This window comes from Larimichthys crocea, chromosome XIII (genome assembly GCF_000972845.2).
Source record: "Larimichthys crocea isolate SSNF chromosome XIII, L_crocea_2.0, whole genome shotgun sequence".
In the NCBI taxonomy this organism is placed as follows: domain Eukaryota; kingdom Metazoa; phylum Chordata; class Actinopteri; family Sciaenidae; genus Larimichthys; species Larimichthys crocea.
In genome coordinates this window covers 1,890,479-1,955,010 of record NC_040023.1, presented here as the reverse complement: position 1 = coordinate 1,955,010, position 64,532 = coordinate 1,890,479, and the positions used below count along the sequence as shown (strand labels likewise).

At 40.3% G+C, this 64,532-nt stretch overlaps 4 protein-coding genes across 9 annotated transcripts; 1 reads left to right on the top strand and 3 right to left on the bottom strand.

The window, feature by feature from the left end:
• Positions 1 to 9,115: 9,115 nt before the first annotated feature.
• On the bottom strand, positions 9,116 to 12,921 carry LOC104929295 (probable 2-ketogluconate reductase). Its single transcript, XM_019254790.2, has 6 exons — positions 12,779 to 12,921; positions 12,155 to 12,530; positions 10,531 to 10,702; positions 10,251 to 10,429; positions 10,055 to 10,151; positions 9,116 to 9,569 (listed from the first exon to the last, which is right to left on the bottom strand). The coding sequence occupies exons 1-6, from the start codon at positions 12,779 to 12,781 to the stop codon at positions 9,413 to 9,415; spliced, it is 984 nt and encodes a 327-aa protein (XP_019110335.2). The 5' UTR covers positions 12,782 to 12,921; the 3' UTR covers positions 9,116 to 9,412.
• A 480-nt stretch (positions 12,922 to 13,401) lies between these two features.
• Positions 13,402 to 20,208, bottom strand: LOC104929296 (probable 2-ketogluconate reductase). Of its 3 annotated transcripts, XM_019254789.2 has the most exons (7): positions 20,036 to 20,208; positions 19,659 to 19,780; positions 15,395 to 15,773; positions 14,917 to 15,088; positions 14,538 to 14,716; positions 14,342 to 14,438; positions 13,402 to 13,855 (listed from the first exon to the last, which is right to left on the bottom strand). In XM_019254789.2, the coding sequence occupies exons 2-7, from the start codon at positions 19,773 to 19,775 to the stop codon at positions 13,699 to 13,701; spliced, it is 1,101 nt and encodes a 366-aa protein (XP_019110334.2). In that variant the 5' UTR covers positions 19,776 to 19,780; positions 20,036 to 20,208; the 3' UTR covers positions 13,402 to 13,698. The 3 variants fall into 3 exon arrangements, with proteins under 3 accessions (XP_019110334.2, XP_019110333.2, XP_019110332.2); XM_019254788.2 differs by lacking the exons at positions 19,659 to 19,780; positions 20,036 to 20,208 and adding an exon at positions 16,395 to 16,844 and having other exon boundaries at positions 13,699 to 13,855; XM_019254787.2 differs by lacking the exons at positions 19,659 to 19,780; positions 20,036 to 20,208 and adding an exon at positions 16,220 to 16,386 and having other exon boundaries at positions 13,699 to 13,855.
• Positions 20,209 to 27,680: 7,472 nt separating this feature from the next.
• Positions 27,681 to 43,152, top strand: LOC104929291 (neurocalcin-delta B). Of its 4 annotated transcripts, none has more exons than XM_010743773.3 (4): positions 27,681 to 27,951; positions 39,037 to 39,467; positions 41,675 to 41,780; positions 42,400 to 43,152. In XM_010743773.3, the coding sequence occupies exons 2-4, from the start codon at positions 39,090 to 39,092 to the stop codon at positions 42,492 to 42,494; spliced, it is 579 nt and encodes a 192-aa protein (XP_010742075.1). In that variant the 5' UTR covers positions 27,681 to 27,951; positions 39,037 to 39,089; the 3' UTR covers positions 42,495 to 43,152. The 4 variants fall into 4 exon arrangements, with proteins under 4 accessions (XP_010742075.1, XP_010742074.1, XP_010742077.1 ...); XM_010743772.3 differs by having other exon boundaries at positions 27,683 to 27,951; positions 39,034 to 39,467; XM_010743775.3 differs by lacking the exon at positions 27,681 to 27,951 and adding an exon at positions 28,286 to 28,505.
• Positions 43,153 to 45,463: 2,311 nt separating this feature from the next.
• LOC104929288 (grainyhead-like protein 2 homolog) lies at positions 45,464 to 63,680 on the bottom strand. The gene is made up of 16 exons (XM_010743770.3): positions 63,367 to 63,680; positions 61,277 to 61,466; positions 59,945 to 60,012; positions 58,206 to 58,593; positions 57,273 to 57,331; positions 56,918 to 57,074; positions 55,772 to 55,883; positions 52,754 to 52,848; positions 50,682 to 50,840; positions 49,510 to 49,567; positions 49,271 to 49,410; positions 48,332 to 48,369; positions 48,104 to 48,195; positions 46,700 to 46,785; positions 46,526 to 46,590; positions 45,464 to 46,435 (listed from the first exon to the last, which is right to left on the bottom strand). The coding sequence occupies exons 1-16, from the start codon at positions 63,384 to 63,386 to the stop codon at positions 46,321 to 46,323; spliced, it is 1,842 nt and encodes a 613-aa protein (XP_010742072.2). The 5' UTR covers positions 63,387 to 63,680; the 3' UTR covers positions 45,464 to 46,320.
• Between the last annotated feature and the right edge of the window lie 852 nt (positions 63,681 to 64,532).

Genomic DNA, 64,532 nt, shown 5'->3' with positions numbered 1-64,532 from the left:
GGGGGGGGTTGGAGTCCCTCCCACAACGAAAGCTTATTGGTGTATTTTGCTGACCAAACCAATCGGCGCGCTCTCTCTCGCAACCAGTCGCCCGCACTCGCATCTCTCTCGCGTAATCCAAAATCCGGGATGTTTTACCTAGCTCGCGGGCATCAGGGAGCCACTGTCAATATCAGGGAGACTCCCGGAACTTCCGGGAGACTTGGGATGTCTGATGTCCTATTAATGTCTAAAAGAGGTCCAATAATGATGTCTAAATCTTGGACCTATTTTGCATGTTCTGATGATGTCTAGATGTGGTCCTTAACAGACGTCCAGATGAGGTTCAAATGTCGACGTCATATTAACGTCTAAAAGAGGTCCAATAATGACATCTAAATCTTGGATCTGTTTTGCATGTTCTGATGACGTCTAGATGTGGTCCTTAACAGACGTCCAGATGAGGTTCAAATGTGAACGTCCTATTAACGTCTAAAACAGGTCCAATAATGACGTCTAAATCTTGGATCTATTTTGTACGTCAAATTAACGTCTAGATGTGGTCCTTAACAGACGTCCAGATGAGGTACAAATGTGGATGTCATATTAACATCTAAAAGTGATCAAATAATGACGTCTAAATCTTGGATCTATTTTGTACGTCAAATTAACGTCTAGATGCGGTCTTCAGATGACGTCCAAATTCGTAACGTCGCTACATCAAATATCTGACCTATTTTGCACGTCGCACCGATGTTTAGGTGTGGTCTTCAACGGACCGACCCAATACTGACATGATCTGCACGTCTCTCCGACGTCCGATGTTTGGTGGGAAAAATCATGTTGACACATCATATCAAGTCAAAGGTTTTCAGAGGGGATTTTGTATATCTCCTTTTATCTCTGAATAAACCAGTAAATACAGACAAAGAAAAATTTAGGAATTAAATATGAACAAACCCCTCGTGTATTGTAAAATTACATATATTTAACAAGACTGCAGGTGAAGAGGGTCAAAAATATTAACAAATCCATATCACCGTCAAACTTCCCCACTTGATTAGATACATTAAGATAATTATTTTTGGTATTCTTCCTGACATTTTATATTAAAATATGTAAATGAGCTTTTGGTGAATTCAGAAATCTACAGACACAAATAAACAAAATATTTACATACATTTATTTTCTAAAAACAAATTAGTGTGTTTTTAGCATCGTCTTTAGTCTTGTCTGAAAAAAGACATTTTATGGAGGCAAAATAGTCCAAAATCATAAAATTGACCAGTTTTAGGATGCAGTCTCAGCCGAAACTATACTATCTAATAAATAATTTATGTCACACATTTAAATAAACAAACGTTGATCGTTGTCTGAGAGGAGGCCCAAATCTCTGACTTTGAAAGCCTGCACTAGAGGTTAGATGGGCACAGCCTGTCACTTGTTCCCTGGTAGATAAATGTGTCTGTGTTAACGAGGAAAGAACAGAACTCTATGGTTTGAAAGGGCTCAGACATTTATGTTGCTCAAATGTAATTATCTAAGAGAAGTTCATTTTTTGCAGGTTAGAAATCTGGGTTTTATTTTTAATATATTTATTTTTCAAAGGTTTATGTCAAGGTTTATGTCAAAATGTCATTCTCCAGAACGAGAGAATTAGACTGCTTGACAAAATGTAGAAATCATGACAGAATATATTTTCAACACTGAGTGTTTTGAGACATCGTACAGGCAGATTGCACTGTATGTAGCAGTCATTTACATTTACATGAGTGTAACAAGCAGGGCATTTCCATCTAATCTCTGACAAATTTAAAACTTTGCTCTGTGAAATCTTGACATCCTCTTTCTTAATTCTCCAAAGCACCAGCACTCTGCTACACCTACTAGCCTGCCCTAGAAGAGGAAGCGGACCTCTGTAGCCCGTCCTTCCCAGCCTTCTCCTGGTCAAGTTTCCACTGCTTCTACCAGCTCGTTAGTCTTGGTCCCAAGTTGCCAACATGATTTGTTGATTTAGGCAAAATCTCTTTTTAACGCAACAGGTGACATTTTCCATGAAATAGATCATAATTGTTTCATTTCTGTTTCTCTGCTCCTCACAGGTACAAGAATGGACACCCGCGTCCATACACTTTAGAGCTGGGACGTCGGATCAAAACCGAGCTGTGGGAGCGACTGGGTCGTCCTAGCTTCACAGAATCAGTCAGTGAAGATGGACTGGTGACTATCGACCAGCGTTTTGGGGTCGGAGTCCATCCTCCTCATTATGATGTGGACATTTCTGGTGAACCAAAGCCTGGCAAGCCAAAACAGAAGAGAGCCAGGAAGTAGGAATTGAATGCTCCATTCCATCCTCCACCTACAACCTCCTACCTCATCAACCAGCAAACCTATCATCCACCTTAAGACGCAAAATGACAAAAGACAACCAAAAGACAAACAGCATCCACCTAAAGCCTCCTTCACCTGCAGACTCTGACCACCACCTGTAACACAAGCCTCTAACAATCAACCTCAGCCAACAGGCTATAGAGCTTCTCCACCTGCAGACTCTGGAAAACAGCTGACTCCTGGCCCTCCACCAACCAGCTTCAACCTACAACCTGTAAGCCTCCTCCAGCTTCAAATTCTGAACACCACCCACTTTCTGTCTCTGCCAACGACTTGCAGTCCACCTCCACTTCCACATTCTGGCAACAAGCTGTAGCCTGACCCTCCATCTAATGTACCAGCGTCTGCCAACAGCATGCTGCCTGCCTCCACCTGCAGACTGTGGAAAGCAGCTTTAGACTGACCATCAACCTACCTGCCTCTGCCAACAGTCTGCAGCCCACCTCCACCTGTGGACTGTGGCAGGCAGCTTTGTGACCCTCCACCAGCCAGCTTCTACCACCAGCCTGCAGACGCCCGTCTCCACCTGCAGACTGTGGCAAGGAGCTTTGACTGACCGTCCATCTACCAGCCTCTACATCCAGCCTTCTGTTCACATCCACCTGCATACTGTGGATAGCAGCTTTACCCTGACCCTCCACCTGCCAACCTCTTCCACCAGCCTACAGTCCACCTCCACCTACAGACTGTGGCAAGCAGCTCAAGATTGATCCTCCACCTACCTGCCTCTTGCACCAGCCTGAAGCATGCCTCCACCTACCTGCCTCTGCCACCAGCCTGCAGGCCGCCACCAACTGCTGACTGTGGCAAGCAGCTGTATCCTGACCCTCAACCTGCCTTCCTCTGTCTCCATCCTTCAGGACGCCTCCACTTGGAGACTCTGACAAGCAGCTCGAGCCTGACCCTCCAGCTGCCAGCCTGCAGGCTGCCTCCACCTGCAGACTGTAGCAAAACGATTTGACTGGCATTCCATCTTCTCTGTCTCCAGCCTTCAGGGTGCTTCCACCTGTAGACCTGTACCTTGACCCTCCACCTGCCTTCCTCTGTCACCATCCTTCAGGCCACCTCCACCTGCAGACTCTGGCAAGCAGCTTGAGCTTGACCCTCCACCTCCCAGCCTGCAGGCTCCCTCCACCTGCAGACTGTTGCAAGAAGCTTTGACTGGCACTCCATCTACCACTCGCTGTCTCCAGCCTTCAGGGTGCCTCCACCTGTAGATTATGACAAGCAGCTGGAGCCTGATCGTCCACCTACCTGCCACCAAGCGGCCTGCAGGCTGGTGATAAGTCCTGTTCAGCCCTCAAGTTGTGGATTGCACACCAGCCGTCTGACACTGAGTCTGCATCTTGTTACAGACCGATGTTTCATACTGCAGGGTGTCCATGTTTTATACTGTCTATCTGCTTCAGAGCACGATGCTGGTCAGGACCATGGTGCAAGTATGTAAAAAAAGTACTGAAAGTAAAAGTACAAGTAAAAGTAAAAGTAGAAGTACTGTTGTTTATATAATTTAAAATATTTATTAAGGCACAACTTCTAATGTTACAGTGTTACAATGTTCATGATAGAGTTCTATGATTTCCCATGGTCTGTGAATGCGTCTGAATGAATGCAAGAGCGAGGGGGCGGGGGAGCAGGTGAGAGAGCGCGCGCCTGGGTAAGTCAGGTGTATGAAGTACGGCGCACGAGCGAAGTTGATGTGTGAGACCGGGACTGTTGTGTTGGTTTTTTGGCGTGGTTACGGCCGACAGTCACCGAGTCCTGTCACCAAACCGTTAAATGAAAATAACTGTAATAATAAAAATTAAATCAAATCAAATCAAATCAATTTTATTTGTATAGCCCAAAGTCACAAAGTACATTTGCCTCAGAGGGCTTTACAATCTGTACAGGAAGTGACACCCTCTGTCCTTAGACCCTCGGTTCGAGTGAGGAAAAACTTGCCCACAAAAACCCTTTTAACAGGGAAGAAAATGTGGAAGAAACCTCAGGAAGAGCCACAGAGGAGGGATCCCTCTCCCAGGACGGACAGACGTGCAATGGATGTCACGTGTACAGGACAAATCAACACAAACATATTGTACAATGACTGATAAAATGACAATGAATTATAATGAATGATAAAAATGATTACAGTAATAGATATGGTAGTAATAATGACAGTAATAATATATGTAGTGGGCGTCATGCAGGATCACAGCAGCAGCCACGATCCACGAGAACCTGCTGGACGACAGAGCACAGAAACTCCGGGGAAGTTTGGTTAGTAACATGCATTAATGAGACATGTCCACAGATGGAGAGATATGGAGAGATATGGAGAGATATAGAGATATAGATATATATATATATAGAGAGAGTGAGATATAGAGAAATATAGAGAGATATATATAGAGAGAGATGGATATATATATAAATAGAGAGAGAGAGATAGATATAGAGATAGAGAGAGAGAGAGAGAGAGAGTTTAAATGCAGGTTTGTTGAATAACGTCTCGTCATTCATCACGCGTCTTGCTGGACGCTACAATAGTAACGAGTAACGATTCAGCACATGAAAAATGTATCGGAGTAAAAGTATTAAATTCATCAAAAATATGTAGTGCAGTAAAAGTGGAAGTTGGGGAAAAAAATAATACTCCAAAAAAGTACAGATACTGCATTTTAGTACTTAAGTACAGTACTTAAGTAGTTCCACTTCGTTACTATACATCTCTGCAGATGAGGTACCATCAGTGACATCAATTTGGTTTGACTTCATTGGGAACAGGTTGGCCTTTCACTGCAGCCACAGCATTTTCTACCATCTTCTGAACCATCTTTCTTGTTGTAGTGTAAGTGTTGGTGCCAACGTGGGGGGTGATCAGCACATTAGGGAGGCTAAGAAGAGGATGATCCCTGCACAAGAAAGAAGAGAGAGTCAGCAGTTTGTTGAGTGGTTATTGTTATTTAATCAATATTCCTTAAGCATTTCTTCTTTGCATGCTTTGCCTGTATGTGCAGATTGATTAACAGACACATTTCACCTTTTCAGGTTGTTTTCAGGTTCATAACTATGACCGACACCTTTTACTGTACACATTTATCCACTGTGAATAAGAAATACAGGCATACTGCAAATTTAAAGAAAAATAGACAAGATAATAACTTATATGTGAATTAGAAATGCATAAAACAGAGTCTCATGACTCCACAAGAAAAACAATTGTATGTCATTTGAGTTGCATGAGCAGCTTTGATCCATTACATAACTTTCACACTGAATGTAAAGAGCTCTGATCCCTTCTTGTCTTGTGTGTCAGTACATATAATGTTGATCTGTAATCTATTAATGTGAGAAGGTTAACATGTCCAGTTAAAACAAGACTATGTAACTTTAGCTGGGCAGTGGCCAGCACTGAAAAATAGTGTAGAAGTAGCACAGAAAGGGTTATAGTGTCAGTGAACTGGCTCAATAATTTCAAGTACAGAGTGACAGTACCCTCTGTTCACGTCAAAGAGGAACAATGTGGTTGTTCTTCAATGAATGAACTTTAATAATAAATGATTGTGAGTCCGGTTGTAGAGTGTGGTGAGACCTTGGTAAAGGTTCAGGGTGAGTTACGTCTAACGCTGCCGCATGAATCGTTCCAGACTGCAAAGCTTTGACTAAAGCATCCTGGTCCACAACCAGACCTGAGACATGAACACAGATTAGATTAAAAATCATTGATGCAGAACAATTAAACAGTAACTTTTGCAGTTCTTTAACCAAGATTAACACAGTATCCTCACCTCTGCTGACGTTGACCAATGTTGCAGTGCGTTTCATGAGGGACAGCTCTCTGTGGCTGATCAGGTCTGTGGTTTCAGGGGTAAGGTTGACCGCCAGCACGACAAAGTCCGACTCTTTCAGCAGGTCATCCATATTCTCACAGTAACTCGCCCCCAATGCCTGCTCATCTTCAACACTCCTGAACAGCATGGAGAAAAGATTAAGCTGACTATTAGCAGTGTCTCATTGATGCATTATTTTAAAATGTTCTATTACAATACAATTTGTTAATTGTTAAAAATTTTAGAATTTATCTATTTTTTCATCAAACTTTCACCTCCTGTTCCTGTTGTGATACAGGATCTTCATGTCAAACCCTTTGCCTCTTTGAGCGATTTTGCAGCCAATGCGTCCCATTCCAATAATCCCCATAGTGGACCCTGCAACTTCAACTCCCATAAGGCTTTGTGGTATATAGGTGGTCTTGGGGTTCACAGCTATATGGTGACCTACAGAGAAACAGGACCAAAATCTTTCAACCAACACATTATGAGAGTATTCTCAGGTGTGTATTAGATATGAGGATAATCGCAAGCACCTCTAAGTGTCAGTTGTTCATTGTTCAGCAAGTGAAAGACGACATTGGGGAATGATACATAGGACAAAGTTGAGTCCTTACAGGGAGAGAAGTTACCATTTGGTGCAGCATGGGACAAAGAGGAAATTTGATTAGTTTGACAAGGATGGAGCCTCAAGAGACTGCTGTTAGTTGGTGCTGGTATTCTGGTGCTAGGAGCCCTAGTTAGAGTAAGCTACTGTCTGAGCTGTGAGTAGGCAGCAGTGGTGCCAGCATCCCATTTTCAAAGATTCCAGGTGACATGAGCTGCTGGGAGTCATGCAGCTGGGAGACATATGATTCTGACATCCTAAAGCTGGCTATTCTTCCCATAGTGCATCCTGGTGCAAGGTGTGTTCTGTGTGTAAATTAAAACATTGTGACACACAAAATGTATGATCACATTTTTGTTTCAAGTTTCATATTTCAGAGGTATATTTGGTTTGACATCAGCATAACACCTTCCATAATTAGGTGCAGTATGGCGTTGGATGCCAGTAGAGGGCAGTGTGAGACCCCACCTGCTGCGTAGACTGTGTTTGGCCCAGTTCTGAGGCTCACAGTACCCGTTGTTGGTGCGTTCAACAGTTTACAGGAGTCAGCACGGGCATCCTGACTGGTCTGGACTGGATCTATTTGAACTATAGTAGCTTTTCTGTTGGATCAGACCACACAAGCCAGCCTACAGTCCCCATGTGTGTCGAGGAGTCTTGGCTATCCTTGACCCAGTTGCTGGTTCACTGCTATCCATTCCTTAGAGCACTTTTAATAGGTACTGACTACTGCAGACTGGGAACACCCCAAAGACTTGCAGTCATCACAATATGACCCTTGTCTAAGTTGCTCATATCTTTAAACTTGTCAATTTTTCTGCTTCTAAAATCAACTTCGAGGACAAAATGTTCTATTTCTGCCTAATATATCCCACGCACTGACAGGTGCCATGGTAACAAGATAATCAGTGGTCATAATGGTATGACTGACCTATGTATACAAAACTGACTTGATTCACTGACTCACCTTCAACTATCTTCCTTGCTGATGCCAGAAGCAGACCCAGTGCCATATCTGCAGTAGCATCGGTCACCACATCGGGCGTGTTGGTCACCTTTACTCCGAGGCTGTTGATGTACGGCACATCCAGGTGGTCGATGCCCACTCCTCCATTGGCGACCACCTTCAGGGAGGGAAGTAAACTGAGCAGCCAAGGCTCAGGTTTAGGATAGTACCACACAAACATGGCCTGGATTTTAGGGCCGTGCAGCTGGGGGTTTTGAATGAAGTCTTTGTAACAGATGATTTGAAAGTGTTGTTTCGTTATGTGAGTGACTTCTTTAAAGTAATCTTGTTCGCCCACCTCTGAGATCAGAGACCATGGCTTGTTGTCCTCCATTGCCTGGAGGGATGAGACACAGTAGGACACACACTCAAGTTAATACTGAGTAATATGATATGTTTTCTGGCAGAGAGTTAGATAAAAAAATGTCTATATCACTCTAATGTCTGTATAGTAAATATGAAAAAAGATATAGCTCATAGCAAGTTGAAAATGACTTTTTCCACCACATCTACTACATCATATGATTGTAAGCCCATTAGAGCACTTTAAGAGAAAAAAAAATAGGCAGCAGATGAAATGTGCTACTTCAAAGACCAGATGAGAGACAGCATGAGACATCCGAGGTCACACAAAACCATCAATGTCAGCACAGTTTCCAAATCAAACCGATTACTAAAAAATATTCAAACTCACCATCTGACGTTTTGAAAGCAGTAAATCTGTCAGTTGTTGAAGAAAATTTGTTATCCAACAGGAAGCAACTCTTCTGCCTGAAGATGTTTAAACAAATTCACTCATAATATAATTTCCCAAATTATGAACTCATGAGTGACAGAGTAAAGCTTCCACGCTGATCTCTGGACGGTGACAGCTGAATTACTGAGGATAGTTAATGTCAGATCTGCTACTGAACTGTGTGACACTAACAACACTACATAAAAGGACCCTCCTGTGGGTCAGGAGAGTTAACAACACCATCCTGTTTAATGTCTAACCTGACTTTGACAATTATTGTCAAACTAAACACAGCCCTATTTTAATCTAAACCTCTTTTTCCATCTTATTATAAACAATATTTGGAAAATATCACTGTTGTATTCAATTTGAACAGAAAAACAGTGTCAGTGTTCTTGTCCCTCCACTAGTTTGGCGTTTGCTTCAAGACAAGGTTTCTGGCGCTCAAGGAGTTGATATTTATACAGTTGACATATGTAAAATATCAATGCACTATATTATGATGTATGAGCAGAGGAAATTTGACACAGAAATAATAAAAGGTCATAAAGGTCATGTGTGCAATGAACAAGATTGGGGGCAACTTTATCATCTTTTTTTATTTAGATTGTGCAGCATGTTCAGAAACATTCAACTGTTCAAAACAGTTGTAAAAAAAAAGTTGTAATCATCATGTAATTTCATACAAACATAGTGCTAATTGTTACACTAGTTCTCTTAATGTAACATACATTATCATTATAGCAGTAGTGGTAGTAATGGCAGGTAATTGTACAGAACACTGTACAACCAAAAACAATTTCTGAAAGATAAAAGTACTTCATCTTGCAGTAGGAAAACACTTCTTACTACTGACAGATGAGGTACCATCAGTGACATCAATTTGGTTTGACTTCATTGGGAACAGGTTGGCCTTTCACTGCAGCCACAGCATTTTCTACCATCTTCTGAACCATCTTTCTTGTTGTAGTGTAAGTGTTGGTGCCAACGTGGGGGGTAATCAGCACATTAGGGAGGCTAAGAAGAGGATGATCCCTGCACAAGAAAGAAAAGAGGTTGTTAGAAGACAGTGAGTAGTTTGTTGAGTGGTTACACTTACTTAATCGATATGCTTCAAACTTTTCTTCTTTGCATCCTTTCCCTGTATGTGCAGATTGATTAACAGACACATTTTTCCTTTCAGGTTGTGTTTAACTGAATATCAAAGCTGCGTCTTAACAAGAAAAGCCTTAAAGTTCCATTCAGTCCTAAGGGGAAATATCTGTTTCTTTAACTGCTATATGCTTCACTATGTTCAGCAACTTGTTGCTCACTGTGTCTGTCAATAGTTTGGTGCTGGAGTGGTAGTGGTACAGTGGGTTTTTCCTGCTACAGCACAGTTGTAGTCGCTGGCCAAAACACCAAAACATGAGTTAAAAGACACTAAAAGCCTTTGTAAAGCTGCACACTGATAATTCTCTATGTCCATAACATTGTTTGATAAAAACTGATTGTGAGTCTGGTTGTAGAGTGTGTGAGACCTTGGTAAAGGTTCAGGGTGAGTTACGTCTAACGCTGCCGCATGAATCGTTCCAGAGTGCAAAGCTTTGACTAAAACATCCTGGTCCACAACCAGACCTGAGACATGAATACAGATTAGATTAAAGATCAGTGATGCAGAACAATTAAACAGTAACTTTTGCAGTTCTTTAACCAAGATTAACACAATATCCTCACCTCTGCTGACGTTGACCAATGTTGCTGTGCGTTTCATGAGGGACAGCTCTCTGTGGCTGATCAGGCCTGTGGTTTCAGGGGTAAGGTTGACCGCCAGCATGACAAAGTCTGACTCTTTCAGCAGGTCATCCATATTCTCACAGTAACTCGCCCCCAATGCCTGCTCATCTTCAACACTCCTGAACAGTATGGAGAAAAAATGTTTTGGTTTTGAGATTGTGAGTATTACAGAAGTACTATTAGTTTAAAGTAACAACACATATGTATTCTAAACTTTCACCTCCTGTTCCGGTTGTGATACAGGATCTTCATGTCAAACCCTTTGCCTCTTTGAGCGATTTTGCAGCCAATGCGTCCCATTCCAATAATCCCCATAGTGGACCCTGCAACTTCAACTCCCATAAGGCTTTGTGGTATATAGGTGGTCTTGGGGTTCACAGCTATTTGGTGACCTACAGAGGAACAGGACCAAAAGTTTATCAACCAACACATTATACAGTGTTCTCAGGTGTGTACTGGATATGAAGGGTGTTTTCAGCATTCAACAATGAATTCACTAGCAAAGGTGACACCATCAACAAGATATGTTTAAATATTTTTTTTTAACAAAATCAACAAAGTTTAAATCATTACTACCCTGCATTGTTGGGAAGCTTTGGAGGGGAATCCACTGTGGCAGACACCAAACACCTTCAGTTCTTTGAGACAAGATAGAGCGGATCTGAGATCTTCACTACAACAGGCAGACTGGAGGAGCCGGGGATCGAACAACCAATCATCTGATTAGTCGATGACCTGCTCTAACCCCTAAGCAACAGCTGCCCCACAGAGTCAGATGATGAAGGGTTTGAAAGGATTCAGTAGTGATTAGCCTTTGAAGTAAAGCTGGGTTTAAGTTCGAGAACGTATTCAAGCAAATTGGGGGTGCTGTATTCAGAGCCATGGACTGTCTTGGAGAGGCATAGACTCCACTAGACCTCTGAAGGTGTACTGTGGTCTCTGGCACACTTAGCAGCAGATCCTTTAAGTCCTATAAGTAGCAAGGTGGGGCCTCCATAGATTGGGCTTCTTTGTCCAGCACATCCCATAGATGCTTAATTGGAATAAGATCCAAGGAATTGGAGGCCAAGTCAACGCCTTGTACTGTTGTGTTCCTCAAAACATTTGTGAACCATTTTTGCTTTGTGGCAGGGCGCTTTATCCAACAATGCTAGGACGTAGGTAGGTGATACATGTCAAAGTAACATCCACAGATTGCCAAAGCACAGGTAATATTCTGCTGCCAAAGCACAGGGAAGCCTGTGGGCACAGTATCACGATGCCTTCTTCCTACAGTGAATCCTGGTGTGAGGTGTGTTCCTCAGGTAAATGACACACAAGCACCCAGCTATCCATGACCACATCCCATCAGACTAAGCCACCTTTGTCCATCTCTCCATGGTCCAGTTCTGATGCTCACAATGTCCATTATTAGCGCTTTCAGCAGTGGACATGAGTATCCTGACTTTTTTGCGGCCACACAGACCTATACTCAACAAAGTATGAAACAATATATTCAAACACCTTTCTATCAGAACTAGTATGAATTATTTCAGCTGTACTACACCTTTCTATCAGAACTAGCATGAACTATTTCAGCTGTACTACACGTTCAACTATTTGAGCTACAATAGTTTGTCTGTTGGATTGGACCACCTTGTCTAAGACTCTAAATTCTTTAAACTTTCTCTAAAATTCTTCCTGCTTCAACACATCAACTTTGAGGACAAAATGTTCTCTCGCTGCCTAATATATCCCACTGACAGGTGCCATGATAATGACATAATCAGTGTTGTTCACTTAACCTATGTCTTATCATAATAATGGTATGGCTGATATGTGTACATAACATTGACTTGTCTCACCTTCAACTATCTTCCTTGCTGATGCCAGAAGCAGACCCAGTGCCATATCCGCAGTAGCATCGGTCACCACATCGGGCGTGTTGGTCACCTTCACTCCGAGGCTGTTGATGTACGGCACATCCAGGTGGTCGATGCCCACTCCTCCGCTGGCAACCACCTTCAGTGAGGGAAGTAAACTGAGCAACCAAGGCTCAGGTTTAGGATAGTACCACACAAATAGGACCTGGATTTTAGGGCCGTGCAGCTGGGGGTTTTGAATGAAGTCTTTGTAACAGATGATTTGGAAGCATTCTGTTATTATGCCAATTATTTCTTCAAGGTAACCTTGTTCGCCCACCTCTGAGATCAGAGCCCATGGCTTGTCGTCCTCCATTGCCTGGAGGGATGAAACATAATAGCACAAACACACAAGTTATCCATCCAACCATCCATTTTCTTTTGTTTAGCTGGGGTCGGGTTGCAGTGGCAGCAGAATTTAAGAGTCCAAATACATAGGCAGCAGATGAAATGTGCTACTTCAAAGACCAGATGAAAGGGAGCATGAAACGTCCAAGGTCACACAAAACCATCAATGTCAGCACAGTTTCCAAATCAAACCGATTACTAAAAAATATTCAAACTCACCATCTGACGTTTTGAAAGCAGTAAATCTGTCAGTTGTTGAAGAAAATTTGTTATCCAACAGGAAGCAACTCTTCTGCCTGAAGATGTTTAAACAAATTCACTCATAATATAATTTCCCAAATTATGAGCTCATGAGTGACAGAGTAAAGCTTCCACGCTGATCTCTGGACGGTGACAGCTGAATTACTGAGGATAGTTAATGTCAGATCTGCTACTAAACTGTGTGACACTAACAACACTACATAAAAGGACCCTCCTGTGGGTCAGGAGAGTTAACAACACCATCCTGTTTAATGTCTAACCTGACTTTGACAATTATTGTCAAACTAAACACAGCCCTATTTTAATCTAAACCTCTTTTTCCATCTTATTATAAACAATATTTGGAAAATATCACTGTTGTATTCAATTTGAACAGAAAAACAGTGTCAGTGTTCTTGTCCCTCCACTAGTTTGGCGTTTGCTTCAAGACAAGGTTTCTGGCGCTCAAGGAGTTGATATTTATACAGTTGACATATGTAAAATATCAATGCACTATATTATGATGTATGAGCAGAGAAAATTTGACACAGAAATGATAAAAGGTCATAAAGGTCATGTGTGCAATGAACAAGATTGGGGGCAACTTTATCATCTTTTTTTATTTAGATTGTGCAGCATGTTCAGAAACATTCAACTGTTCAAAACAGTTGTAAAAAAAAAGTTGTAATCATCATGTAATTTCATACAAACATAGTGCTAATTGTTACACTAGTTCTCTTAATGTAACATACATTATCATTATAGCAGTAGTGGTAGTAATGGCAGGTAATTGTACAGAACACTGTACAACCAAAAACAATTTCTGAAAGATAAAAGTACTTCATCTTGCAGTAGGAAAACACTTCTTACTACTGACAGATGAGGTACCATCAGTGACATCAATTTGGTTTGACTTCATTGGGAACAGGTTGGCCTTTCACTGCAGCCACAGCATTTTCTACCATCTTCTGAACCATCTTTCTTGTTGTAGTGTAAGTGTTGGTGCCAACGTGGGGGGTAATCAGCACATTAGGGAGGCTAAGAAGAGGATGATCCCTGCACAAGAAAGAAGAGAGGTTGTTAGAAGACAGTGAGTAGTTTGTTGAGTGGTTACACTTACTTAATCGATATGCTTCAAACTTTTCTTCTTTGCATCCTTTCCCTGTATGTGCAGATTGATTAACAGACACATTTTTCCTTTCAGGTTGTGTTTAACTGAATATCAAAGCTGCGTCTTAACAAGAAAAGCCTTAAAGTTCCATTCAGTCCTAAGGGGAAATATCTGTTTCTTTAACTGCTATATGCTCCACTATGTTCAGCAACTTGTTGCTCACTGTGTCTGTCAATAGTTTGGTGCTGGAGTGGTAGTGGTACAGTGGGTTTTTCCTGCTACAGCACAGTTGTAGTCGCTGGCCAAAACACCAAAACATGAGTTAAAAGACACTAAAAACCTTTGTAAAGCTGCACATTGATAATTCTCTATGTCCATAACATTGTTTGATAAAAACTGATTGTGAGTCTGGTTGTAGAGTGTGGTGAGACCTTGGTAAAGGTTCAGGGTGAGTTACGTCTAACGCTGCCGCATGAATCGTTCCAGAGTGCAAAGCTTTGACTAAAGCATCCTGGTCCACAACCAGACCTGAGACATGAACACAGATTAGATTAAAGATCAGTGATGCAGAACAGTTAAACAGTAATTTTTGCAGTTCTTTAACCAAGATTAACACAATATCCTCACCTCTGCTGACGTTGACCAATGTTGCTGTGCGTTTCATGAGGGACAGCTCTCTGTGGCTGATCAGGCCTGTGGTTTCAGGGGTAAGGTTGACCGCCAGCACGACAAAGTCCGACTCTTTCAGCAGGTCATCCATATTCTCACAGTAACTCGCCCCCAATGCCTGCTCATCTTCAACACTCCTGAACAGCATGGAGAAAAAATGTTTTGGTTTTAAGATTGCAAGTATTACAGAAGTACTATTAGTTTAAGCTAAGGCAACAACACAGACATACTGTAGGTAACTGGACATTCAGCAATCTGTTTTTGTGTCCAAAACAGAGCACTGACATTTTTATATACTTTTTTAACTAAATAATTTCTACATTTTCTGAACTTTCACCTCCTGTTCCTGTTGTGATACAGGATCTTCATGTCAAACCCTTTGCCTCTTTGAGCGATTTTGCAGCCAATGCGTCCCATTCCAATAATCCCCATAGTGGACCCTGCAACTTCAACTCCCATGAGGCTTTGAGGTATATGGGTGGTCTTGGGGTTCACAGCTATTTGGTGACCTACAGAACCAACACATTATGCAGTATTCTCAGGTGTACTGGATAGGAAGGATGTTTTGGCATGAGATTGTAATAAACACATGTGACCACTGATACTGATTAAGGTTCCATTCAGCTCAAACAGAGTCAGGGTGCTGCTATGGTGCTCACTGGAAAGTCTCTGCTGCGTTAAATGGAACTGAACCTTAATTAGTGTCATTGGTAAGACCTGTGTTGACCCTACAATTGAAAAACAAATGGCTGTGAAAAAGGTCTGTTGGTGATTTTGGGCAATATATATAAAACTGACTTGATTCACTGACTCACCTTCAACTATCTTCCTTGCAGATGCCAGAAGCAGACCCAGTGCCATATCCGCAGTTGCATCGGTCACCACATCGGGCGTGTTGGTCACCTTCACTTCGAGGCTGTTGATGTACGGCACATCCAGGTGGTCGATGCCCACTCCTCCATTGGCGACCACCTTCAGGGAGGGAAGTGATCCAAGCAGAGCAGGCTCAGCTTCAGGAAATGCATTCCACACAAACATGGCCTGGATTTTAGGGCCGTGCAGCTGGGGGTTTTGAAGGAAGTCTTTGTGGCAGATGATTTGAAAGTGTTTTTTCATTATGTCAGTGACTTCTTCAATGTAACCTTGTTCGCCCACCTCTGAGATCAGAGCCCATGGCTTGTTGTCCTCCATTGCCTTGAGGGATGAAACACAGTAGGACACACACTCATGTTAATACTGAGTAATATGATTATTTGTGTGTTAAACAGTTAGCTCAAAATATCTGTAGCACTCTTATGCCTGTATAATAAATATGAAAGGTGCATAATGCATAGAAAACAATCATAATATGATCACAGATAATGTGAATGTAGGCTCATCTAACATTAGATCGAGTAGGAGAGAGCACTGTAAACCAGGGTGGGTAAAGGCAACCTTGAAACACAGTATGCCCCAGAAGACACTGCACATGTTACTGAAGTGTCCTACAGCGAGTCTGCAGACAACAACAGCTTCAAGAGCATGTTCTGCTTCAGCCAATGCTTCAGCATGAAACAGCCAAGGACGCAGCAAACACTGCAGACACTGTCAGCACGGTCTCCAAATTAAAACAGATTATTAGATCCGGTTATTAAACTCACAGTGTGACGCTTTCAGAGCAGCACAATCCGCCGGTTGGTGATGTTGAAAAGTTGCTATCTAAACACGTTTAAAAAAAAAAAATCACCTATAATAAAATAAATTAAAAGAAAAACCGGAACAGTTAGCTGCTTGTGTTTTCAATCTGTAGCTCGTGTGAGTGACGCAGTGACTGACCTCTGAACAGTGACAGCCGGACAGGCTCCGTTGATGGCGATGCCTGCTGCTGACTTCAGGTCAGTTTGTGATGCTAGCGGCGCTGCTAGCTGCGTGAGTTAGCCGAGGGTCAACCTCCGTGTCTGACAAATGAAGCCGATACTTCTCTAGCCCGTGGAGTGAGTGACGGTGGTCCTCCTGTGGCTAAGCAATGCTATCCTGTTTAATGTCTAAACCTCATTACAGCCTCCTGGCGTTAAGTACAAGCAGGGTCACCCAATAACCTAGCACCTCTATACTGCTACACTGCGAAGTGTGCTAAAATCACTGACATGTTTGCCACAGCAGGGCTCCATCAGCTCCCGGCGCTGATGACAGTGGTGCCGGTGGCAGTGGCACTGAACAGGAGCATGTTGTTGAACCTGCAGTAAGCTGGACCACTGTCAGAACATGTATGAAATGCAACGATAGGATAAAGCCACCCAACCCCTTAATAAATATGATAAAATGTCAATCAAATAATTCTGTCTATTGTCCTTTGGCCAAGTTGGTTAGTTTAATGCAGGTGAAATGAGCTAAAAACGTTTTTACTGTAAGACATTGTAGGCTACACTGGCTGGATGAGAAAATAAGCCTAGCTTAGTAGCCTACTTTTATGTCTTTCATTCTAAACGAAATAGTCTTTAATGTGAGAAAACTTGTTCACCATTCACCAACAATAACAATAGGTCAGTGGGCAGCATTCTAATTTCTTATTAGACTATTATTGTTTGTGGGGTGAGTACTAGGCTGGCCTATTGGCTAAGTTGCTTTTTTGTCCTGCAAATATAGCAGCTCTTTATGTAGCCTGGATGTAGGGACAATGTAGGCTACAAAACTGATAGAAAATCTCACTTTTAAAAATTATATAATTTTGTCTATGTTATGTGAATGCAGCTGCAGGTATCTGTACATTCCAGTAATTCTAGCCTAGGCATATTTAAAGCCACCACCACTCACCAAAAATGTGAGTGAAAAGTGAAGAGTTACTCTCGATTTCTTTGTTCAACTAGTAGTCCTCGGGTAAGCTCCTATATAGGCCTGGAAAAAAGTGGGCTGTTTTATGTAGCTAGGTGGCTAAAGACAATGTAAGTTAGCCTACAATGAAAGAAAATAACACTTTTTAAAATGACATAATTTTGTTCATTGCTAGTGTTATACAGAGTTGACCAGTTCAGAGTTCATTCAGGTGTTCAGCTTTATTCATCCTTTCTGACTGGGTAAGTTCACAATTTATTCAGTATCACTCTTGATCTGATTCATTTCTCATCACTATTCTTTCTCTTTCTCTTTTCTTCCTCCCTGAAACACATAGGCACACCCAATAGAATGAATGCTGCCTTCAGATTCATTACTGTGATTGAGTGGTGCAGTGTATTTTTATAGTGTTAATAAATGACAAGTTTGGAAGTATTTAATGTGTCCACTCTCACTGATTCCTGTTAAGTCATCGCATGGCTCAAGGTATGTTGTTTTAAAGACTTGCACAGTTGCACTGAAAAGACTGAAAAGGTGTGTTATCAAATGTTGTGGGCTAGTCTGGTCCAAAATGCCAGGGCCAATTTTTTTGTCTCAGTCCGCCCCTGCTGTCCTGTGTAAAACCAGCCATGTTGCATCGGCACATAGGCAAACAGGTAAGTCCAAATGTCCATATGCATTAGTTTAGGGTCATACACTAACCTGTGTTCTGTCTGTCTCTCTGCTCTCTGTGTCCTCTCTGCAGCGCCGTGATGTGACATCATACTTATCAAGTGGATTTTGACTGTCTCACAGACCTGTGTTGTCATTTTGACACTCGGTTTGTGAAGTTTTTGACACAGAGAATTTTCGTTGTGTGTTACATGTGTGGAAAAATGGCACAGGACACGAGATGTCCTCATGACATTGATGATGCTTCATTTCTGCTGACATCATTACACAAATAAAAAAAAAAAAAGAAATACTTTTTAACATTTTAGTAAAATACATAATGGGTGTGCATCAAGGATCAGTGTTAGGCCCCGTACTATGTAATCTATATGTTAATGAGCCTCTATTAACCTAAAGGGGAAGGAGGGGGAGTCCCTCGGCAGTCTAGTTCTATGGCAGCATAACTAAGGGATGACCTGAGCCAGCCCTAACTATAAGCTTTATCAAAAAGTAAAGTCTTAATTCTACTCTTAAAAGTGTTGACTGTGTCTACCTCCCGAACCCAGAATGGTAGTTTTGTTCCACAGAAGAGGGCAGAGAGTGCAGTGTTCTAGAGGGGTAGTAAGGTACTATGAGCTCTTTTAGATATGATGGTGCCTGACCATGAAGAGCTTTGTATGTAAGGAGAAGAATTTTAAATTCTATTCTATTCTGTGACAATGCATAGTGCATAAGCATAAAGCAACTCATGAGTAATTAGATCCTAATACCACACTGAAAATATTCTACTGCAAGTAACAGGCCTGCATTCAAAACCGTAATAAAGTAAAAGTATATACGTATGATCATTATGTTTCAAAAGTAAAAGTTCAAAGTTCTCATTCTGTAAGATATTGGTGTATGTTGAATGAATGCCTACTGCTGTAAATGTTGGTTGATTAACTACTATTGTTGCACTGTAACATCTTCATGTGTTTGTCCTGTGAGAACATTATACCCTAGGTTAAAGGGTAAAAAAAAAAACGGTCCTGTTTTCAGCTTGGGGTTAGGTGGTTAGTTTATTTAACTTAAGAAGTAAGTACTGTTCTACTGATCTCAGCTCATAAAGGAACACAGTCCTTTAGTTTATCAGAAAAAAATCTAATTCAAATTTAAAGAGACATTTTCACTGGAGAGGAAGAGTATGAAAAATTATCTGAAACGTAACTACACTGTCAATCAAATGTAGCAAAGGTAAAATGAAATATAATATGAAAATATAAAGTTGCATAAAATGGAAATACTTTCCTGCACTTAGGTACAGTACTTAATGTACTTAGTTACATTCCATCACTACTTATACCTTACATCTCTTGTTCATAATTCAGCCCTTAAGTGCGACCTGCACCTGCACCTCCTCCTCCATCTCCTCCCATAACTCTGTAACATCATACTCTTAATTCCTCTGCACCACAATACAGTTACGATCAACTCACTTCTGTAAAATCTTTTTTTTTTTTTAATTGTCCTCAGCCTCCTACCTTACACCTGTACCAACTGTGTCTTCTCACCCCACATCCAAACCTGTATCCATCATTTCCCTAAAAATACTCTCATTATAAACCCACTGCACAGTACCTTTTTGTGTTGCATTTGACAGCCAGATCTGTGCATGCCTGTCACTTTAAGAAGCCGGTGTGCTTGTGCTGGACCCCACAGTCTCCTCATAAACTTGACATAGTGGAGACTTTGCATTATGGCTGGAAAATTTATGATATGGTCAATATAGGCTTTTATAATATAACACTATACACAATATAAGGCCAGTAGTATTGATTTTGCAGTAAAGGACTAGAGGTCAAATTGCTATGAATAAATGATTAACATGAAACTTGTGTCAACTAAACAAACTTATGGACACTAAAAGAGAAAATTATGCAAAAACATTTGATGCACTATGGTAAAATATTCTAAATGTCATCATTTAATGTCACCTAATGTTAATTAGTTCTCACCTTCAGCTGGAACCTGAGGAGTTTTTCTCAACCCTGCTGTTTCCTGACTTTTGAGGAGCAGAAACTGAGGGTTAAGAGGACACAGGAAGGTATTTAGCAGGTCTTTGATAACATCTGCGGTTGCGTTAGAGAAAGATTCAGCTGATTAAACGTGAGACACTGCAGCAGCAACAGTGGTTAGTATGCAGGCAGTGGAATGGAGAGTGGAGGAATTCATTAAACACAGTGACGGAGAAGCTTCAGCGTGGTGATTGCACAAGACTGAGCACAGCGACCAATGGTCACAAACCTCCTCACCACTCCTAAAGGGACAGTGTACCCTGTTTTGGGTTCATAGAAGCATGTTAATACATTTTGGCTTACCTTCTTTTTCCTATTATATCTGCTTATTGGTGTCATCAATTTGATGGCAGATTTTTATCTGATCTGAGAAAACTAATTATCCTCAAAGGGGAAGTTAAGCTATTGTAGCAGCAAATAATAATTGGAATTGGAGAAGCATGTAATTGGAAGTGCATGCAAACTGGCAGTTAACCAACAAAATACATGAATAAACAGTATGAATTATGTCAACTAAATTTGGAAATGATAATATAAGATTTGTACATTATGAAAGGACAATAATCCACATAATCCAGTATTCACATGATATATGCAACTTTTAAAAGTAAGGAAAATGATAACATAAAGAAGGGCAAAATATAAGGTATTCTAGGGTTTCCAAAACTTTGATATGTCATGCACCCCCGACAATAGGTGAAGAAGATTTACTTTATTGATCCCACAATGGGGAAATTATCTTTTCATTCATTTTTATTTTTAACACGGCCCAAAATGTGGGGAGATTGGCATGTAATGCCCTAGGTTTGGTCCCTTGCTCAAGGGCCCAGCAGTGCCCAGGAGGTAAAACTGGCACCTGTCCTACCAGTCCATACTACATACCACAGTATGTGGTATGTGGGATGTTGGTCTCTATAGGCTGAGTGTAGCGGCAATCTGTTATCGGTACAATAATCCTCTTTACCGCTACTATTAAGCAAACTTTCAGCAAAAGGCTTGACTGGTAATGAATCTTCCGACAAAGTAACTCTTTTCAAAAAACTTTACTTGAAAAGTAAAAAACAAAGTTACAAGATTCAATCTTGACTGAACCATCAAAAAACTGTGTTGTTCCTTAGGCTGCTTAATTATATCTGACGTTTAAGTGGCTGTGACATCGCCAACAATCAACTTAAAGGAGCATTTCAACATTTTGCAGCTAAACTGTTAAACACTCTTAAGACTGTCATTATGGCTCTTACATTGAGCTTCTGCCAGTTGCAAATTTGATCACAGACCATTACACAAAATTTACTTTTTTCTCTTGCAAGTCAGTTTTTTCATTTAATAATGAATATAATTGAACAATTTTGTTTTAAGAACTTTACTTCCGATCACTGAATCACTTTGGTCTTTTATCTGACTGAAAAACTGAAATGGCTAAAGTCAGTTTTTGCAGTTCTTTTACTCACTGGCTGAGGTTAAATAATAAAAATAAATAAAAGAAATACATCACAGCAAATGAAAACACACACACACTATTTCACTCATTGAACACTACAGAGAAATCCTACATTTGGAGTAAAAAGTAAAAAAAACAACACCCCCATATCAGGAGGGAGAAGACCAAACAAACTATTTAAATATTAACAAGCTCTAACAGATTATTTACATATTGGCTAAACTAGGGAGAGACCCCCACAACGCTGACAGGAGAGCCCTGCACTGACATTACCCTGAGCAGCATGCATGGAAAAGAATTATAACTTAAAACATTTGACCACCACTTTTCCCTGTTGGCCTGAGTAAGTCACTAATCTAATGAGAAAGTCGCATACAGCTTGGGAAGGTGCCCTCACATTCAATTACTATATATAGGCTTATTTTCCCTGATGCATTCAAGAGGATTTTATCTTCATGAATACCATCTGAGTTTGAGAGTTTGTTTTTTTCCTGTTTTTGCTGGGCATCCACAACATACTCGAGGACCCCTCTTGGTCCCAGAACCCTAGTTTGAAAACCATTATTCTAACCTATACTAAACCACATATCATTTGAACATGTAACCACTAGATGGCAGTAATACATTAATGTGTCTGTGTGGCAGCACAGTGGCAACACTGTGTAAGGTTTTTAACCTTATTGGAATGTGATCTACTACTTGTGACCCTATAAAATGAAGACATATGTCCAGGTTATGGCCTCAGTGTGGACCCGAAAGTCAGTTTTATTTGATTATCGTTTCATCATGTAGATTTTTACAGGCCTGGTGTAACACAGCCCATTAATCATCTCATAGCAAACAGTCAGAGCATCAGAACACATCTTTAGATAATGGAGGTTGGTTGGATTTGTTGTAAATTTGGAGCCTTTATGATCCATAAAATGTGTAGTAGACATAAAGAAATATGTATTTTCCACACTTGAAATCTGTTACTCTTCTCTTGTTGTATTTCTTTAATTCACCAGTGCACTTTATGAATGTGAATTTAAAGCCTTTAAAATCTCAAAAATCTTCAGTGTTTACAAAAAATTGTATTTTCCCCACACCTTTCCACACCTGTCATTACTACTTGTATTTCTCAGTGACCCGACTCAACAGTAAAATGCAGATTCCACCTGGATTTGGTAAAAGTTGGTTATGTGAAGTTATAAGGCTTTATTTCAAGGGATTCTGTGCTTGTGTGTGTGTGTGTGTTTGTGTGTGTGTTCCAACAATAAGTCAGAGCATCAGGGAAGGCCATGTGTGCAAAGGCAGCTGCAGATCAACAGCTTACCTGCTTTTCACCGTTGCATAATCTCACAACCTTAACTTTAAGTATCTGCCCCTCCTCTCCTCCCTTCAGCTCCTCATCCCTCTCTTTCACTCTCTCTCATCCTCCTTCACACTTATGTCCTTCCTCATTACCTCCTCCAAACTAGCCCTTCTAAATCTCCCTCTTCACCCGTCTGTCATCGAGGCACTCCCCCTGAACTTTCAGACTTTCTTTCCACCCACCTCCTCCTGTCAACTCTGATGCTTTGTTTGTCCTCCTCCAAGGCTGCAACCTTCTTCCTCCCTCTATCTATAGTCACCAGGAGTAATTTGGGCTTTCATCAAGCTCATTTCAGCTCTCCAGCCAAGCTCCAGTTCCATCTGCTGCCACATCGGGAGGCCTTTTAGCAAAGTGCTGACTCACGTGTTAGACACAGCAATTATGTCTGTGCTTCATCACGCAGCATTTTTGATATTGTTGACAGTGCTCCTCTCGGATCAATAAATGAATATGGAAGTATGATCCAAGTCACATGAGGAGGTCAAAGGAGATGGGTTTTTTTGGACTTTAAGGAAAATGCATCACCTTTTAAAGAGATATTGATTCAATGGTTAGTTTTTAACACCACCACTGCTCATAAACACTTACGTCATGGCTCAGCACAACAGAATTGATTGTGTTGCATGTCATGGTCTCATGTTTGCAGACAGGTGAGGACTTGATCTGTGGTGTCACAGTTGTCACGGTACAGCACAGAGGAGACACTAAGTGAAAAAGTCCCAAGTATACTCAGCCTCTTTATAATTAATTGCTGACGTGAGTCCTCAGCCTCATCCTGACTCAGCTTATCGGCATCACAGAGCTCTTTGAAGTCAAGGTATAGTTGATTTTCACTCTGCCTCCTCTGAGCAGATAAAAATAAAACTCCAAAACAATGTGGATGACTTTGCTGCAGGCTTTATAAATTGTGTTAGGGCTGAGGTGTCACATCTACTTTCTTGTAGTTCAAGAAACAGAGACAGAATTTTCTCCTGTTTCATCCAAACACAAAACAATAAAAGTCATGTGTAAAGAATCACCAAAGGTGCAGGTAAATGCCTACAGGCAAAGTCATAATAACCAGCAATTCGAGAATTAAACGGTCCATTAATTTGAAGCAGAGTCTTATTTGGTGCCTTGTTTGGGATGCTTGCACGTATCATCTTTCTTTTCTAAGGTTTACTTTGTGTATGTATTTTCTTTTAACTTTTTTTCTCAGTCCAATGTGTGTAATCATTTGTAATCAATAGCTGGCAGTTCTCCCAACATTAAGCATTTCTAGACAACAACAGTGTCCATTACAGGTAGATATCTGGTATTCAAAATGTTACATATATCAGCTTAAGGTACCCAATGTCAAAACACGTGTCATGCAGAAAGTCAAAAATTATTATGGCTGCATTTGAATTTTAATGTTGTACTTGAATGAGGTGCAGCTAATTTGAACTGCTTTATTTATTGTTGGGTAATCCATACTGTCTAATACATTTTGTGTGTAAAATGTAACTATAGTGGTTGAATAAATTGCAGCATATGTCTAAATATTAAAAATGGTGAGTCTAATGAAGACATATTAATCCAGTTTTATCATTTTAGTCCATGTGTAACTGCACTGGAGAAAACAGTAACAGATTTGCATGGGTATATTTGGGTTTTAATGCTATTAAGTCTCTAGGTATCAGCCTTTTCTGTTTGTTTGTCTTGTCTGTCTTGTCCTCACTGGACCTCTGTCCTTCACTATACATTTGCCAGTATCTGGAGTTTCTTTCAGCATGAACAATGTGGAGACTCAGCCAACATGTTGGTGGACATCTGCAGGTGTCCTCAGTGACTCTGGCTACCCCACTAGATTTTTGTCCCTCGGCTGTTCCTGGACATGCTTAGAGGATTTCTCCTCCCGTGCAGAAGCTGTTTTCTTGCAGAGACCACACACACACACAAAGACACACACACAAAGACACAAATCACACCTGTGTCTCTCCAATGGTTCTCTTGCAGCTCAACACGCAACTCTCAGCATGTCCTGGTTGAGAATAAATTCACCTGCTTGGTAATCCAGTCAGCATGAGCTTTAGTCTGCTGCTCATGACGCACAAGTCGATTCCATAGAGCTGGTCTTGTTCTCTGGCTGCTGGAGGATCACCTGCTCCTCTCTGGTGTCCCCTGACCAATGCTTTGTCTACTGATACAGGAGACACCTTTGGCACACACTCTATAACCACTCTCACAATGAATCATAATATTCGGTATTGTTCAGTCATTTGACAGAATCAGAAGAAATCTGCTATAAAATTAGACCAGTAACAGAGACAGTAACAAAGAAATTATAATAGAGTCTTAAAGGAGATTTTTCAGTGTGGAGAACTTTTAATTGGGTAAAAAAAAGGTGTTTTGTCAATAAGATCAGCCAGGGGATGGCTGCCAGAGAGCTTAGCTCACCTCGAAACATTGGCAAAACTCCCCAGCAGCATGAGGTTAGCTCCTTCTTGTTAGGTAACAGATAATCAGTGAGAAGAGTCTGTTGGTCCTCTTCTGTGCAGCTCATTGGATTCTGCATCCAGCACCAGTTACTTAGCTTTGTCTCTAAAGCTGCTGTTACCTAATGACAGAGCCCGTGTAGAGGCATGAGGCTGGCTGATTTAGAAGGTGGCTCTCCAATTCAAAGCTTCTTGGCATTTGAGCTGTGGCAGACTAAGCCTCATTGGTGTGTATTTGTGTGTGTGTGTGTGTGTGTGTGTGTGTGTGTGGTGAGAGTGTGAGTCTTAGATTGCTCTTCAGTGGACAGACAGTCAGATCAATGTTATGCAAACCTATTAGTCAGAGGTTGCAGTGCTGGCTCCACAGTACTCAGCGACTCTCCCTCAGGGTCAAACTGATGAGCGCTCACTTCTGTTAAGAGTGAATCACAATGTTGGATGCTGGTTAAAACAACAGAGAGTTACCGCATTACATGTCAAACAATGCTATTATGACACTGACTTATTCACACTGAAACACTGGCACAGGTGTCAGGTACTTATGATCTATGATCTTTAAGATTGATCTATATTTACTTATGTTTTTGCATTGTTTAAACCCTGCAAGTTTTCTATTTATAATGTTAGTTAGCACCTAACCAAGACCAGGCAAAACCCTGTATTTATTCTGGTGATAATAAGGTTTTATGAGATTTATGAACTGTACTGATATGATCACAGATCACATGACACTCTCTGTACAGTACTGCTTCTAATGTTTGTCAGGGGGTGTCCATGCTGCTTATTGGTTAAGACACTAACCGTGAACCACCACATTCACGGTTTGACCTTTGTTGCATCTCTCTCCTTGTATATTTTTTTATTTCTCTGCTTGCTATAAAAAGCCATAAAATGACACTTATGATAAGGTTTCATTTTCAAATTCTGGAGCACAACAGGCTGACCATTGTTTGTTTCATGTGTCACCATGTCATGTATCCATCCATGTATGCATCTCAGTTCACTAAACCTCCAGCTTGGCAATGTGAGGGTTTAGAAAAAAATGTTTATCACCATTGGTCCTGAATGCTGCCTGCTGAGGCAGTTTTTTGTTGTTGTTGTTAGCCATTCAACATGGCTGTGCAACATAACATTTTATCTCACAGAAGCAGAGATGATGGCTGCATACATGTGTCACTCATGTTTTTCAGGAATTTGATGACATTGAATGCAGTGACTCGTTGTGTCTGCTTGTGTCGTGTGGTCAGGATTTTGCTGACTCAGCAGGAGGGAGGGTTTCTCCGTGTACTTCATAAGGCCATTAGGTAAATTCTCGCTGGAACACTGGCTGAATAAGCCCGTAGCTTTGACTTCCTCTAATCATCTTAGGCAAAGCATGGCTCCCAATGTGCCTGCATGAGAACACTTGAGCTGGGCCATAGCAGTTGCACGGTGGTTATCATCATCATCACCATAATCTGTTTCATCATCATCATCATCATCATGCAATTCTCAGAAATAAGTAAGCTTATTACATATCAGCTCAGATCAGCAGCATCAGAGGTAATGTAAGGTACTCCAAAGAAAGAAAGTCTAAGAACATTTAAGGAAATAACTTAAAATTAAGTTTACAACTGTTTATCTTTATCATTTGAATCCCTGCAAAGGACTAGGTTGCAAATACTCTTCATTAGGGAAAAACAAGGCAGATAAGACTGTCATGACGCATGCAAATCTATAGTTAGAAAACATGACATTGTATTTGCATGAAACTGCATTATTATCAGTACACCATTTGGGCACCTGTAGGATAAGGACACATGCACTGCATGGCTGCACAAACAGCTAATATGTTTTCCCCTATATTTAAAGCCTTTGAAATAGCCTTTAAATGGGTTTGATTTGTGTTTATTATCAGATTTATACAAGTAAACTCAATCTTCTGAGCAAATGAAATGTTGACATGTATAAAATATAAAAATCAAAGTAAAACTATGAAGAAATAAAATAAATACAAGAGCGTTTACAGTAAATGGAGATGAAATTATGATAAAAATACGACAGCTTTAGGCCTGTACAATGGATTTCATATGCTGTAACGTGGCTAATATGGCCATAACAACCCAATTTAACTGTTTAATATTACATTTTCTTCATATTCCTGAGATATTTAGAAAACATTATAAGTTTACAACTTCACAGCACTGCCACTCAGAACTACTTGTACTTATATTCATATTATATCCACGTTTTTATGAATGTATTAGTCCAAAACACGGCTAACTTCTGTTGTAGATTATTACAGGCTAATCACCGTCCAGGTGCCGGGTTCTTGTTGCCAGGACAACGCGGCTTCCCATTGGCCGCCTCCGCACCACGTGACGAGCCCTCTTGACGTCACGGTGAGAAGAGGCAGCGGGGCTAAGCGGAGTGTGTGCTGCGGCTCAGGGAAAAATCTTGGTAGAGTTTCGACCGAGAGCAGCCGGGAAAGTCCTGCTCCTGCCTGCAACCTGTTGCTCCCACGTTGTTGTCCTCCGAAACTTTTACTCGTCTGCACCGGTGACACGAGGTTATGGAATATTAGAGAGACTTTAAACAGGAGCTTCCACAACGACTTTAAAGCGAGGTAAGTTGTCGCTAGTGTTTGTGTCCGTCCCTCCTTCGCAGTTTGTCCGCTTCCTGTTAACATTACTTTGTGTGTGTATGTATGTGTATGTGTATGTGTGTGTGTGTGTATGTGTGTGTTGCCTGCACCTCAGGTGGGATGACTTTCAGGTTGAAGTAGTCACCTCACAGCTAGAAACTCTTACTTACACTTTATTGGTCGCATTCACACGTTTTCCTTCATAACTTTGCAGCATTACAAGATGCTAGCAGCGGATAAAGCTTTCCACAGATCTCTAATCGGATGAGGCTGTTTCTTCTGTCCTGAGTGAACCCTCACAGGAGCCGGAGATGCATGCCTTGACTTTTACACACTAATGTTTTATTGTAGCATGAGTGGAGGACAGGAAGTGGAAAAAAAGCACTCCTGCCACCACACACACACACCCGGCTGAGAGAGGCAGGGTATCTCATTTCAGTAAATACGCATCAGTCAGTCAGTCAGTCAGTCAGTGAGGATAAAGCAGGAGAGAGAGGAGGTGGCATTATCGGACAGCTGCTGCTTTACCTTGACAAGTGAGTTTCAATGTTTGTTTTACTGTGAATTAATGTGTGTGTGATCCAGCCTCTCATTGTGTACATGTGTGTGTCAGTGTAACTACAGTATCAGTGAGATGTGTTTCCACTTTAATGAGCTCTTCAGTGATAGTTAACTCAGAAGCAGAAGAAGACTTGAAATTCAAGTGTGAACAGATGAAGGGCGCTAAAAGATCATTAATGATTTTCATAATTAAAGCAATTTATCAATATTTTTAGGTTCCAACATCCTTTACTGTGACGATTTGTAGCTTTTCTTTGTTTTTTAAGAGCTGTGATGAAAAGCTATTTTCATTATTGTTCATCTGTCAGTTAAGTGTTTTAATTTAATGTCAGGAAATATTTTTTCCTGAGTTTACAGCACAGTTTTCTGTTAAATGAGAAATTTCACATCCATACATGTTTTAAACCAGAGCATCAAAAAGCATTTGTTCATTTATTATTGAAGCATTTTTATCATTATTATTGTTAGAAATCAATTATTTGATCAAGAAATTGTCTGAAAACGAGGGAAAGATGTCCATTGCAGTTTCTTGAGTCTGAGGTGAGGCCTTCAAACTGCTCATTTTATCTGACCACAGTCCCAAATCCAAACATATTCAATATATATAAAATACAAATCTAAAAACTTTCACAAAACATCCCACATGTCACTTGTTCTAGCCTCTCAAATATGAGGGTTTATTTATACTTTGTTTTACAGTACATAGACTTACTAATGTAATGCAAAATACTTGACAAATTAGTTAATAATAAAAAATAGTGATTGGTTGCAACCCTACATTAAATTGCTTTATCAGTGGTTCATACTGGTTTCAGGTTTTACAACCGAGCAGCTCAGTCGGTTAGAGCAGCTTCCCCATGTACAAAGGCTCAGTCCTTGCCACAGCGGCCCAGGGTTCAAATCTAACCTGTGGCTCTTTCCCGCATGTCATTCGCCGTCTCGCTCTCTCCACATTCCTGTCACCCTTCAGCTGTCTCTATCAAAAATAAAAAATGCTTGAAAAGGCCAAAAAAAAAAAAAATCAAACCAAAAAACAAGCAGCTAAAGTAGGACTGAGGATTAAAGGACTGAACACATGATTGCTGCTGCCTTTTCAAAGTTGCTTGTAGAATTAAGGGACCTCGCTGGGCCTGTGCAAATTTACTTTTTGTGGCTGGTGGCTTGTGGTAATTGAGTGCCACTGGTTTGGTTTTTGATGTGGGATGTAAACAAGAGCCTGCCATGGCTAAGTTACCCCTGAAAGGTTTACAGAGTTGATCAGAGTGGGTCAGGATGTGAAAAGACATGAGTGGACACAGAAGGATAAAAAATAAATGTAAGGTTCACTGGATCAAATGAAAAATTTTGATGCAGGAAATGAGAGGAAATGGGTTCACTCGCATAAAGAAAGCAGAACACTGACACACAGAAATGGCACCAGTGTTTGTATCTTTTGAAGCTCTGTGCCTTCTCAATGTTTTATGTTTTTCGGGAATTTAGATCCAAACTGAAGCGAAATACACTGCCCAGCTCTTACTCCCACCTCAGACAGCCAACACAACACAGAGAGAAAATGTAAAGACCTGTGGAGGTGCTGACACAAGGGTGGAGTCGAGATAATAGCCCCCTTGGTGTCAAAAGCATCCCCGCAAACATTTCAAGATGCTGAACTCTTACAAATGTATGCTAAATTTGAACAGATGTTCTATTTTCATCGGCGTGGGTGTCTTGCTGGTTTGTTTTAGGCCAGAATGACCGCACTGGCAGCATCCTCTGTAGTTATGCTCGTCTGGGCTGCAGTCAGTGCTCTTTTGAATTGAATTAGACCTTTTTAGAGGAAGTGGACAGGGAGAGTGATTGGGAGAAAGCAAGGATGAGTGGAGGATTACATTGAAGGAGGGAGCTTCAGATGTTGAGATAAAGAATGAGACAGAAAGCAGAGAGACTCTGGCCTGTCACACACATAATATTTTGAACAGAAAGCTGCATTTCACACATGCTGTGCCGCAGATATCACCAGCAGAGGGGGGTGGGAGTTGTTTAGTCATTGGACAGATTGACGTTTCCATCTCTGCAGCCTTTGTCTTTGTGAGAGGCACATTTAGATATTCAGTGCAAAGTAAATAGCACCCTCCTCATGCAATCAGTGACAATTTGCTGTGTGTGTGTGTCCAATCCTGAGTCTGTTCTGCAGCTCTGCCTGCCTTCTTGCAGTTGTTGTCAGTGACACTTTTTTTTTTTTTTTTATCTTGTTCTCATTCGCTCCCTCATAATGGCTTCTCTGTCATGATTGTGGTTTTCTGCAGCGCCTTGACGCACGAAGCTCTCCGGCTGACAATGGGAGCTCATGTGCGCTGCATTATGATGAAGTTGCTGCCTCAGGTTTCTCTGAGGGAGGATGGATTGGATTTTGACCAACGTTTAGGGAAGGAAAGAAACGCTTCGAGACATTACCAAGAAAACGGATTTTAGAAAATGTGGTTCAAGCCGGTCATTCACTTCTATGTTTGAGTCTCAGTGTGGATGTGTTGAAGCATTTGCTAATATTTAGATCCCACTGATGGCCTTTGAAAAGACAGGTGCATAATAAAGGTGATATTTCACAGGCATTAGTTAGTGATGGAGAGCGGCTATTTTTAGTTTGTGTTTTAAGGGTGTTCTGAAAGGAAGCTGCAAATAATGATTATTGTCATAATCGATATGACCAGCAACCCAAGGATATTAAACGTGCTATCATGTGTGACAAAGCAAGGCAGTAGATTCTCACATTTGAGAAGAAACCAATTAATTTTGTGTCAGTCAACTAAAACTAGATATTGTTTGTGTCACGAGACTAATGAAAAATCAGACAATTAGTAGTTGGAATTAGAGTTGGAATAAATGTTAAAGTTGGCCTCATGGCTTTCCATTTTTCATTTGACTTACTGTGATTAGATGTGATTTTAAGTTAGTTTCTTTTTAGTTTACTTTCTGGGCCTCTTCCTCATACTTGTAGACTCAGTTGCAGTTGTACATTTCTATAACCAGGACTGCAACAGAACAACCCTGCTGCTGAATATGTTAGTTTCCCCAGACTCTGGTGCAGGTTGGAGCAACAGTGGACCAGCACTGACCTTACACTAAATAACACAGGAGATAGAGTTGCAGTCAGATATTCAAGGAGCCAGTAAAGCATGCTACACTGAATAGCGCCCATCATGATACATGTAACGTGAGCACGGGTGCTCCCAAAGCTATGCGTTCGATGGTTGGTCTGAAATGTGCTGCTGATCAGACATGTGATCATGAGGGCGAGGACTGCAGTTGAAATTTAGCCAGGTGACTAACACTTGCACATTTCCAGTAATGTTGATTATGTGTGCTGTCAGAAGCCAGAAGGCGCATGAAAGACGACTTTGAGATGTACGGTGTGTCAAGATGTAGAGGAGAGCAGCAGGTCGTCGCTTATAGATCTCGTAAAATATGAGCCACAAGTGGAAAAACCAGAAAGCCTGTCCCCTCTTCGTACAGGCCAGACTTATGACACGGATGGCTAACACGTTTTAAATCTTTCTTTTCTTACTTTATTCCTTTTTGTTTTTGCAGAGCTCTTAGCATCATGTACAAACTGTCTGTGCTCCGCAGCCTGCGACACTAGAGGCTAGTTTCAGTTGGTTTGAGTAGTAACCACTCTGACGTGGCTTTGATGTGCCGATGTTCAACATCCTGGCATGCATGCCCTGGTTGTTGAGTCTTTGATATGCTTAGTATCCCACAAGTGTTGGTGTAACGTTTGCCACATGTCAGTTTCTGTCATCTGAACTTTAATGACTCTGATGTTGTTCTTTTGAATAAAAAGTTAAAGGTTACACGTGTGGGCGTACAAGGCTCCGCTGTTTGGTTTTTGACGGCACATTTTCACGCACCAAAGGTCAGTCCATCCCACCAAGGATGAAATCCTTCGAAAGAATCCGAACGGATATGAAACAAGTTTGCAGAAACATTGCCGACCTGCCAGCTCTGCTTTGTTTCCCTCCCATTTTTGGAATATGAGCCACTCCATCGCTCTGACATTGACGAGTGTGCTGCAGAAGCTTTAGAAAAATCTCTCCACACCACCGAAAATATGACCATCCAGAATATATCATTACAGTGCCGTTTAAAGTAGATTACATGGAGCGAGTGAGAGTGACTTCTCCATGCAGATGACAAAAACATGATTGTTTTCAGCTCTGATGTTGATCTTAGGGTATGCATCAGAGAATTTACAAGGAGCCGTCTCCTCGCAGACCCAAGAACAACATATAAAACAGTTTGAACCAGTATAAATAGCAACAGATGTTTTGGACCTGAAGTCCTCACCATGGTACAAACCTGTTTGGACTGTGTTAATCGAACACAGATGATGCAGAACTGAATTTCTAAAAAAATAAATTTTAATTTAAATGGCAGAAAAGAAAGCGAGCAGGTGTGATGTTGCAATCCTTAAAACCACATGTCTCTGTGGTGTGGCCTGAAATCAGATTTGTCAGGTTGTTCCAGTGTGTTCTTGGCTGAACATGTCTAATCTGAGATGTTTTTAATGTCTTATCAAATCTGAGATGAAACATGATTATTTCATTTTCATCTGTGTGTGACTATCACACTGCAGACCTGCTGCTGTAATAACTGCTTGCCTGTTAGGTGGAGAATGAACGCCTACAGCTCTGCAGCCAAGTCACAGATGATCATATTTCATTATGAATGTATCATTCATAAAGACTATCTGTGATGGGCTCCCTTTCATTCACTCTTGTTCTCAGTCGGCCTCCCCCCATCTCTCTCTGCTCTGCTCTCTCTGTTCATGGATTAACCATGGGACTCATGGGTTAAGATTTACCTGCAGGATATAAATGGAGACTTTTAACTGTTATGTAAGCGGGCAACAAGTTGTTCTAGGATGAACGCTGTGTGGAGGACTTCTGATTCATGCTGCAAGATTGAGTCAACTGTTCCTGGTCAGATTACTTACAAAGAACAATTATTCTCACAGCAGATTAATCTATTGATTATTTTCTTGATTAACACATCAATAAGTGAGTCTATAAAACGTCATCACAGTTTCTAAGTTGACTTATTTTTTTTACTCTGCCCAAAACCCACCTATATTCATTTTACCACTACAGAAGATAGAAATAAGAAAGCAAATCATTGACACATTTTGGAATTTTTTTTTTTAAATGAAAGAATTATTATTCAATAGTTAAAATAGTTGTCAAATATAGATACTGACTTATAGCTGTATTCAAAATACTTGCCAACTTAAATTGGAAAACCTGCCAGACAGATTTCCTTTCTGTTCTAACAGTGATTCCTTGAACAGTGTGTCGTATGTTAATTGAAGAAAAGGTTGAAACATGATTAAATTCTCCATACTAAAATGTTGTTTGGTCTTAAAGCTCAGATATCATACTGGCACCACTAGTCAAAATTTCCAAACATTACCGAGCCATCTATATTTGATTTGTCTTAAACTGGAAACCATTCATACTTAAAAAATATTAGAGCTGAAATGAAACAAAATGAATCTACAACTGTTTTTGTCACTGGTACGAGATCAGATATGGTGAATTGCTGCAGTTCTTTGTTACATATGACTGTCAATGAAATATTGGGGTTTTCACCTTGGGGCATTTTAATGATTTTCTTAAATGCTATAGGCAATTTATCAAGAAAATAACTGACCAGTTATTCAATAATACAGACTTAGTATATTTCATTTATTGAAAAGAAAAAACGTGTTTAAGCAGGTTCATATTTACCCAAACAGAGGTCAGAAAGACTATTGCTTTGGCATTGGTTGTATTGGCTATCTTCTGACTGTCTATCGTGTTTACATGGAAAAGTGTCATGTTTTTTGATGTGTTGCTTTCAGTAGTTGTCGGATGAGATGGTATTTGTCTCTAGAAGCTTCTCTCTGCTTCTCCTGTTGGTGTCATGATGTGTCGTGATATTGTCAGTAGTTAGTCGAGGACCAGTATAATGCAGCAGGGCTTGTCGTTGGTTTTAGGAGTTAAATCTGTCACAAAGCCCAGCATGTTGATCTTGTGTGTCATTAGAAACTAAAAGCAACAGCCTGTTCTCTGCTGGCTAATACCTGCACAGGATGAGGTCATCGACCCTATCTCAGGGCTGTCTCAGACACGCTCAGAAGGTTAAACCAGTCTCTGGTGTTGGCTCATTTGTCCCTACCTCAGGAGATGGTAGAAACCTGGCTCAACCATGTGACCTGTCCACTTGACAAAGCCTCAGTTATGTAACTGCGCCATCAAAGGTCTGCCAGCAGCAGCAGGTAAGAGTCTTAACGGTTAATTGTAGGCAGTGATCTCTGAGAGCTAGAAATAGCGGGGTTCTTAGGGTGACTTGTCAAAGGGGATGTTCAGTGGCGGTGTGAGCTGTCGTCCTGTCATTTCTGCTTTGAAACACACAGAAACCTTCTGAGAGGCCAGGTAACACATAATTTACCCCCTATTTGGCATAAACAAGCACCAGATGACTGGTTTATTACACACTATGATGTAGGTGTAAGCACATACTGTGTATATGTAAATGGTAAATGGACTGTACTTATATAAATGGACTATGGATGGATGGATGGATGGTGCCTTTTATTCAAAGAGCTTTTACAGTATGTATCTCATTCACCCATTCACATACATTGATATGCATTAGCTGCCATCAAGGATAATGCATCAGTATATACGTCTTGTAAACGTGTTCTGAAAGGGCTCTAGTTACTGAAAAGACTTGTCAACAATGAACATGCACCTCACCTGCATGTCTATGGACTGTGGGAGGAAACGAAAACCCACAGGGAGGAACATGCAAACTCCACACAGAAAACTACACGCAGTGGGTCAAACTAGCAACATGTTTTAAATACTCGGCCTGTAGTAATTATGGAGCGTCCAGCGTGAGTTCATATAACACAACAGAGCTGCAACTAATAATTATTTTCATGAATTAATCAGTCTAAAAAGACAAAGTAAACATAGTTTACTATTATGTATGACATAGAAATGCAACAATTCCTCAGACAGGAGAAGCTGGAAACACACACACACACACACACACACACACACACACACACACACACACACACACACACACAAAAAAAAAATATATATATATAAATAAAATTATATGCATTAATTGATCAGCCATTTATCAAGCAAAAACTGCCAAACAGCAGTTATTTCTAGCTTCTGAAATCAGTTTTATGTTATAATGTTGTTATAGATTATAAATTTAATTTATGTTTTAGAGAATTAGTGAGAAACAAAACAATAGTTTCGAAGTCTTGGAAGAAATGGGTAAACAATCAATTCATCATTTAATCATATTTACATTATCAGCTAGATGATAAAAATAATCTGTTGTACATAAACATATGTCATACTTGTGATTGAATAGAGCCTCATGTTGTTGTTGTTTTAAAGCCGGTAAGAACAACACTAAGTAACCTTCCCTTCCTTGTTTAGAATAACGGGCAGAGAAACATTTCAGTCGCTGTGTTCTTCATTAATGTGTAAATAAAAGCGTACCGGAAAGGAGTCTGTGTGATTAGGCTGTCAGCTAAAAGCAATTAAACAATTAAAAGTGTGTGTTAAACGCTATGCATTAAATGCTGTTGTGAATCAAAAGCACTCTGCAGACTAACACGCCTGCGTGTTTTGCTCTCTGTCTGACAAAAGCAAAAGTGATTGTACAGGTCAGTCGTCATGAAAATGTAGCCCCAGTAATCGCGCAAACCCAACACAATCCATTAAGCAATTAAAATGCAAATTGCACAGAATGTGGTGGTGTGTCCTGATCACAGAATGAGTTTATGAATGAATTTTCTGACTTTGGTAGTGCACAAAACTAAGTGGAAAAATTGTAGTATTTTTTTAATGTATTTTATGTTATGACCAATGTGCACAAATTTCCTCTCTAGGACAAAAAAGCTGAAGTTGAAAACGAGCAAAGACAAACTTTCCTTGTTTCCTCATTTCTGCTGTGTGCTGCTTCTATCATGGTCAAAGGGGAAATCTAATTGAAGTAACATTCAGTTGTTAAATCAACTCAGTAGTATTTGCTCTATTGTTTTAGTTTTACAACATACCTAAAACAGGAACATTATTATTTGAATTTATTGTTATGATGGTTAATATGCAATCTTCATTACAAATAACTTTTTATGGCTGCACACACAAGCGTTAAAGATTAAACTGATGTCTGCTCAGGTTGAAATAGACAGCAGACATTTTGACATGTCAGAAACGGCAGTGTGAATATAATATAACATATTAGGATTGAATGTTGTATTCATACATATCCTTAAACTGCCCCCCCCCTGCCCCGCTCAGGTCTAGACCTCCAGTCTGTATATGAGCAGCTCACATTGGACCCCCGCCGCGCATGCTGTGTGCTGCTGTGTTTTGTTCCAGCAGAGATGAGTGTGTAAACAGGTGTTAATCTCCTTCTCACGCTGCTCCAGCCTTCATGCTGGCATTGAAGTGAACTATAGGTAACAGCAGGAAACTCATTAGAGGTGGCTGCTACATTGCCAGAGCCCATTATTTACTCTGAGTTAATTACAGGATTATAGCTGGCCGTTTATGGAACATCTGAGTGTGAAATCAAATCAAATCAATTTTATTTGTATAGCCCAAAGTCACAAAGTACATTTTCCTCAGAGGGCTTTACAATCTGTACAGGGAGTGACACCCTCTGTCCTTAGACCCTCGGTTCGAGTGAGGAAAAACTTTCCCACAAAAACCCTTTTAACAAAGACAAAGACGGAGTCCTTGCACGAGCAGTTAATCAAACAAATCAAAATTCAGGCTCTTTAATTCAAACTGCAACCGCAAGAATGCCTAACTCACTAAATGAATGTGTGGAGAGGAGCCTCTGCTTCTGCTTGTATTTGTGTTTGTCTGCTCTCTTTTGTTCTGTCTTTCCTGTCGAGTTTGTCACCGGAGTAGAGGTGAGACATAAAGATGTCTCACCTCCCCTTCCTGGAACAAGCTACTTGTACAGTAATTTGCCATGGCCTGACCTGACATCACTGTTTTTATCTGTCCTTATCCTCGGCTAAGCTTAGTAGCTTTTCTCTTGTCTTTAGCCTGGAGAGCTCAGCAGCAGCTAGCGGCCTGTCAGGGGAAAACACTAAGGACATTAGCTGCAGGGTTAGATGATCAGCCACATCCTCTGTTGAGCGTTAAGACTCCCTGTTCACTTGCAATGCAACAGCTCATTGGTTAGTGTGTGGTGAATGTGTTTTTTTTTGTTTTGTTTTTAGCTGGATCAGTTCTGTGGCTAGCATGCATGTAGGCTCATTCAGTCAAATTAGACTTGAAGTTTGTTACTATCAAGTCAGTTTTTTATTGCAGATACTTTATCAAAACCCAAACTAAGTCAATAAACTAGCCCAACTATTAATACAGAGGATGTGCACATGTGTAAGAAGGCATCAACATTGTAGTTCCTGCAGGAAATGGAAGGTGCATCTGCAGTGCACACACACATTGGCATGCAATGGCATGTGTGTGTGTGCTACACTGTAAATGTGGGCGTAGCTGTGCATCTGTGGTGGCTTTCTACCATGAAAAGGTGGTGGTCTCGTGTCGCAGGTGCACGAGAGACTAAACCTTGCAGTGCATGTGCAGGAGACCACACACTCCCTGTATCTCCTTGCTTTTTGCCGTTGCTTCTGTGATAACGTTTGCTCATAAAACGTGCAAACTGAAAAAAGATAAGAGAGAAAGATCTTGAATCTGTCAACGGAACTGTCGCCTTTTTAAAAAGACAAAAGTCAGTGAGAGTGAAACCAGTATGAAGAGATGACACATTTAATACAGTCTTGGTAGAGTTAGTACAGGCCAGTTTTGAAAAGTATGTTCACGTCTTAGCACTTGGTAACAATTATACCCAAATAAATTTCAATAACAGCTCTTTGTAATAACAACACTGATGCTCGAGTACACAGGTTAAGGTTAGGTTAAGGTTTTCGGCAAAGCCAATCAGATCCTAAAGCACTTTATCTCTTAAGTCTTTTAGTTCGAGCATGGTGGCACATTCATTATCTGCTGTGTGAAATGGTATTCATTCAAATGGATCAATGACTGTATGTAATGTGAAAGAGGTCACTTATAGTGACAAACCCTCTGAGAATTATTACGCAACTTAGCTTACTGTTTTGGATTTCTGGAACTTTATATGTTTTTTTTTGTTTTGTTTTTTGCTTTACCCTCTCATCAAACTGCTAAATATACATTTTGTATTACTTTGAATTTCAAGAGAAGCAAAAGCTGCTACCTTTTTTTTTTTATTATTTATTTATTTTTTTTTTATAAGAAGTTCAACTTCTTATAAAACTTTCTAAATGTGGAAGTACATTAAGACGTCACTGTCCTTCCTCTGTTTTTTTCCACTTCTCATATCCAAAAAAGCTCATGGTCATTTCAGATGATTTCTAACAATTTTTTTTTTCTGTTTTCTCTTTTCTTTCTTTTTCACCGTCAGCAGTCTAAATCGCCACTGCCCTCACATCAACCACAGCCTCAACAGAAGCCAGAACCATGGGCAAACAGAACAGCAAGCTCCGTCCTGACGTCATGCAGGACCTGATGGAGAACACGGACTTCACCGAGCATGAGATCACCGAGTGGTACAAGGGCTTCTTGCGGGACTGCCCCAGCGGCGCGCTCTCCATGGAGGAGTTCAAGAAGATCTACGCCAACTTCTTCCCTTACGGAGACGCCTCCAAGTTTGCCGAGCATGTCTTCCGCACGTTTGATGCCAATGGAGATGGGACTATAGACTTCAGGGAGTTCATCATTGCCCTGAGTGTGACGTCACGTGGCCGGCTGGACCAAAAGCTGAAGTGGGCGTTCAGTATGTACGACCTGGACGGGAATGGATACATTAGCAAGGCAGAGATGCTGGAGATTGTAACGGTGGGTTTACTGTTTACAGCGTGTTTTTTGTTTTTGGTCTGTTTGTTTTGGTTCCTTCCATCTTTATTTTCCTCCATCCTTCACTTTCTCAGCCGTTCAGCCTCTCTAGCTTTATATAGCTCACAGACTTTCAGTGGCCATTGCATGCCATCATGGTAACACCATATTCTCTGGTCCTATAACTGTTCCTGCAGTGAAGCAACATTTTGTTCAGCCATCCACACCAGCTGCTACATCATATATCCATCTGCTTCTGTGTTCTTCACCATTTGACTGCCCGCAGCAGGAAAAGCAGCCGCTGTGTAATTTTAGAAACCAGCAGTTCCTCTCAGGCCCTCAGACTTCTCTAAATAAGACTTGGCTGTGGTGTATTTCTAGAAGGGAGCGGCCCTCCTCTGATCCTCATATTGACTCAGCACTACATCCAGAAACTGTGCAGTTCTAGGAAGACCAGCACCACCCCCCACCCTCCTCATCATTTCCTGTGGAGCTCCAGGGTAACTTTACAACAAATAGTCTCACACAGGCTGCTTGTCTTATTCGTTAAACGGTTCATACGTCTGCCAGAGACTCACATACTCGCACACCAGCGATACCTTACACGTGTTGTTACATCAGACTTCATAGTGCTAAGTTGAGCAGAGTGCCAGAATGTGTAATCCTATTCTCCGAGTCAGTGGTCTGTATTTACAGTGTGACTGTGTAAAGTGAGCAGGTGTGTTTTATGTGTAGGACAGCCTTAATACCTTTGTCGTCATCGTCCCAATAAAGAGCTATCTCTGATGGTTACTTTCATTATTGATTCATCCATACATGGAAACTGATCCAGCCAGTGTTGGCAGTAATACAACCCACACACTCTGTAGCTGCAGAACTGAATTGTCTGTTGACATTTTTGTCACTTTGATTCACTTCTCCAAAACACCTCGATGTGTTCATGAGCAAAAGAGATGCTCCAATCTCCAGTCAGTCGCCTCACTTTGCAGGAACTATTATGAATAGATTAGAAATACTGATAGTTGACAGATAAAAAGGAAAGTAAAACCAATTTCCTGCCACAAATACCGATGTACTACCACTACACCTCCCACTAAAAAGGGGGAAAACGTGCAAAACAAGTTTTGCCTGATTTCAGGTGGTGCTGCAACCTCAGTGTCCATCACAATTACCAATTTATAGTATATAAAAAACAGAAAAGTAACAAATCGTCACATGCAGGAAGCTGCTACATGGCAATTTTGCCTAATAAATGATTTTAAATTATGAATTAATTGGTTCAGAAATTGAATTTTTTTACAATAATGGTTCATTTATCTACTGCAAATGCAAACATTTGCTGATTCCCCTCAAAGGCTGGAGCTGCTTATTTCTTATCATCATACATAATTAAGTACTTCACACTTTGCGGCTGGTCAGACTTTTTTAATTTTACAGATTCAGTGTTTGATGAACTAATTAAAAAAAAATCAAAGCACCAACTGATAATGAATGCCTGAAGATACTGATACCTGCAGCCCTATGCACATTCTCAGTGTGTGTGTGTGATGGAGGCAGATGTACACAGCTGCTCTGCTGCATTGCTGTTTGGAGTGTTGATCTGACAAGCTCTTCATCATTGTGAGGAATATTTCACGCATCTCAAGGTTAGGAAAGGATTGAAGGAATGAAGACTGAGGAATCATGGTGCAGGCGGGACAGCGTAGCAGCTTCAGCTTTAAATATTTCAGAACCTAAACGGGGGGGCAAACACACTCACTTCTCTTGATTTATCGTCCTTTTAATAACCTAAACTTGAAGTCTTTTGGACATTAATACTCACATCAGGCCCCAGAGCCAGACCTAAATGAAAGTAATCCTTTGTCTCTCCTCCTCCCAGAAGGCATAAGTTGATTGATGGGTCGTATATATATTTCACTGAGATGTTTCTTTTTGTTGCACTTGGCAACAATCCGTCTGATGCAACATTGATTCATATAACCTTGTACTTCTGGCCGGAATAACTGATATGAAATGTGATCAGCCTGTACGTACTTTATGGTTGTCTTTATCATTGATGTGATAAGAGATATATACTATTTGAAAAGTGAGAGGAAGTTACTCAAAGTGACAGTGTTATTTCAGTCGGTTCAGTCTTAACTCACCAAAACGACAGTTATCAGAAAGCTTCACGCTAATATTAATGTTTTCTTCCCCTCTGTTGTCTTCAGGCTATTTACAAGATGGTTTCCTCTGTGATGAAGATGCCTGAGGATGAGTCCACGCCCGAGAAACGCACAGACAAGATCTTTAGGCAGATGGACACAAATCGAGATGGTAAGACTTGCTCAGACAGCTTGCAGTCTGCTGCATGGTTTTCTGTTGTTCTTTAAAGGCTAGAACTGAATGTGATTTTAAAAGAACCGACTTTTGAAATGTTTTCTAAGAAAGCAGTTACTCATATTGTTCATTTTTAGCAGCTTTGATCAGAATAACCTGATCAGGCTCTTGAATACGCTGAGTTTAAATAAATGAGTCCAAGTTTTCTGTGGATAACGTTACTTCACAGGTCATGACTTTTCATTCTCATACCACACGGTGGAGAATATAGGCCTATTTATTGGATGAACTTGTCATGTGACACTGACCAGATCGTGCTAAATAAAAGCACAAATGATCAGAAGCAATCCAGACAACTCAATTTAAATACAAAAAGTCTAGAAACAGTCTAAGTTGACACCCTTGAATAAGTTAATGAACATAATAAGTATAAGTTGAATAAGTTAAGAAAAAACTATTTCTGTCTAAAAATGTTCTAAATTAATGTGTCACATTGCCTTGGGAAGATTATCTGCTCTGTAGTTTCATTTGATCTATCAGTTTAGAGCTGCTGCAACAAATAAACATAACGATTAACCAGTAAACTTCAATCTCTCTCTCTCTCTCTCTCTCTCAGGTAAACTGTCTCTTGAGGAGTTTGTTGAAGGAGCGAAGAACGATCCCTCCATCGTCCGGCTGCTTCAGTGTGACCCTAGCAGTGCTGGGCAGTAGAAAACTGGACTTTTTTCCATCGCAGATTTAAATCATTTAACAAATTTTCAAAATCTCTCCCAGCCGACCCGCCTGCGATTGTCGACATTTGATCACATGAGCTCTAGAGGCACAGGCACACACACACACACTCACAAATGTAACTGTACATAATACAAATACCAAAGCATGTTGCGTATATAATCTTTCAGACGCTCACACACACATACCGTACGTGTGCCTCTACGCTTGGTCAAAAGCTGCAGACACCACGGGTCTCATAAACGGTACAAATATAACCTAAAGGACAGAATCCCATCAAAGACTTGTTAAACACTGAGTCAAAGCTGCGTCTGAGAGGACGACCAGCGAGGATAAATCCAACTGATTCGTGAGGTACATTGAGCCGAATCCAAGTTCGCTGTTTCTTTTTATTCTTTTTTTGTTTTGTTTTGTTTTTTAAAACATTGTTCCTTATTTAAAAGGGAATCATGCTCGTTTTGTTCTCTTTAACTGACTCGGGTTGTTGTTTGACGACGGACAGATCTCTACAAAGTATTGCAGTCTAAGTTAACACTGGATGAAATGAAGTATGTGAGTCTGTTCACAGCTTACAGTATGGATTCTATAGACAGGAGATCTGGGAACTTTAGTTTTAGAGAGGACTGATGATGTTTTATTTTTTTGTTCGTTTTTTAATGTATATTTTGGAGGAATGTTACATCAAACCAAAACTGACTCAGATTTCTAAATGAAGGGGAATATTTTGACTACAGATTGCAACCATCTGTTCTTTTGAAAGTGACTTTTTATGCCAAGTTCTGTGTCCACACACACACACACACACACACACACACACACACACACAATAACACACACACTTCACATAAACACCCGTTTTACTGATGAATACATGAACTTGACATATGCGTATAAACTGAGCTGTGATTCTTTTTTCTTGGTTCAAGTGTATCAGCAAAAAAAAAGTTAGATGTTTTCTGAATATATATAGTATGTACTTATATATTCTTTTACTCTGTGATAACATTGTGGCGATTTGCTGCAATGGAAGAAATTGACTTTAAAATTTTGACATATAAATTATTGGAATGTGACGATCGATGACGTTTTATTCTTTTACTTGACGAATATATGAAAGAAAGTTGTACAGTATATTCAAGCATATTTATGATAGAGAGGTTAAAAAGGAGAGGACCACACATATTGCTATCCTTTCAGCTTTTGCATATCCACCGCTACATTGAGAGAGAAAATGGATCTGAGTTTGATTACCCCCCCCCCCCCCCCCCCCCCCCCCCCCCCCGACCACCCCCCCCCTACTAACATCACATTTCCCAGGAAGCCAGCAAACATTGGCAGTCATTAAGTTTTTCTTGTACTGTGCTTAAATGGTGTGTAAACAATCTCCAAGTGGTGTACACATCATTTAAATGCAACAATCACTTCTGTAAATGTGACTTTATGTCTTCAGTGTGCACACTTTGTTCATGTGTACCACATTTATTTCAAATACAATTTAAAGAAAGACAATTTGACTGCTGATGGAGATTACAGATATTTTCGTGACTGTGACACACAGTAACATACAACTAATAGAACAAAGCACTGACTTAGTGGCAATATACTCCAAACTCCACCGTGTTTTTCAGGATTTACTGGAAGCTCTTTACTGCTTCCATTCTGATAAATTTACATCTGCCTCTCCCTGCTGGTCTCAAAACACCATGAGATACAACAGTTTTCACAGACAGATGATGAATGATGACTTTGGGGGGAACAATAAATTCCCTGGGCTTCTGCACATTTCAAGTAGGTGATAAGGTACTTCAGTCCCACATTTCACTTCATTAGCAGTTTGTGGTCAAGTGCCAAATATAGATGAATTAAATAAAAAAACACAGTATTGTATCCATTTATACTGTACAGTTGTTACCTGTCGAACAAAAAAACTTTGTCACTGTATCATTTTGTAGATTTTGTATTGTTAACTTGCATTATGTGTTCTGTGTAGGATGTCCATTTTGTTATTCAAATAAAGACAAAATGGGAAAATGGCTGATTGTGTTTTTTATGTATTATAGACATAATGTAGTGTGTAATGAAGACATAATTAGCCCTGCTAACAGCCTGACTCGAGGGATGGTAATCTTAATAACTGCTGGAGGGATTTCCATTGAATTTCATGGTTGAGGAGGATAAATCCTGTTGACTTTTGTGATTCCTTTACATTTCCCTTTATCACCAATTTGTAGTTCATTTGTGTTTTTCAGTTAAATGAACACACATGATGAATGATGACAGGATGAATTTTGTAATCCCGACTGGCACCATCATCGTGTCAAAAAGTTTAATCTGCACAGTGCTGCTTAATGGCAGATGTTCGCATGCTAACATAAAATATTGTGACATGTCATTGTGAGAATGTCTGTCTGAAGTCTGCAATCAGCTCAAAATGTATTATTTATTCAGTAATTTGGTAATTATTATTAGCAAAACTACTGACATTCCCATCAGGCTCCAGTTTCAGTGTTAAACGTTAATTAGCAAATAAGGTGTTGAACATAGAAAACTATACTGCCATGCTAAGCCATCAAATTAAAACATTTAAAAAATATATAATTTTGTGCAAAAAGATATCATATAATAACACAATTAGCCAGCTATAAAATAAATCAAGTGAATATATCAAGTGAATGCTAGCTATCTTTTTTCCTGAACTTCCTTTCTAATTGAAAAATAATTTAACGCACAGACATTGTGGTAATTTAATTTAGTATAACACACATGACTAATGTAACAGTAGCAACATCTCAAAATAGAGAAAAAACACTGCTAGATAAGTTTTGCTCAAATATATCTTAATTAGCCTAGCTTAGCATGTACATTAGCATTTAGCTCAGAGAAACCACTGCCTTTGATACAGCTTCAACGAGCTGCTTGCATGCCTGCAGACATGTAAAAATGACATATCTGTTCATATCTTTATTCATTTTTTCAACACAACCAAGCACATGAGAACTACACAACAACCAAGTGCCTCACAAGTTGTTTACAGTGTTTTTTTTTAGTCATCACCATCTTATGTAACGTCCTACAAATGAACTCTTAGCCTATTTGTTGACATACAAGTACAACATGGCTGAAAAATAGATAACCCATTGAAAAACTCCTTGAGTACTCTTAAAGAGGGTGACTGCACAAAAAGTCACTATAATGTAAAGTACTTGAAATTCTTGGATAAATTGCTAACGAAATGCAAAATATTATCATTAAACGCATTAATAAATAATAACACAACTAATAAAAACAAAAGATGGCATGCAAAGAAGTTGCTAAATTACTTAGGACCAACTAATTCAAGCTGCGGCTACATACAGTACATCAGGTGTTTCATGAGTCTAATCCTGACGTGTTATTTGGCAAAAACACAAAGACTGTACATTCAAACAATTCAAATTCTTTTATACTGTACAATAAAAAATGAAACTGTGGAGAACATGGTCTGTTCTCCATCATTTCACCTCACAACACAGAGGATGAGTATGATGAGGAAGGAAATATAACAAGTTCACAAGTATTTCTATAATGTCCTCTTTTTGTGTCGTCCTCCTGCACAGAAAAGACGACTTGCTTCATAGCGTAACAGTGTCAGAGAGGGATCAGGCGTGTTGACGTTGACCTCGGAGTGTCGGAGCAACACCACCAATGGACTGTCCTCAATACTGTCAGTCAGCTTATCAGCCAATCAGTAGCAGCCTGGTAGATATCAGCCAACCAGCAGTCTCTTTTTTGTCTACCTGCGGCCCTTCGGTCGGCTGACAGGCTGTCAGATCTCGGTCAGCGTGACCTTGTAGGTGTCTGCGTAGCTCTCGATGTTGAGGATGAAGGTGTCCTCGTTGGAGTAATGCTCGATGATGTTATCGTCCATGTTCACCAGGATCCTGACACAAATAACACGTAAACTTTCATTTCACATGCACGACATGAGGCTTCCGAATAGGCCTAAGATTTAAATCTGCTTACTCACTCACCCTTTTTTACTTTTCTTGTACACTTTGGCTATCCTCTCTGTGGGCACGCCGTACTTCTCTGATATCTGTGAATGAGAAACGTGCAAAAAGAGCAGTTTTAAACAGGCCCTCTGCTGCTGCTGCAGCAAAAATCGCACCTTTAATTCTCTCACACGCAGTCAGGGAGGCACTTACAGCGTCCATAAGGCCTCTGAGCGTGGGAGACTTCAACATCAGAGCGTCAAACACCTCGTCTGTTTCCTTTCTTACGTACAAAAGCACTGCAGAGTGAAGAGGGAGAGTAAACCTTCAACTGTTAGCTGCAGAATTAGTTTATATAGTTTATACAGTTTAAATAGTGTTTGGAGTATAGCAACACTTAAAGAGAGAAATGAAACTTGTTTCACACAGGCTTTTGTTTGGGTTAAGTAACACAGCGATTCTGTGTGATACGGCTGCCAGCAGCACTTCTCCTATTTGAAACGTATCTTGTAGCATTTTTTGTGTATGCTGGTTAGCTGTGTGCTCCTTCGTCCTGATTTGCTGGTCATCACCCTGATTCTTGAGAGTACCATAATTCAGTCAGTCATGGCGTCTGGGTCTCTCAGCCTGCTGATGTACCATTCTGTGATAAATTGTAAATCTTATCTTTATGTCTCAAGTGTGAGCAGCATCCACTCACCTTCCTCTTGTAGCCTTCCTACCTCTATTTCTATATTATTAATCTGGACTCTTAGCTTCCTTTTCCCTAAATAAGGCTGTGATATAACACTGGTTCACCAGACAACAGACATTCTTTTGTATCATCAAAACACATGACAAAAATACAAATACAGAAAACTTAAAACAATTCATTTACAGAAACTATTAATCAACTGTTCAACAAACAACTGAACAACTTTTTTCCTGTTTGTCATTTATCTTTTATTTTTAAAACTTGTGAAGGCGTCACCTTGGGATATTTTTGGACATTTTCCAAACCAAATAATTAATAAATGAATCATAAAAATAAACTTCCATGACAACTAGGCAGCTAATAAGGAAGATTGCATGACATGATCAAAATCTGCAGAACTAAATTGACCTCACAGGGAAGATGCTTTGTCAAATACTGTTTATATCTCCCAAGACTAAACTTTCGATCTCATATTTTAGGCCAACATCTACAATTCCACGACAACTTGACAAACTCAATGAATTAGTTTATAAGAAAAGTTTTTTTTTTTTTTTTTTTTGAAATGGACAAGCAGCTAGAGACAAGCTACATACTATTTTTGAAATATACATGAACTTAAAAATGATCAAACCAAAACTGAGTCAGTCCTGTTAGTAGAAGCTGATCTACAGTCTGGCATTCATCCTTAAACCAGATGGAACTGGACCAAAAGAGTTTGAGCTAACTGCAGAATATTGTTACAGACTACTATCTCACCATTCTCAAATAATTAGAAGGTTTAGACTCTGGCCTGGTTTGCGTCTGCTCATTTAAAATCAGAGACAGATATTTCTCAGGTCTGTGTCCTGCACTGACGATTGAAGTCAGTTAAAAAAAGATAAAAGAAAAGAACAAGCGCGTAAGAGACGAGGAGGCAGCCTCACCTCTCTTGTGCGTCTCCTCTTTGATCTGTTTGTGAGGTGACGGACACAGATCTTCATCTGACGGCCTGAACATCCTCTTCACCAGCACGCTCCTGAAAACAAAAAAACCCATGAGTCATGAGCCATACGCATTATGTTTGCATTTGCGGTGACATGCGCGTCCGCTGTATTTCATTTGCATACTTTATTCTTTGCCCCTGATGTAAATGAAAACATTCAAACACTCACCCTTCTCTCTCGATCTCCTCCGTGTTGAAGGTAAACACCTGGAAATAAAGCACTATTAATGTAAAGCTCTAAGGTTTATGCATACACATAAAGTAGAACATTTCATTTGTACTGGCTCAACAAGATAAAAATACTTTAAGTCCTGTGTTCACCTTTGACTTAAGTAAAAGTGCAGAGTTATTAGCAATCTATATAAAAAAAGACCCCTCTGATTGATAAATTAAACATCTGAAAATCTCACTCTGCCAGCAACTCAAAGATTTCTGAATATTTCTTTGCAGAAAGAGAATACAATATTCATTAGTATGTTTTTATTAGTATATGGCCTAATATATCTTAACCTGAGTATAAGATTGTTTTGTGTGTATATCTACAGTAAGAGCGGGTCTTCTTCTATGGCCATGTTGAACCGCCATTTTTCTACAGTAGCCCAGAGCAGACAAACCAAACACTGATCCCGATATGGACTTTTTATGCTTTTTATGTGAATTATGATTTTTTGTCTACATGCTTGAAAGGAGAGGGTGAGGCACACAAGAGCATACTTTTAATTGCAATTTACAACTTCGCTGCTACTGTTAAATCCTACGAACTGGACTTTTAAACGAGGCACCACCTCAATTTTTTAAAGGTGTCACAAGCCAAATGATGAAAAATCACTATACTATATTAACTGTCTAATATATCTGGTGGGGTAAAAGGACAATATTCCCTCTGAGATGCACTTTAGGTAGGAGTAAGAAGTAGCAGAAAATGCTAAGTAGCTTAAATTTGTACCTCAGTAGGTTACTTGTGAAAGTGAGCTGTGGCTCCAATTTCACCTTTGAGCAGATTAACTTAGCTGATAAGAAAACAAGTTCTTTCACTTTTGTTTATAGTGAGGAATGTGTGTGTGTGTGTGTGTGTGTGTGTGTGTGTGTGTGTGTGCAGGTAATCTACCTGTCCGGCCCTCTGCAGGTTGCCAAAGTGAACGTCAGGGATAAAGAGTACGGGCTGAGCCTCCAGGTCGGTCATGGTCTTGAAATAGGTGGTGTCAGACTTCTTGGGAACAGTTATCACGCCTACGCCTCCGTCTTTGCCTTAAGATTAAAAAAAAAAAAACGGAAACATGCTCAAATTAATATCTTAATAATACCATTCATCTAATAATAATACCAGATTTGTCATGCAGCTCAAACCTTTTGACTTCTTGCGGAACAGTTTTCTCTCCTCATCCCTTATTTTCCTCTCTGCCCCCTGAGATGAACAAACACATAACAACATATCAGTCAGTGGAAATGTGGAGAGCCTCTTTTTAACACACTTCTTACACAAAATTAGTAATCACTGCATCATTCTGTTGGACAGAGAAATGTCAGAAAATCTAATGTTTTTCTTCTACATGGTGTGTGTGTGTGTATGTGTGTGTGTGTGTGTGTGTGTGTGTGTGTGTGTGTGTGTGTGTGTGTATGCACAGGTGTATATGGAGGCTCACTGTGCAGGTAAGGCCACTAGAGGGAGGACTGATATCATGATCTATCGTCCTCACTGCACCTATACACCTGAGCACTGCGCAGTCCAACACACTTCCTGTCACACATTTACAACATACAATGCAGCATTTTTACTTTCTGGTAAAGATCTAGACGCCTCAACACAAAGTCTGACAGCAGCAAATGAATATTAAAATCTGTGACATCAGGTGTCTTTGAAAATGACAGAATCTCTACATCTGGTGACGCCTCATGTAAGGGCAACTTTACCTCTCCAGAAAATGCATTAGTGCCATAAATTCCATCTCCTGTGATTCATTTTGTTCACGTGCACACTGTTTATTCTTTTGCAGATGAAAGGTTTTAAATAAAGCAGCACTCTTCTTGCAATATGACCCATTTCAAACCATCATAAAAATACATATTCATAATGACAACAGGGAGCTCTTTGGTCGGTTAATTACTTGATTCATTTTTCAAGCAAAAATGCTAATTATGCTAACTATTCTCTGGTTTCAGCTTCCCAACTGCAAGGGATTTCTGCTTTTTGCTTTTCTTTGACACATACTGAATATTTTTGCTTTTATAAAACAAGAAATAACACCACCGTGGGCTGTGGGGAAACATTTCCACTATTTTCTGATGTTTTCTAAATTCAATCAAATAATCAATCAAATTAAATTAACTTGCAGAGTAAGAGCAATATTCCTCCTTTAAGATAACACATTTTAATTGACTTTAAATTCTTGTTTTAACAACAGGAGACAAAAGTCCTCGTCACAATAAACCCCCAAAATATTTACAAGCATACAAATGGTTCCCTTTATTTACTGACAAACTGGTTCTTTATTACTGATGCAGATGGAGTGATTTCTCACCTTGTCACAGAAGACCTTGATCTGTGAGAAGGCCCTGTGCAGGGGCTTGTTGCTGCGGTTGTTGTAGCTGTACGTGTCGATCTGGATCATCAGAGGAAGACCCTTGACCCCCTTTTGAGAGGAGAAGTCTGTACTCAGACAGTTGACTGTGATGAAGATCTGCCAGGGACACACAGGGGAAATATTGACAAGTGCAAATAGAAGTCAGTCTATGAACAGCACAAAATGAATCAATTTGGATATTTTCCTATTTGTTTGTGGTTTAAAAACAATTTCCATTTTAGGCATAGTTCAATTATAAAATGTCTACAGTGAGGACCATGGATTATCCACAGTGAAGGGGATTATCTCTGGAAAGATACATGGCTGTTCACACAAAACAGGAAACACAAACAAAATTCCTTTCACCTTTGTTGCATTCAGTTGGCTGCAGAAGTTTCAGATACCTCGAAATCCCGGTAGATAAAAATCAAAAGTGCATGTAACTACATGGTCCCATAGCACGAGGGATTAGTGAGAAACTGTTTCGGCAGTTATATTTCTGCATTTATTCATCAAGAGTTTTGTTTCTTTGTATTTGGACACAGAGAGCTACAACTGTGACTTTCCAATATACATTTACATGTATTTGATGTCATCAAAGACTGGGATGTACCCTGATGAAGGTCTAATGACTGACAGCTTGACATTATCATGAAATACTTAAATTAAGTACAGAGTCATACATACATATGTGTCTCAACAGCACACACATATAGCATTTCTGCTATTTACAACTCATTTAACTTTGCTGACCCGAGCCCTGTGACTCATGTCAGGAACATGTGGAAAGATGATCCTGGCACAAAGATCACCGATGATTAATGACAACACATGTTTAGTTCAGTTCACTCTTCTTCCAACCTACACATGACACTCCAGTACAAACTACTATTTTATTGCAAGGTTGTGACCATGTAATCACAACTTTTCACACTTCGTCACCTCTTTGCTGACTATTATGAAGTGAAGGCCAAAATAATTCAAAGAAATTATCTTCCTATAAATATACATGAAGTAGAGAACTTGTACTGTGTATGCTGAGCTCTGGTATAGCTGTTTGGAACACATTATGTGCACAAAAGTAAGTCAAATTACTGAAAGTCAGATACAGTTTTTTAGGTATAACTAGTTTGTCCAGAAGTCGAGGGACTTTCCTGAGACATAAAGGTTTTTTATTAGGTATAAAAGTATGAAATTTCGCCAAAATAAATGTGATCTATCTCTTTTAGGTATCTATTTTTAGACTTTGCCAACTAGATCTAAAACACGAGAAGCATGTGCAATAAACGACCTGGGAATTACACCTGTTCCTGATATATTTGGGCTCAATAGTCACACAGATTAAAAGAAAGAGAGAGAGAGAGAGAGAGAGGGTCAATATTGGCGCAGAGAAGTGTGCTTGGATTTCCTCCAGCAACGTCTTTGTCCCCGGGCAGCCATTACAATGCAAGAGCCACATAACACACACAAACAGAGACTGACTCACATACACAGTCAGCCGCATTCACACAGAAATGAGGGCAAAACAAACAACAGAGGGTGGGGACGGGGATTGGTTTGTGCTGGCCCTTGGGGGGCCTCTGGAGTTCAAACAGTGACGTGGCTCCATCTAAGGAGTGGCCACAAAGGAGTGGGCTTCACAAAGACAAAGAAGACAAACAGAGCAAAAGTACACAACACTGCCCATCAATTTTATGGCAGACAGTTGAAAATAGACCAGACTATGCAAAGGTGCTGCTTTAGGCTTTCCATTCGTGTATCATAGTCAAGTGAGCACTTCATTGTTGGTGATGTGTACGGGTGCTTGCATCACAGTCAAAAACCGGTTAATTTGTCAAACAAGAGTGCATTTGTTTGCCAATACTTGAATCAGCACAAAAAAACCTGTCCTGCTGCTTTTCTGACATCTGCAACACGCCTCCAGCTAGAGTAAATATAGTAGACAGGTTCCTGGAAAAATTACAGTGACATTTATATCCTGTAAGGAAAAAAAACAAGAAAAGAAGAAGAGGGTCATTTCTGTTTTGTACCTTGGCCTCTTCATTCACGTCCCAGGTGAAGGAGATGGCGTTGTAGGCGATTTCTTCAATGTTGCCGATTGTGTTGAAGCTCTCCTTGTAATCAGCTGGGAAGACAAATAGACGGTTTATCTTTCAAACATAACTTCAGCTATGAAAGCATAGAACCAACTTTTTACTTAAGTTTTCTTCAGCTGTCCCTCTATATGCAGGCAAAAACTGGTCAATAAATGACACAATCTGGTAGCTATTGCTTGTTAAGATAAGCCATCAAATGGCACGCTTCAATTTTATAAGATAAACCCTTATCTGTTTGGGCAAACAAACTCTTAAATGCTTCAAAGGCAGCGGGAGGAAATACAGGAAGCCATTTGGCTCCAAGAACCATATTAAAAGCCAGTCGGGTGAGCGCATCGGCTGAGAATTGTTGACCTGTGTGTGGGAGCGTCTTGGTAGCCGGAATTACAGTGCTAAATAACCGTGATGTCGCCGCTTCAGGATCTCTGTTATCGTATTTACAGACATGATTTGTAGTTTTGGTGATGATGATCCAGTAGAAAGCGGCGGCTTTGGTCTCAATTCCAGGAAAAAGTTAGATTTTCTAGATTCTATCAAGATGTCAAAAGCCATTTGACAAACAACAGCAGTGTTTGCTCATGTGAGTGCAGCGTTCCTCAACTGATGTAGATCAGTAGTCCAAACATAGTCTGCTGGTGTATAGGCTGATTTAAAGGATAAGACCACTGATGTTTTACGACATTCAATAAAGAACTGATCCGAATAACAAGTATTGCCTGTGTAGTCCTACAACTATTAAAAACACATCACTGTAGTACTTGCTCCTTCATTACAATAAACATGTGCACTGTAGTTTATTTTAAGTCAATTCCACATATGCCTGCTTATGTAAATAAAATCCAGAGATGAGTGAACAAAAATAGTCCCCAACAACTGCACATTTTACTCCTGTTTGAGTGACATCTGCTAAAAACTACAGTGACCAGCAGGTTAAAAATGATACTACACCTGTGTGATCTGTTTAAGACTTACATCTTCAGCGGGAACAAACAGGCTTGGGTGTTGTAAGAAAGTGTGAATGAATGGAGAAAAGTTTTGATCTTTTCATGGGGTTTGTTGGCATTAGGTAAATACAGATGATGCCAGCCTTAAGGTTAGCTTATGCTCAAACACAACGGGTTCATATGATGGGAAAGTATTTAGAGTTGTTCTAAACAGCCACACTGGAAGGCAGAGTACAAAACTGGAGAGAAGGGGGAGGTGCAGCATTGTTGAAAAGTGAGAGAAATAGTTTTGAATGAAACAGGAGAGCTCGACAGAAAGTTACAAAAAAACGGTCGGACATTGCTCCACCTACACCGATGTTGGAAAGGTGTTGGGGGAGGGGAAGACGTCTGTATGACAGATGTTGATTGGATGAGACGGACATGATTTCTCTCTCTTTCAGTCACCACGGACTTCCTCCATCATCCTAACCACCGTCACAGCGGCATTTCCTGGTTCTGCAGCAGGTGCACAAAGCTGCAGTGCAGGCGGCAACATGCTTATCTGCCAGCATCCTCCGTTAAATAACCCCATTCAAATGATCCATTCTGCGACACGGCCCGGTGACATGACGAACCCCACCTCCCACCCCTCCCCTGACAAAACCCTCCACCGCTATTCAAATCAAGCACTCTGGACAGCTTCAGGTTACAGGCTGCATCCAGCTACAGGCCGGCCTGGCTCTGGGGAGCAGGGTGGAGGGGACTGTCATTTGACCTAAAGAGTTGTTTGAGTGGAGGTTCTCCACCTTAGTGCACAGTCATGCACTCACATATATAAATTAGAGCTTTTTGTTAACGTGCTAATGTGAATATTGGAGGTGCTGGTACGTTGGACAAAGCCAGGCTAGCTGTTTCCCCCTGTTTCCAGTCATTATGCTAGGCTAAGCTCATGACTGCAGCTTCATATTTATAGAAAGATATGATAGCGGTATCAGTGTTTTCATCTAACTCCCTACAAGAATGCAAATTAGCAGGAATAACAGGATGCAAAAATAACATTTTTTCTTTACTACAAAGGGAGGTCTGTTTGTATCAGAGTGATTTTCCCTGCCAAGAAAAAATGTTTGGCAGACATATTAAAAAAGAAATAGGTAAAGATTTCAGAAATGTATAAAAAACTAAACTTCACTTTGTGCATCTACTTTCTACTACCGTGAAAGCTTAAGTGTATCTCCTGACACACGGGTAGGCAGATACGAAGACACGTGAGAATCGTAGACTTATTTGTCTTGCTTGATGTAAATACAGGAATTAAGATGAAGATCTAAATTGGGCAAGAATTACTTTCAACAGACCAGAAACAGCCAAGGTAACAGTGTGGCTAGCATTCCTCTCCCTGTCCCAACAAGCTGCGTATATGATTGTGTATGTGTGTCTCCCATCCACCTCAAGTCTCCCACATACCTCTGAATCTCTGCCTGGTTAGCAGGCCCAAGCTTGTCAAACACAAACCGCCTACAAGCTTCTCACACACACTCATTCAACAAGGCGTGGAAAAAAAAAAGAAGCTTGGTTCAAATTCAAATCCATCAACAGGCAGACAAAAGGTCAAAAGTCTTAAAATACAAATACAAAGCTTCGGATGAGCAGTGTTTATTCGTGGGAAATGCTTCCACAGAGAGAGAAAGTTTGTCACCGTTGTTTTTTTTCTCACATCAGTGTTTTGCTCAATCTGACAGAGATTGCCGAGGAGATTTAGAGGATTTAGGTTGTGTGTCCCAGCAACACCTAGACATTAAGAGATTCAGGTGTGTGTGTGTGATGCTGGGCAGCTGAACAGCCTGAGGCAGACAATTGGGTGGGGGCTTGTTTGCTCTTAGTTTGGTCATGCCTTGTTTATTAGCTGAGTGCATTCCAGCATTTGCAACAACATAAATCTGTCGTTGTCTTTTGTCTCATTTGTTTGATTCATTCATTTGAAGAATTTGCTGTAATTCACATATAAACACTAAGAACACTGTCTTACCGATGTCTAAGACTCTCTGTTTGGCCGTGTGCTGCCGGGAGTGCCAGTACTTCCAGTATTTAAGCTGCTCGTCTCGGTTCTTGTCTTCGCTGAACACCACCATGATCACACTCTGAGAAGGAGAACAAGAACGATGAATCTCGACCAAGTGATGGGCAAGTTTTAGATCCAGATGATTCAGCCCCTGTGTTTGGGACTGAGCTTCCTTAAAGGATAATTAATAATAATAAGGTTTGCACTAAGTTTAATAATAAACGTAGTGCAAACCTTATTATTAAAACCATGGCACAATATAAGTCTGACAAGGCATGAACACAGAAACCTGAGCGGTTATTGACATTTTAAACTTCCAGAGTAGACACATTTGTTTGGAAGAGAGTTATGGTCTGCTCTTGCTGTAGTTATCTGTTATTTTCTTGTGTACTAACAACATTTTAGCCGCGCTAACTTTCAGTTTAACCACCAAATAAAGTGACTAACTGCACAGTACATCATCTGGCAACCTGTCTGATTGTCTGACATCTGTCAATCTTGCCCTGTAGGGCTTCTAGTATCTCAACAATTAAATGTCGTAGTTATGTCATAGTAACCATTAATATTAATAGCTAAAACTACAAATATTAGACCCAAGTTCTCATAAAGAAGAATTCTAATCTGTTGTCTTGCCAGGAACTTCAATTGGAGTAGTGTTTGTGTGTGATGAATGTCCAATAATCACTCTCCTTTAGCTCTCTTTGGGTCTTTTCCAACTTCTGAGGAACATATCTGGCTCTTTAGCTCCATGCTCCACAATGATCATCAGCTAGTCTTTAACTTTGTCTTTCTCCTGTTAGTGCTGGGGAGGTAGTATGCATCTGGAAACTACAGTAATGAGAGCGGTGTTGCGGGCTGTAAAATCAAAACAATGAGCTGATAGATGCTAAAACGCTCTGTAGAGCTGAGGGGAACTGCAGAGTCATGTAATGTGATAATTCTTCTGTGGGTTTGTGGCACCTTTTCATGTTACATAATCATACATTGTTTTTATGAACAAATAACATTAGAGCACCTTTGAAAAACATGAATCAAGGGTAGACTTAAAGATAAGAGAAAACATATCACAAACAAACTAAAGATGAAGACAAGAGGATGAATTGATCAGCTCACCCGGACTTTGCTGATGGGGTGACGGAGGCGTTTGTTGGTACTGAGCTCGTTGAGTGTCACGGCGTAGAACTGGCCTTTGTTCAGGTAGGTCATCGGTCCTTCGCCCAGCTTCTGACGTAGCGAGCGAGTAGCGTCCAACGTGTACTGGAAGCTATCACTGTATACACACACAGAGAATAATATGTGATTAGACATAACAAGGCGGGATGAGGGTACAACAACACACACTTTTGCATGCTTTTCTGGATCACTTCATGTCACAGTGTTTTGATTTTAAAATGGCATCTCATTGGATGGATGAGTATTTGTGCTGTAATAACGAGCAGACTAAGTGAGTGTGTTCCGGGCGACTTACACTCCCTCCTGGTGAAATAAGAAGTCATCTGGAGCCAGAGAGGAAGGTGTGTGATACTTCTGGTGAGAACACAGAAAACACACAGAAAGGGGAATTTATTTGGGCACAATGACAAGTTCATTAAGCCTGAGAGGAACTGGTTAAACAAAGAAATAAATGAGGAAAAAACACAGTTCAACAGCAGTATGTCATAAATATAGATCAGAGTGACAACATCTCAGGCAGTAATTCAACCTCTACTCGTAGATTCCTGTTCTGATCATGAACCTTTGGACTACTCAGTGAATCATATTTAAACATCTATCCGTCTTCATGTAGCATTACACAACTCCACCCTTGCACACACTGCTAAAGATCAACAGCGTGTGAAATTCAGCCTTGTAGTGCCGTAATTCCCCTTTTGTGTGCCTCATAGCTCATTCAGCTGTGGTTGGTACGCGTAGATTGGGAAGATGATAGCAATGAATAATAAATGCAGGCAAAGAGCGAGTCCTTTTCTCAAAGCAAAACATATTTTGTGAATCAGTTCTGCAAAGTTGTTACTGGAAACGGGGCATGTTCTCATCTCGACAGAAGCAGTGACTGACGCTAAAATATCTACCTGTGATATACAAATCTAGTTTCTATCTAGTCTGACGTGTATTTTGACTGTATTCTGTAAGAGTGAAAGGAAAATAGGGCATCAAGAAACTGGGTCAGGAAAAGCAACAATAGCTTTTGTCATCAGTAATAGTGTATTTTAGGGCAGTGGTCCCAAACCAACCTTTTTTTCCCTCCTTAAATTTCTATATTTGAATCATTTTAAACCCCTGAAAAGTTCAAAATGAGCGTAGTTTGGTGTAGATGAAATATGTTTTTCATTCCCTCTTATCCAGTGAATGTCACTGTTGTGTAATTTACAGTATCTGTTCAGACCGTGGCCCCCTTTCTCACCCCGTCTCTCTCCTCTTCATACGGACTGTCAGGCGGACTCTGCTGGTCTTCTTTCACATACGAGCTGTGACTGACGGTGGTCACCTCGTACGGACTCTGTTCGTAGATCACCCTGCCCGACTCCTCTCCTTCCACCCTGTAGTGAACGCCCGCTCCCGTCATGAAGACAGGTGCGTACATCTCTGCCTTTACCACGGCCACAGCCGGCGAGCCTCCGTCCCCTGACGCCGCCCCGGTCGTCCCTGTCGTGCCGCTGAACTGCTCCCGTTTGGCTTCCTGGTGCTCCATGTTCAGTGACAGGTTAACAGGGACGGATTTGAGGACCTGGACACGGTTGTCTACTGTCTCCACCTCGCTTTGGCTGCTGGGAGTGCTTGGTAAAGTAGACCTGAATAGAAACATGGAGAGAATAGGAGTTGGGATGTCTTTCTGCTTTCTTTTTTCATTACTTGTCCCCCCTCCTCATAGTTATAACAGATAATATGAATAAAAAAATATTTTATAACTATAATAATAGTAAACACAGGCAATAAAAGCCACTAAAACTTAACAAAAATGTGTTGTGAACAACAATAATTTGAAGCTTAAAGAGGAATTTCAGGAGCCGGAACACGCCTCTACCAGCAGCATCATAAGTTCATGCCTAACCACCCCTTCTGTCCCAGCAGTTTTCGAGCGGGTCCCTGTTTTGTTTGTCTCACACAGCAATACACAATTCTGCCAATGATCTGACATTATTCCACAGATCTACAGGTGGGGCCAAGGAACACAGCAATGCACCACCAAAGACAGACAAAAAGGAGCTTGTAAAGGTGGATATAAACAATGCAGGATTTGCAAATGTTCTACGAGGAACTGAATTTATCATAACTTTTTAAAGATTTTTTTTTGGCCTTTTTATTTTTGACAGAGACAGCTGAAGAGTGACGGGGAATGACACGCAGCAAAGGGCCGCAGGTCAAATTCAAACCCTGGGCTGCTGCTGAGCCTTCGTACATGGGGGGGATGCTTTACCAACTGAGCTAATCGACAGTAGAGCTAATATACAGTAGACTCAAACGCAAAGTAGAGGAATCAAATCTGTCCAAAGCTCTTAACTCTTAAGATCTTTTCAGACTAAAGATTCACAATGAAATGCATATCCATGCTGGCACTGGCTAACACATGTGAGAAATTGCTGGCAACAGGTAAATGAAATGATGCAGCCTTACTTTTGTATTCAGCAACAACAGAGAGGATGGATATCTCCCCTTTTAACCTGAAAGTAGGCCACACTGTCTCCCTGATTATGAGTAAGTTACCTTTTTTGGAAATTTTTTTGAAGTTTTTTTGTTCCAAACTTTTCTCTTTGTCCTACAGGGGACCAGCTGGTTTTTACTGGCCTCAGTCCAGCCTGTGCTTCTTTCATTCAGTATCAGCGCTTCGAGCAAAACAAGATTCACTCACCCGTGATATTTGCACACATGCATTTAAGAAGTACCCGTCTCGTATCACTATTACCATCAGTAAATGTCTTTATTGTCTTATTTATAATTGTGTCTGAGTTCTTAGAAAAGCAGTTTACATGTAACTGTATTAACCACAGGCGCAACATGTCAAGTACAGCAGTTACAGAGCTCCAGGATTTAATTCCATACATTTCAGGGAAGGGTCTGCTAGCAACTACATGTTAAGCATTTTTTGTCTGCCTCTTTCTGTCTGTACATGTACCACCTTGAGAGAGACCCAGATTCACTGACCTCTTCTCCTGCTCCTCTGTCATTTCAGTGACTTTTGGAACAGACAGAAGCCTCTTTTCTTTAGGCACCTGGAGGGAAGAAACAGGATGTGTTATGTCGGTCGACATCATTCAAAAGATGAGATATGGCTTCCAATCTTAACTTGACATTTTTCTTTTTTTTTTCTTTCTTTTTTTTTATTCCCGCACACATTACTGGAAAATAGATGTTGTCTGTTTACTTAAAGCCTCTGCACAGTTAGAAATGTGGTGAAGAGAAATGGGAATTGGAAGCAGATATTATAATAACAGATGAACAATGGGAGGAAACATTTAAAATAGGACATAAAGTAAATAGCAGCCGTCATGGAGGGAATTTGATTGAAGTTGAAAATGAGATATTTGAACACTCCAACAGTAATACTTCTGAACTGAAGTTGGAGGGGTTGACCAAAGATCTTAAATTTCTGGATGAATATTCAAAAGTAGATTAACTTTGCTTTAGATCCAGTGTTTTAGTCGGTATACCACCTAAATGCTGTGACAGACAGGGAGTTGATTTTTTTTTACTGAGGGTTCTGCTTTAAATAGTTAAGAAAACAATGACAGCTTCCTGGTTGAAGCCACAGGAAGCATAACAGAATGAAAAGACGGGGTAAATCATGGAGAAAATCACAGTGAGTTTACAACTGAAAATAGACAAGTTTACTGAAAGATGGTCACCATGAAGACAGGCAATGCCAGAATTCTAACTGCATCATTTTATTATTATATATATGTTCAGAGTGGACATGATTGAGTGAAGTGTAACTGCAAAAAGCTTGTGTTGTTGCTGTGAGTTTGACAATTTAGCATTTTAGACAGTCCGTTTCACTGGGAAATGTCTAGCAGTCTAAATGAATATCATATTAAATGATAAATTAATGTGGCATTAAATTGTTTTACTGCGCTTTTTGTAAATCGCTTTGCTTTTTCTCTGAACTCCTCCAAAGAAACTGCTTGGCTCATTAGTTTGAATAATAATTGTATATGTATTGTGTGTATTGTATTGTATTCTTTTTGTCTGCAAGCTGTGAAAACAGAGGAAAATGTATTTTAATGTGAATTATAGTTTCCCTTATTGCACAATAATGATTTCAAATATTTAATTTTGTGTGACCACCACTCAATGATATTCAGGATTATCGTATGAGACAAAGAAGAGCATCAAAACCTCACATTTTAGAAAAGCTGGAACCAGAAAATGTTTTGGATTTCTCTCAACTGAATATGAATATTATAGCATTATCTTCCTCTGTCACATTTCCATGTATGTTATGAGTTTATGAGATAAGACTGGACTATTTTCCCACACCTTGTAGTAGTCGTACAGCAGTCCCAAGGCGTTGGCACTGTCGTCGTCCCCGTTCATGGTCATCATAGCCTTGGTGGCCGCCGTCAGCGGGTTCTCCAGGTACGACCTCCATGCCTCGTCCTCACTGGTGTAGGCCCGCCGCACTGCAGGGAAGGAGCTCTCGTTGGGGACCACCACCACCAGACGTTTACTGTCAGACACAAATGTAAATATTTAATTCTCACAAGGTTAGACAAGTGAATCTGCTGCTTTTCGCAGAATGCAAATGCACTTTCTTATTGTGCTATTTAGAATGTTTGTTTTTTTTGCTTGCTCATTAATAAAGTAAGATCTGGTCATTTTTGTACATTTCCTAAAATAAATAGATTAACTGCTAATGAAAAATACAGCCTGTCAGATGCATGTTTTGTGTGTATATGGGTTTGTCTGTGTAGTCTTTAGGCCCACTTAAGTCAAGATCACAGACCAGTTAAACACACAGTGTTGTCACAACATTTCTTGAAGTCAGCCAATCACAAGAGAGGCTCCAAATGTGTCAAATTACACTTAGAATATGTTGTATAATGAACACTATCAGTGTAATAATACACCTGCCTGTTATTTTTAATGCTGTCGCCTCGTACAAGTTCATTATTCTGTTTCCGTCTGTGTGAATCAAACTGACATTGTTTAATCTATCAACAATATTCTTAGCTGTGACATGATTTGGAATAATACCAGATTTACATCAGAAAATGTGTATTAATACTGTTGTAAAACACACAACAGTATTAATCAGCATCAAATCCTGTCTGCCAGATCTACCTGCCAGATTAAACAAACCCAAGCGTCCCGCCTCTAATCTGTGATGTCACACTGATGCAAACATTTATAGAAAACATGCAAAGGGGAAAAAAAAAGAAAAAAAAAAGAGGCTGTAACAAACATCAGGTGTGCAGGATGAAGCTGTTTAATCATCTCTGCTTTATCACAGCTGTTACATTACACGTCAGTCTACGCTTTCTCTTGTTTTCGTCAGAATGTTGCTGGCATCAACTTATAAATTATATCTATCGCTACAGCTGCGAATCAAACTTTTATCCATTTATCACACATTCTAGCCTTCTAGCTTCTCCATGGCAACCGCAGACTGCAGGTAGAGAGCTGACATGCAGGTAAAACAGACAGGAGGTGATGTTTGTGATGTGAACAACTCTACTCTGGTGGATTAGACCAAATATTAGCACTGTGTCGTAACAGTGTTAGGAAGTTGTGGAGTGACTGAAGAAGGCAACACATTCAGACACATTAGAGATATTTAGCTGCTTGATATTGAAATATGAACAAATGTATTAATTCCAAAAAATAATATTCATAACAATAGTAGTAGTAGTAGTAGTAATGTTAGAAACCATTGCACTGCTTTAATAACAATCCAGCAAAATTGTATGAGTCATTTTGATTATTATACTGATACAATGACACAGTTTGTCTCATTTATATCCCTCTTAAAATCATCAAAAAGTTATTTTTTTTAATTTTTAAATTATTTATCACCTAATTCTTCTCTAATTGTCGTTAAAGTAGTTTTACTGCAGCACAAAACTCATAATCATTTCTTCTTTAGTATAAATGAAGGAGTTTCTGGTGGTTACAAAACAACACAGGAGGCCAACAGGCAAACACAAGCTGTCCTCATTCACGAGTAGAACCGTCGCGCACTTCGTGGCCTAAAATATGACAAATGCATTGCAATGCAAAAAAAAGAGCAGAGCTAAATCTCCGTTTAGAGCCAAAATCCAGTCGCTCTTGCACTTTGAAGGCTTTTTCCATCAGTTCAGTCAAAAATGGCGAATTCAGCTCTAACGAAAATCCACGGCGCCAACTTTACTTCTAACTTTTCCTCCAGCAAAAAAAAAAAAGTTTAATATCTGCAATGAATTTCCAAAAGTAACACAGTCAGAAAGCTGACCTTCTTCCTATCCTGTCATGCAGCCTAAGTTAGAGTTTAAAATATTTTAATTAGTGAGTAAAAACAAAAAAAGAAAACACTTGATGAAGCGTTTTCCCTTCAACCATCAAAGATCCTCTCCGCTGGCTCGATCACTTACTTGTCTGTCTCCTGTGACATATTTTGCTTCCTCTACGATTCTTCCTTGTGAAACTGGACTTTCAAGTCGGAGCAGGTAATAGAGTGAGTGAGCTGCCAGAAGTTGGGTTACAGGTAAGTCGACTTTTTCTCGCCCCGCTTCTTTTCTCCCTGCCCCTCTCTCTCACTGTCTCTCCTCCACACTCCACCTGGCAGGTGAAACCGCTTTTGTCCCCCCTTTCCCAGCAGCCAATAATCACTCTTCTTCTGTCTCTCTTTTTTATTATGACTATCAATTTGTACTGAGATTATGGCACATGTCAACATATCCCGCTGCTGTGCAATTTAATAATTGCTTTGGCTTGCTTTAATGGCAACTTTGCCTGAAAAATTCTTTCACTGTAAAAGAATTGAGGTTGAGGGCGAGTCTGCCGCTGATTGGCTGCTGCAGAGCGAAGCTGGCTTCTGATTGGGTAAAAAAAGTAAAGCGAGCCAGGTAGAGGCCCACCTCACCTGCAAGTAAACGAAAAGACGGCATTGAATGCACTATGGTGACACAGAGAACAGAGAAACACAGGAAACTGCTCGGGTTTGACGTGCAGAAATTGTTTCTGCATTAAATTTGACTTTAATTTTACAAAATAAAACATTTTACAAAAACATGGAGATTGAAAGTTGTTGGATTTCATGCATGACTGCACAGCTTCACAGCTCAGGCCTCAGACTGACACACATCTAGAGGTTTTCTTCCTCCCCACAGCCACTGATTTAACCTTTCCCCCCTCTAAATTTTCAGAATGACTTGTGTCAGTGTGTGTGTCTGTGTGTAGGTGTGTGTGTGTGTCTCAGGTAATCTCAGAGCAGACAGAAGGCAGGGAGGAGCCCTGTCATTAGCTGCCACAATGCCATTGTCCCTCTTAATGAAGCCATTGTATGAGGAGATCCCAGTGTTTGGGATTACCCTGCCAGACAAACAATGTGTGTGTGTGTGTGTGTGTGTGTGTGTGTGTGTGTGTGTGTGTGTGTGTGTGTGTGTCTCAGACGACTGATCCTCAATATTCCTTGTTTCTTCCCTTTTTGATGTTTAAATTATTATTGTAGATAAACAGGTGACAGGTGGATGGAGGACCCAAATAACATCCGAACAGTTTAAATGTTAGATAAACTAAAAACTGGATACGATGTTAT

What these genes read in the sequence shown, in the direction of transcription:
- LOC104929295 (XM_019254790.2), bottom strand. An exon ending in AGCAAGGAAGATAGTTGAAG is followed by an intron (nt 10,703 to 12,154) that starts GTGAGACAAGTC and finishes GTTCCTCTGTAG; the next exon opens with GTCACCAAATAGCTGTGAAC. An exon ending in TATCACAACCGGAACAGGAG is followed by an intron (nt 10,430 to 10,530) that starts GTGAAAGTTTAG and finishes CATACTGTTCAG; the next exon opens with GAGTGTTGAAGATGAGCAGG.
- LOC104929296 (XM_019254789.2), bottom strand. Translation starts at nt 19,775, where the DNA reads ATGCAAAGTCTCCACTATGTCAAGTTTATGAGGAGACTGTGGGGTCCA. An exon ending in TGCAAGGAAGATAGTTGAAG is followed by an intron (nt 15,089 to 15,394) that starts GTGAGTCAGTGA and finishes TTGGTTCTGTAG; the next exon opens with GTCACCAAATAGCTGTGAAC. An exon ending in ATTGGTCAACGTCAGCAGAG is followed by an intron (nt 14,439 to 14,537) that starts GTGAGGATATTG and finishes TTCATGTCTCAG; the next exon opens with GTCTGGTTGTGGACCAGGAT.
- LOC104929291 (XM_010743773.3), top strand. Translation starts at nt 39,090, where the DNA reads ATGGGCAAACAGAACAGCAAGCTCCGTCCTGACGTCATGCAGGACCTG. An exon ending in AGATGCTGGAGATTGTAACG is followed by an intron (nt 39,468 to 41,674) that starts GTGGGTTTACTG and finishes TGTTGTCTTCAG; the next exon opens with GCTATTTACAAGATGGTTTC. An exon ending in GATGGACACAAATCGAGATG is followed by an intron (nt 41,781 to 42,399) that starts GTAAGACTTGCT and finishes TCTCTCTCTCAG; the next exon opens with GTAAACTGTCTCTTGAGGAG.
- LOC104929288 (XM_010743770.3), bottom strand. Translation starts at nt 63,386, where the DNA reads ATGTCACAGGAGACAGACAA. An exon ending in TGCTGTACGACTACTACAAG is followed by an intron (nt 60,013 to 61,276) that starts GTGTGGGAAAAT and finishes TCTTCCCTCCAG; the next exon opens with GTGCCTAAAGAAAAGAGGCT. An exon ending in ATGAAGAGGAGAGAGACGGG is followed by an intron (nt 57,332 to 58,205) that starts GTGAGAAAGGGG and finishes TGTTCTCACCAG; the next exon opens with AAGTATCACACACCTTCCTC.